Source organism: Leptonychotes weddellii, chromosome 4 (assembly GCF_054177405.1).
Source record: "Leptonychotes weddellii isolate Sample4059 chromosome 4, ASM5417740v2, whole genome shotgun sequence".
NCBI classification, from domain to species: domain Eukaryota; kingdom Metazoa; phylum Chordata; class Mammalia; order Carnivora; family Phocidae; genus Leptonychotes; species Leptonychotes weddellii.
The window spans coordinates 102,248,078-102,320,166 of NC_138372.1; the positions used below are offsets into that span (position 1 = coordinate 102,248,078).

Genomic DNA, 72,089 nt, shown 5'->3' on the forward strand with positions numbered 1-72,089 from the left:
CATTCTTTTTAAGTGTACTGCGTATGACAGTTTAAGTAGGCTCTTCCTAGCTGCTATTATTATCTTTTTCTATGGTGGTCAGTTGTGCTCTCTATCATGAAATGTCTCATTAGGTAGGTAGTTTATCCTGTTAGTAACTCATTTTGCTTCCTGAATCTGAGGTTTCTTACCCTTCCTGAAGTCTGGAAAAATTTCAGCCATTTTATCCTCAAACGTTGCTTCTCTCTCATTCTGTTCTCTCCTTCTGCAACTTCCATTAGCTTTATTTTGGACCTCTTAATTTTATTTTTCTAGTTTCTTACCCTTCCTTTTCCTTGCTGGGATTTTTCCTGAGTAAATTCCTCAGAGCTTTCACACACCATTTCAAACCAATTCTGTTGTGTCCAATACAGCTAACTCACCCATTTAAATATTCTGTGGAGGTCATAACACAATTAAAAATCTGAACAATAAGGAGTATGGGGTTTCACTCTGAGAAACTGATGAAGTCTGGAGATGGAGGATGGTGATGGTTGCACAGCAATGTGAATACACTTAATGCCCCTGAACTATATACTTAAAATGGTTAAAATGGTAAAATTTTGTTATATTTTACCACAATAAAAAATCTGAAGAACAAAAAAAGGATACCCAGGGCAGGCTTATTCCTCTCCAGTCTTTACCCACTTCATTCCTTCCCCATTCATGCTCTATAACCACTTTCATTGGATTTTTAACGTCCTTGTAGCATTTTGGTTTTTAAAATGTAAATTCTAACCAAGTCAAATATAGGTCTTATTTCCTGTACCCCTTTTAGTTTTTTACACTATTTTTCCATCAATAATGTATTCTGAATCCTTTCCAAATTAGTACAGTGCATCCTCATTCCTTCTTTATAGCTGTATAACATTCTAATTGTATAGATGTAGGATAGTTTATTTTGATGGTCTTTGTAATTCCACATTGCGTTATTTCAAATACTTTATTGTCATAAGTAGTGCTTCTCATTTGAAATATTTTTTACTTGAGTGGCTGTTCTTCATTTCTAGAAAAATTTTTTCCAACTTGCGATTTCTGGTACTGTGTTTACACTTGTTTATTCTTTTGTCTCCACTTAATACTCATACTTCCTGTTTCTTAAGTTCCCGAGAGTCTAATGATCTTTCTAGCTTTTGTGTCACCTGGAATCATTTGTGGCAGGTAGACTGTTCCCTCCTCTGGTTTGTACTTTGAGGGAGTTGAGCTCACTTTCAGCAATTTATGCTGCCTATGTTGAGATGTCATCTCCATAAAGAACTTACTTCTTCCAGGTGCTCAAGAGGCAGAGCCAGTCCAAGGAGATTCTTGATGTTAACTTAGGAGCTTATGTTTTCCAGGCCTCAGAAATAGTATAAATTCAAAATCCAAATATAGATGAATAGAAGCTCCTAGTTAAACATTTTCAAGAGAAGAGCTCCCTCTTCCAATCCAGGGCCCTGGCCAGATTAGGTAAGTTTTCCCTTCCTTCCTGAGGAGGCAGAATGTTTTTCTAGTTCACTTTGTGGCACAGAGTGCAGCCCTTATAAGGGTCTTGGCTATTCGCCAGTGAGTTATTTTCTGAGCCCCAAAGTTAGGTGTACCATATGGGTTTTTAGTTTCCTTTTCAGTTCTCTCTGGGCACTGGAGATTGTAATTCTTTATGGTAAGCTGGTTTTTACCCTAGTTTATTTGGCACTTCTAAGTGTTCTGAATTATATGGAATAAGCTTTTTTGTTTACAGCATTTAAATTACCTCACAGGGGCAGACCATGGAGTCAGGCACATCACTCTGAATCCTGGCTGTTACACTAATAGCTCTGTAACTATAGGCAAACAGTTCATCTCTCTAGCTATCAGTTTCTCCTATAAAACAAAAGATAAAGTTGATGTAAGGATTATATTAATAAAGAATATAAAATGCTTAGTATAGTGCCTAGAATATCTCAACTACTTACTTTTCACTTTTTAGTAATTTTTACAAAATAAAATGGTATGTTGTTAGGAGGGTGGAAATATGTCATGTATCTACCTTTTTTTTTTTTAAGATTTTATTTATTTGACAGAGAGAGACACAGCGAGGGAGGGAACACAAGCAGGGGGAGTGGGAGAGGGAGAAGCAGGCTTTCCACTGAGCAGGGAGCCCGATGCGGGGCTGGATCCCAGGACCCTGGGACCATGACCTGAGCTGAAGGCAGACGCTTAACGACTGAGCCACCCAGGCGCCCCTACTTTTACCTTTTTTTTTTTTAATTAAACTCTATGCCCAACATGGGGCTTGAACTCATGACCTCGAGATCAAGAGTTGCATGCTCTACTGACTGAACTAGCCAAGAGCTCATCGTGAATTTTTTTTTTTTTAAAGATTTTATTTATTTATTTGAGACAGAGAGAATGAGATACAGAGAGCATGAGAGGGAGGAGGGTCAGAGGGAGAAGCAGACTCCCCGCCGAGCAGGGAGCCCGATGTGGGACTCGATCCCGGGACTCCAGGATCATGACCTGAGCCGAAGGCAGTCGCTCAACCAACTGAGCCACCCAGGCACCCCGTGAATCTACTTTTAAAATAGCCATAACACTGATTTCAAGAGACAAATTTCCCAATTATTTATATATACATAAGACACTGCCGCTGTCAATTGAGATTAACAATACCATACCCTGACCACATCTAACCATGAACACAATAATTGAAAAAGGATGATGAAATAAAAGATTATCATATGAAATAAGGTGCTGTTGTGAAGTCTAGAAGTTGCAGACAATATTTTGGTATACAGAACTCCCTTACCATTAGGGTGATCCAAAAATGGAACAAGCTCCCTCACAAAAAGATGAGCTGGTCAATTTTAAGTACTCAGAAGCAGAAAGTGAAGGACTGTTTAAGAGATGGGATAGAAAGGATTCCTTTACTGGGAAATGCTAGAAGTCAACAGTGAGCTTTTTTTCAATGCCAATAGCGCTCTCGCAAACATGGTGAACGTTCCTAAAACCCGCCGGACTTTCTGCAAGAAGTGTGGCAAGCACCAGCCCCACAAAGTGACACAGTACAAGAAGGGCAAAGATTCTCTTTATGCCCAGGGAAAGCGGTGTTATGACAGGAAGCAGAGTGGCTATGGTGGGCAGACTAAGCCGATTTTCTGGAAAAAGGCTAAAACTACAAAGAAGATTGTGCTGAGGCTTGAATGTGTTGAGCCCAATTGCAGATCTAAGAGAATGCTGGCTATTAAGAGATGCAAGCATTTTGAACTGGGAGGAGATAAGAAGAGAAAGGGCCAAGTGATCCAGTTCTAAGCTTCATATTTTGTTAATATTATGAAGACAATAAAATCTTGAGGTTATGTTCACTTCAAAAAAAAAAAAGTCAACAGTGAAATAAAAGGAGAAAAACTATTTGGATACTGCCTCATGACACTAATTTAAAAATCCCATGAATACTGCATGAAAGGAGGAGGCTTGGAAACACCAAACTAAACTTCTTAAACACATTAGAAACACTGAAAACCAAATTTAAGAATTTTTTTTAGCTTATTCAAATTGAGTAACAGGAGAAGCTTTTCTCATGCCTCGTTTTATTCCAAGTCAACCATACCATCATCAAAATTCTCTCCTGAATGTATGTTATGATTGCATTGCCATTTTCCCCCTTTTCAGTATAGACAGCCATTCGAAAGCAAACCCAAATATTAAAAATAGTATTTGAGAAAGCAGTCACAGAAAAGTCAGAATGAAATTTTATTTCACATTGGTAGAAACCATGAAAAAGATTTACATTTTCCCACATTAGAGCACAACATTTCAACGGAATATTTCTTGCCATAAATTAGATCTTGCTGATTTGTATAATTGAAACAACAATTTATATTCTTCAAGGTAAAGCAAAATGACTTAGTAAATGATTGTTTAAAAATTTTAAATCCAGACATAAACATATGGCTTCATTATTAACATTCTGTACAGTCATTACTAAATTATTTCCATTATCAATTAGCACCCATTTATAAAGATGCATTCCTAACATTGTTTTAGTCAGTTGGAATACAGCAGAAAAATTAACAACAGTTCAGAAATATCAAGTATACATTTTTGCTACATATTAAACTGTGGTAACTACACCCTATGTATTGAGTTGCAATTAATCTTTATCACCCATAAATTTGTTTCCCAATAATTTTTACCAATAATCTGAAAAATTCAACTACTTAAAGTCAAATAATTGCTACTTTTATGTTTGCACAAAAACTAAATTAAAAAAAAAAAACCATCTGACTAAAGTGAAGTTTTCAAAAAAGTTCACTGGCAGATAAAAATAAAGCAAAATTTTCTAATGGACTGTTCATTTTCTACAGTAGTTGGTTTCAAACATATGTATAACAAGTAAACTAAAACTACGCTCGAGGAGAATCATCTTAGAGCAAATCATCTTAGAAATTAGTTTTTAAGATCTGTCTTAAATATTCCAGAACATACTAGAATATGACCTACATATTCTTTCAGTTAATTACAGAAAAATACAACCACAGAATTATTCCCATTATCTAGACTGAAGATTCTAATAACTATATAGGTCTAACTTTGGACTAAGGTACAGTTTAAGAAATAAGTAGTGTAGGAAGTTTAAAGGTTTCTTTATACAAGTGTAAATACATTTTAAATACCATCAAACCTGTGATTCAGAATGTCAAACTACAGCATGTATTGGCAGCAGATGTCTATGGCAAGGAGGCAATATTTGGTCTGTTATGAAGGATAAAAAAGAAAGAACAGATTTCTAGAGATGAAAAAAAAATACTAAATAGAAATGATATCAGGGAAAATAAAGCCTGGTCCCCAAAATAAAAGGGCCATTAACTGAACAGAGGAATATTACTCTTTATTGACCTTAGAAGCATTATCCCTATTATTGGGAATAATGTAGTAACACCTCATTCTCATTATGTATTACAATCATTAAGTATATAATGAATACATATATAAAAATACAGATAATGCATGGTGACTAAGTAATTTTGGAATAAGTCCACAGACTAAGTCACAGCATGCATAAATCATTTATATCTTAACTGCTCATTTATACCTAAACAAATTTTCATTAAGCATACTAATAATTGTCAAATGATGTAATAAAAAATCTGGTTACAGTATTTTATTATTTTGCTGAATTACATTTGGGAAAAAGAAGCTTAGGTGCTTCACCTATTTTAATACTAGTATATTCTGAATCATATTATACAAATACATGTATAGAAACCTAAAAGAAGACCATCTTTCCCACAAGGAGATAGTATCATGTAGTCTGTGTCATTGGTGTGTATTTGCAAAACATCTTAACACTGCAAACATTAGAAGTTTCAAGACTGGGCACGGGAAAAGGTTTATACGCTACTACAATGATGCTGGTGTGCACTTCTACAGAAGGCCTCTTAGTGACATCAATCAACTGGAGGTAGAAGTTTATCAATGAACTGCTTGATATCCATCATTTCCTGTTTGGAATAAAGTGATTTAATAAGCAGTTACAAAATCAGAAATTAAATCCCCACTAAAATACCACCAACTAAATTTGTGGTGTGCCTAGGTAAGGTGAAACCATATTTTTACTACTTCAATTAAATGAAAAATTGTAACAGAGAAATGAGGCTTCAATAGAAATTTCAGAACATCTCCTGCGACTAGGATTATTATTGTACATTCAAATGATAGCTCCCAACTATTATGCAGTCCCATGATAATGGTCTGCACTTTGCTATACCTGAACAAAATAAAACACAGGGGTTGGGTGGAGAGAAGGGGGCTTAGAAGTAACAAAACCTATCCAGAGAAATATCAGTAAGGATACAATTACGGTCAACTAAGCATGGGTAGGAAAACCTAGCTTTTAACTTTCCCTCATTAGAATGAAATGCTAAATCCGTAGCAGAAAATATTTTGTGCCTTTCACAAGGATTTACATACAACCAACCATTTAAAAGACACCATGTACCTATGATAGGCCTGGAAAGATGAAAAAGAATATATCAAGTATTTATTACAAAAGAAACGTTTCTATAAGACTCCTGCCATGTGGTTCGGTTTTCTCACTCCCCTCAAATAATTTCCTACTATAATCTCTAGTATTTCAAGGTTTAACCCCACAGACCCACAAATTAGCCATGCAAAGAGCCTTCACCCTTATAATTTATAGTCACTCAGAAAATAAAGCCACAGCACAGAAGTGCTCTATTTTACAATGTTCTAAAGTCCTGGAAGTTTCCTGGTAACAATACCTCCTACCATTTTACCTCTTCTCACTTTCTGCTCATCATTCAGTCCAATGTTCTCCAATGTGATTGCACAAAGAATCCTCAGCTTTTATTTTACCTTTTTTTTTTTCCTCTTTATGTAAGCTCTGTGCCCAACTTGGGGCTTGATCACACAACCCTGAGATCAAAAGTTACATGCTTGGGGTGTGCAAACAGTGTGCGACCCTTGATCTCAGGTTTGTAAGTTCCAGCCCCACACTGAGTGTAGAGATTAGGTAAACAGCATCTTTTTTTTTATTTTTTAAAGATTTTATTTATTTATTTGTCAGAGAGAGAGAGCACAAGCAGGGGGAGCAGCAAGCAGAGGGAGAAGCAAGCTCCCTGCTAAAAAGCCCGATGTGGGACTCAATCCCAGGACCCTGGGATCATGACCTGAGCCAGAGGTAGCTGCTTAACCCATTGAGCCACCGAGGCGTCCCTGGAACTTTTATTTTAAAAACACATCCATATAAACACAAATACCTGAGTTTACCTGCTAACCCCCAATGTGCTGAATCAGAATTGCAGAGTTTGGAGTTCTGGTGTCTGAATGTTTATTAAGCTCCAGGGTATTTGTGATATAAAGCCTACTTTGGAAACCAATGCTCTAGACCCTCAGTCCCTCCTGGATACTCAGAGTGCCAGCCTACCTGTTTTCTGGATTCAACACTTGCTGATGGTTTCAACTATGTTCTCAGTAACAGGCTAGAATCCCAGCCCCCTTATCTTTCTGGATAAATCATATTACTAACACTTTTTTCTGTCCGTAAAACAAATGATTCAGCCAGGCTAAGTGGTTACAAAACAGTTTTGTTAGGGACTACCTCAATGCTTGGCAATTAATTTTTATTTTAGGCCTTTTCAAGTCTCCAAACCGATGCAGGCCTCCTTCATTCTTATCAAGTGACCGTATCTCCTACTTTACTGAAAAGACAAAGAGGATCTAATGGGAACTCTCAACTAGTACTACCTCAGCAATCCTTGTTCATATTCATCCACCCTCTTCTAGATTCTTAAGTGTTGTTCTCCTCTTTGAAGGCAAGCACTACCCATTTTAGGGCTTATTTACATTATTAGATCTCCCTAAGATTCCCCCATTAGATTATTATCTTCTCTTCATCGCATTTTCTTCCTCCCTCCCCCGCCAAGGGAGTCTTTTTCTCCCATCCACTAAAGAGAGTTTTTTTTACTTTTTTCCCCCTTCACAAAAACCTAATTTTTAATAAAGGTTGATACATGTTGCCTCTACTTTTCCCATTTCTCTATCCACTTTACATAATCCACTGCAGGCTCCATCTCCCCAAATATCCAAGGTCACAGATGGCTTACTATTGGGTAGTTTCTTCCTGGCCTATTTTTCCTCAATCATTCTCTGAATCATGGTACACTGTTCCCTCCCACTCTAAAACTCTTTCTCTTTTTTTTTTTTTAAGATTTTATTTATTTGACATAGAGTGAGAGAGAGCGAGGGAGAGCACAAGCGGAGGGGAGGCAGGAGAGGGAGAAGCAGGCTCCCCACAGAGCAGGGAGCCCGAGTGGGACTCAATCCCAGGACCCTGGGATCATGACCTGAGCCAAAGGCAGATGCTTAACTGACTGAGCCACCCAGGGACCCCTTTTCTTTTTTTTCTTAAATAACCTAACCAATTTTTAAAGAAGTTTGTGTATGTATATATGTAATCTCTACACCCAACATGGGGCTCAAACTCACAACCCCAAGATCAAGAGTTGCATGCTCTTCCGACTGAGCCAGTCAGGTGCTGTACTGAAATTCTCTCCTCCTGTACTCTCGTTCCACATTTAACTCTTTCTAATCCCCTCCCAAGTTCTATCCCTCGGCTTTTTTCTCATGATATTCTCCCATGGTAATTCTTCAGTGATTAATAATATTGGCAATTATTCTAAATCTCTATTACAGGCTTGAGCCTCAGACAAATATTTCCAACATCCCATTTTGTTATCATGGGGGGTACATCAATCTCAGTATGTTCACTAAACTCAGTACTATCTCCTTCCTATTACCCTAAAACTGTTCCTTGTACCTACTTTATGAATGGCATCCTGCTCTAGGACAGCCAGCTTTTCATAACACTATGGCCCAACTGGACAGCTTGCTTTCCCTTTTCCTTTCTCTGCACACTTGCTATCAAAATCCTACCCATTCTTCTAAATCTAGCTTTTTCTTCATGATCTCAGTACTTCTCAAGATAAAATTAATCTCACTCTTCTCAGTGTTTTAGGGAACTTTAAAAACTTCTAATATAACACTTATCACATTCTGTTTTCTACACAATTATTTGGATATATATCCTCCCCTATTAAATTTTAAATTTTATTAATTTAGCTTAAATTTTAATAAAAAGGACTGTTTTTTATTTATCTTTGAGTTATGTACAAAGCTTGCATGCAATAGGAAAACAGTGAATGTTTGTTGAATTAAATTGAATAAATGCTGATCTAAATCCTGCCAACCTATGATTCTATGTGAATTCATTAACTCCTTTAAATCCCCAAGCAATCAAATGTTACTTATGTTAAAAATATCACATGAAAAAAGTTGCAAATATGTGTCTGTAATCACTGCTTCCAATTACCTGTTGACATGAACTGTGCTTCATGCCTTCATAGGTTTTGAAGGTAACATTGACTGGATTTACTAATGTTTTTAGCTTTTCGGCAGTAAGAGAAGCAAACATTAGGGGAACTAAAGGATCACAATCTCCATGGCACTGAAGAATAGAAATATCTCTATTAATGCCACTGATAGGCCCCTGCAAAAAATAAAAGAAAACTAGTATTATTTATTCAAATGTATAGAGTATTATATGCCAGGCATTTACAACTATAGACAATATGCACATACAGTATGTTACTTACATCATAGGTTCTATTCGGCCACGGAACTAAAATTCCTTCTATCCCTATACTCCCCACAACTCTTTAGTTAAACTTTTATAGGACATATGATTACCCTGTCTTGCTTTTTTTTTTTTAAGATTTTATTTATTTATTTATAGAGCACGCAAGCAGGGAGAGGGGCAGAGGGAGAGGGAGAGAAAGAATCTCAAGTAAACTCCCAGCTGAGCACAGAGCCTGACATGGGGCTTGATCTCATGGCCCTGAGATCATGACCTGAGCTGGAATCAAGAGTCAGACGCTTAACCAAATGAGCCACCCAGGTGCCCCTACCCTGTCTCGTATTACTGTTTTCCCAATGAAGTGGTTCCTTGTAGAAGACTCTTTCTTAATTATTCTTTATATGTTCACAGTGTCTTGAGATGAGAGGTATGTTTTAACTGAATCATGTTCTTCTCAGTTCTTATTTAATTGATTTAAATAAGATAGTTAATAGGGGCGCGTGGGGGGGCTCAGTTGTTAAGCGTCTGCCTTCGGCTCAGGTCATGATCTCAGGGTCCTGGGATTGAGCCCCGCGTCAGGCTCCCTGCTCGGTGGGAAGCCTGCTTCTCCCTCTCCCACTCCCCCTGCTTGTTGTTCCCTCTTGCTGTGTCTCTCTCTGTCAAATAAATAAATAAAAAATCTTTAAAAAAAAAAAAAAGATGGTTAATAAACAGCACTTAGTATGTATAAGACACCAAAGAATTACTATACAGTGATGAGGAAAAAAATCCTAGATTTATTTATTTATTTTTTTAAATTTTATTTGTTTATTCATGAGAGACAGAGAGAGAGGCAGAGGGAGAAGCAGGCTCCCAAGGAGCAGGCAGCCTGATGCGGGGCTCGATCCCAGGACTCTGGGATCGTGACCTGAGCCGAAGGCAGACGCTTAACCATCTGACCCACCCAGGAGCCCAAAATCCTAGATTTAAAAGTGAATTTGAAAATAAATATCCACTTTTCCCATGTTTATTATATACTGCTTTACACTACTGAGTACTTAGAAATTCTATTCTATGGTAAAATTCTGCTATCAAGCAGTAAAAATATTGAACTTTTGAAAATATTATGTGTAAAACACTGTCCTAATTTATATATACATTTTAAAATATATCAAACACTTCAAATATAAGATTTATGACAAAAGGACTTATTTCTTACTCCAGTCTCTGCAATCCACAATAAAGACAATATAGTATTCAGATAAAGCCTACTAGTACATCACAAAAGTCCAGGAAAATTATTTTTTAAAAAGGATGACTGATGTAAACTATGGGCTTTGGGTGATGACCTGACACATTCTAACAAATGTACCACAGGGTTGCAGGGTGTCCATAGCCTGTGCACCGATAGGAACTTACTGTGCTTTCTGCTCAACTTTGCTATGAACTTAAACTTCTCTAAAAATATATAGTTGATTAATTAAAAAAAAAAAATGAACCTCTCCCCAACATTATCAGTAATGTTACAGGTATCATTCAGGCTACCTGTGGAAATGAAGCCTGGAGTGGAAGCCAGCAACTGAGTGCAGTGACACCGGCCAGTTTCTGCTGTGTGGTGAGAGCAGTGTATAAAGATAAAGCTCCTCCCTGGAAAGACAAGCAGAGAAAAGTCAGTGGAACACATCCTCTGCTAGCAGCAACTTAAGAGATTTCTTGTTATTAATGATGTCCATGAAAGAAAAAAATCAACCTGTGTGGTTGATGTCAAATCAAATCAGGCAAGCTAGCATAAATACATACATACTCCACCCCAAGATGTCCTAAAGGACATGATTCTCTACACTGAAGACCACTGTGAGAACATAGCAACCACCCAATCAGTTAAGAAACAGTTAATTGTATATTTAAATGCACTTACAACTGCCTTAGGAACATTCTAAACTTATACTTATTTGCTCCTCTGAAAAGTCTTAGGTATAAAATCAAACCTAGTCTTTAAGCTGGTAATCTTTTCTACAACAAAAAGTCAAGATAATAAGGACTCTGTAGCAGACACCTTCAGAGTATCTGTCTACCCAGCTTACAATACCCGGCGCTCTGGGAAGAGCATTCCCATTAGTTATCTGGATGCCACGTCACTCTGACCATGCCTGTGGGTCACTGGGCCCCATGAGAACATGAGATTCTTTCTCATCCAAGATAGTCATGTTCCTTTTCTCAAGATTTTGAAATTGGGATTCAGTGACTGTCAGTCTGTCTCTTTGGATGGCTGGAACGGTAACCTGTAAATTCAAGAACTGGAAAAGCTACAGGCTGCAAAGGTGGAGAGCGCCAACTGTAGATGAAGAGGCAAATGAAGCAGATGAGCAGAAAAAACAGGAGATGGAGAGAAAGCCGTGAGGGCTTTCCAAATCTTAGCTATTTCCTGAGGCTCTGATTCATTCTCATCCTTGGTTTTCCTGATGTGATCCCACAGACTCATAACCTGCTCTTTCTTGCTTAAGGTAAGAGGAATTCCTTTCTGAAAATTGTAATCAACGAATCTCAACTATACAGTCCCCTATGTTAGCTTTTGTATTCAAATCAAGTATTCATTTCTGTACCTACATTTACATCACGATGTGCATTACAATAGACATTATCTTGACTTCAACAAATACCAAATCAGTAACATCTTTTTACTATATTGTATTGACAACCTATCTTCCTACTGACTTCTAACTTCTAAAGAATTCCATAATTCTGACATTGTCCTAATTCAGGTAGTCTGAACACTAAGTTGTTGATTTAGAAGCTTTACAGATTAGAAGCTAGAGCAATTTGGGATGGGTGAAAAGGTGAACATGTGATAAACTGAAAGAAAGATATAAGGTCAATACGAGGTAACTACGTCTGCAGAAAAAGTATAGAAGGTAGGAGAAAAAGTACAGACAGAAGAAGAAAGATGCCAAAAATAAACATCACATATTTAAATCTACAATCTCTTTCATAAGACAGAAAGAGTAAAGATGATAGAGTGACATCAGCATGATGGGACACAGGTCATTCCTAACTTTGCTCCCTCTTAAAAGAACTAACATCTAATCATGGACAGGACACCACCGAGAGAATCTTAGCACATGGCGGGGAGAGGGTGAGGCTGAGGCACCCCCTGCACCACAGAGACCAAGAGAGACCACACTGAAAGGTAAGAGAAATGGCTACACGCTGACTGCATTGCCCCTCTCCCAAGCCAGTGCAGCGCCACCTGGAGAGTATCCCCAGAGTGTCTGGTTCCTGTTGTGGGAGAAGAGAACCCAGGGGGAACAACCAGCAACCTCCAGCATTGTGGGACACTTTGTGGATTTTGCCCCAAGGGGGGGTTTGTGGGGCTCAGCCACTGGGAATCTGTGACAAAAAGAGGGAAGAAATTCTCTTGTTTTCTACTTTACTGTTCCTATTAGTAGTCTCCTCCTAGGACAGGGGAATTATACTTGTGTTTATCAAATTAGAATTTTGTTTAAAGGGGTACACAGCATCAACTTAGATACCTAAACTACATGTGTCCTAATTATTTTAAGAAAATATATTCCAAGTTCTAATCAATTTACTTATTAATAAATTGACTTTCAAGACATAATCTAGAAGTTGAAGGCAATTGCTGGAGAGAAAACTAGAAAAGCAAAAGAGTATATTATCATAATTAACTACATCTAGTCCATTCAAACTTAATTCAGCATTAAAGGTAACAGTATATATATATTAAAAAAAACACAGTATATCAGATTCTGTAACATGTACTGAAAAAAAGACTCCTCCATAGAAAACGACAGAACCCACAGACTCCTAGATAAATATACCAATGACATATCACCCAAACTTCATCTTACCTGAGAAAATCCTCCCAAAACAATTCTGTTAGAAGGAATGCCATTCTTCACTTCTTGCTCTATCAAAGCTTTTACTAAAAACAACATAAAATTAAATCACTAATACTTTCAAAGTTAAGCCTAAAGACACCATTTCAAATAGGATACAATTAATTATAGAAAAGCACGAAGTTGGTGCCTGGGTGGCTCAGTTGGTTAAGCGACTGCCTTCGGCTCAGGTCATGATCCTGGAGTCCCAGGATCGAGTCCCGCATCAGGCTCCCTCCTCAGCAGGGAGTCTGCTTCTCCCTCTGACCCTCCCCCCTCTCATGTGCTCTCTCTCTCTCATTCTCTTTCTCTCTCTCAAATAAATAAATAAAATCTTTAAAAAAAAAAAGAAAAGCACAAAGTATATTAAAGGTCGAAACAAGTGAAAAACTCTACTAAATACTCTACTAAAATACAAACCTAGAATGTATTTTCATTATAAAACTCATTTTGCAGGTGTTGCTTTAACTGTTCAATTATTTCTTACATAATTTATAAACAGTTCTTTCTCTTATCAATCAACAGATATTCTTTTATCTATGGTCAATTCTGCTCATATACATTTATATTTCTCTCCAATGAATCACAGGATTTGTACCTAAAAGTTACCATTTTAAAATATAAAATATATTATACAGTTTGTGATTTATAGTGTTTAAAAACTTCATTCTATTATTTTTAAAAACTGTAGTACTAATTTTTCCTATAGCCAGTAAATGATGCAGGGAAAAAAATCAAATGAGTTCTTTTGTTTCTGCAAAATACTTTGACACAGATCATTAACTATAAAACTTGATGACTCCTAGAATTTTCTTTTTCTTTATAATCTGTCCAGTGTTTTTTTAGTAACTACACAAACTGTGTCCTTTCGTTTTTACATATGTGCAAGTTTCATTTTTTTTTTTTAAAGATTTTTTATTTATTGAGCGAGAGAGTACAACTGAGAGCACGAGCAGGGGTGATGGTCAGAGGGAGAGGGAGAAGCAGACTCCCCGCTGAGTAGGGAGTCCGACACATGGCTCCATCCCAGGACCCCAGGATCATGATCTGAGCCAAAGGCAGATGTTTAACCAACTGAGCCACCTAGATGCCCCAAGAGTTTCATTTTTCAAGATTAAAATTTCCAAGTTCATATTTCTTGCTTATCAAAAAATAAAAATCTGTTTTTTCTAAAACACTGCAAAAAACAAATGCCCAAATGAAAAATTATTTTCTTTTTATATAAAGTTTAGTACTGAGTTAGAATGAGTATGAAAAGTAATGCCCTGACTATGGCATGGAAGAATGGGCTAGAGAACAGCAAAGAGGGCTTAAGAAATAAAAGAAGTGCTGAGAAATGTGAGGGATTTATTTAGGGGAGACGGCACAGCCTCAGTCAGATGGAGACTGTGCAAGTGGCAGGACTGAGCCTGGGTGGCTCAGTAGGTTAGGCACCAACTCTTGATTTCGGCTCAGGTCATGGTTTCAGGGTTGTGAGATCAAGCCCAGCGTTAGGCTCTGTGCTCAGCACAGAGTCTGCTTGTCCCTCTCCCTCTGCTTCACTTGCCACCTGGCAAGCTATTGGGACTACTTCCCCTGAGTTTCACAAAGCTTTACCCCTCAAGGTTACACCAAACGCTGAGATAATGTTGACAAACTACAAAGACGTCAGCGGTGGAGCAGTGCGTTCCCATTTCAATCACCTTTTGCATACGGGCAAGGGCACCACTGTGCTCCCTGGACCTAACCTGAGCACTCTCTTCTTTGTTCAGGAGCTTACTCCTGTAGGCCTCAAACAGAGGCTCCATTCTTTCCTAGCTCTGAGTCTGAGCCTCACTTTCTCCAATAATACATCACCTTGGAAAGGAAAGAAATGGCTTGTATGTCACAGGCCAACTCTATCACTAGGATGGAACTTTTCACTCTGGAACTCACCAGGCTTACCAGTCTTCTCCACAAGGCCCTGCCCCTCCCTATCTCACAACTCACTCCCAAACCCAAAACCTATTTTTGTCATTTATTACTGTTTGAAAAAATCCTAGCTCTAGGATTCTCGATTTGACCTACTTATTGATGATCCTAAAAAAGCCAGTGTTCTTGGTTTGACAGTCTCAAATCTCCACTGCATTTTGAGTGTATCTTCCCTGTTTTAAAGTTTTTAAGAGTTCTTTAAAAACATTTTTAAAAAGGATCCTACTGGTTTTTAAGCTATTTTGGAAATTTTCAAACAAATCTAAAAATAGAAAGAGTGTGCAGTAACTCCCAGGTACGTATCACCTCACTTCTGCAACTATCAATTAATTCACAGCCAGGCTTGTGTCATCAATACCTGCTGCGCCACCACCCAATTATTCTCAAGTCAATCCCAGTGATCCCATCTATTTGTAAATACTTCAGTACATAAAAGGGTGCCTCTATACATTTTCTAAAACTAGATTTCTCCCAATAAACTAGTGTTCTTTATGCTTGCACCCTAAAAATAAATGGAATTATCATGTCCATAAGGAACATGGAATACCAACCAGAGAACACACTTTGGAGATTCTGTAAAGTAGAGCTAAGACTTATGTCATAGAAGTGTTAAATGAGATGATTTATAAGAATTACCTGGCTTCTTTAATAGCTAAGTGTTCGATCAGTGGCATCTATTATTACCACACTAAAATTAACCAACATAAATTGTGTTATACATGATTGTATCACTATACCTATCCTTATTTCAAGTCTCCTTAATGAAGATAACTGGCCGCAACTATTAAATTGCTATTTTCTCCATTAGTCTATGTAAATCAAGGCAAAATTATGTATCCAACAGAGATGAAGTTTGATAAAGGCCATTCTTCCCCATTCACCTCATCTTCATTTATAGTTAAGGGAGTCCATGGGGCCATCGTGGCAAACAAGTTAGAGACTGATCAGAAAGGAAGGAAATAGCATCACCTCCTAAGTTGAGATAATTGTTTATTATTACATCAACATCAATAAAACTACTGAACCTACTAAAATAAGAATGCTTTTGTCTTTGTAAAATGTTTCTGTACTTACCATTTTCTGCTGCCTGTTTAATTCCAGGTTCATCCTCCTGTGAATCTGGTGAAAGCCCAGTAATATCAAACCTGGAAAATAAGGCAAAATCTTAAAAGAGCTATTTGATTCTAAAAATATGTACTCATGGTATGTTTCACTAAATTCAGGATAAAAAGGGCTAACCATGAACATGAAACTCAAAATAAAATGTCTACAAGAGTCCAAAAAATTAACTTAAATTCTGTTATGATTCTGACATTCTACATGTTCCTTTCACCAACTAGATACAGATTCTGATGTTAAAAAATCACAATGCCACATAATTTTAGGGTAAGAACATCTAAGAAAATACCTAGTCCAATCTTACAGCCAAGCAGGAATCTCATCGCACACTCCTCTAAAAAGTTTGCAATAAATTCCAGCCATTCCTTTCCCTTCTATTGCATCATAAGTCAATCCAATGGAACAGAACTACTTTACCATGTCATTCTCGCATGCACTACCTTCATACGTATTGAGCAGAGGAATTACACTGAGCTCTATCCACATTCTGCAAAACATTTTCATCACACATAGTAGATACCTCCAACTAGAGACCCAAGGGAAGCTTTCCTCTGGCCCTTTCCATTTCTGTATCAAGTTACATCCTTTCATTACGGTCTCTAGCCACATTAGCTAAAAATTTTGGTTCTGGATGAGAATTTTGCCAGAGAGGGAAGATGAAAGAACCAATGAGCAAAGTAGGCAGGAACTTGTGAAAACTTCTAAGGAATCCAGAAGAGAGAAAAAGGAAGTGAAGGGGTGGATAAGAAACGGGTAGGAACAAGAAGAGATGACAACAGACTGGAAGTAGCTTAGAGGAACAAAGAACTGACTCTACTTCCTGACTATAAAACACACAAGGGTGAAAATGCAAGCCAGTGCAGCCACTCTGGAAAACAGTACGGAGGTTCCTCAAAAAGTTGAAAATAGAACTACCCTATGACCCAGCAATTGCACTACCAGGTATTTACCCCAAAGATACAAATGTAGTGATCTGAAGGGGCACCGGCACCCCAATGTTTATAGCAGCAATGTCCACAACAGCCAAACTATGGAAAGAGCTCAGATGTCCAGAAAAGATGTGGTGTACATACACACACACATATACATACAATGGATTATTATGCAGCCATCAAAAAAATGAAATCTTGCCATTTGCAATGACATGGATGGAACTAGATGGTATTATGCTAAGTGAAATAAGTCAATCAGAGAAAGACAATTATCGTATGATCTCACTGATATGCGGAATTTAAGAAACAAGGCAGAGGATCATAGGGGAAGAGACGAAAAAAATTAAACAAGACGAAACCAGAGAGGGAGACAAACCATAAGAGACTCTTAATCTTAGGAAACAAACTGAGGGTTCCTGGAGGGGAGGCGGGTGGGGGAATGGGGTGGCTGGGTGATGGACATTGGGGAGGATATGTGTTGTGGTGAGTGCTAGGTATTGTGTAAGACTGATGAATCACAGACCTATACCCCTGAAACAAATAATACATTATATGTTAATTAAAAAATAAAAAATTTTTAAAAATTTTAAAAATCAATAAAATGACACTAAGCATCACTGAACTAGATTTTTTTTTTTTTTAAAGATTTTATTTATTTATTTGAGAGAGAGAATGAAAGAGAGCACATGAGAGGGGGTAGGGTCAGAGGGAGAAGCAGACTCCCCGCCGAGCAGGGAGCCCGATGCGGGACTCGATCCAGGGACTCCAGGATCATGACCCCAGCCGAAGGCAGTCGCTTAACCAACTGAGCCACCCAGGCGCCCCTGAACTAGATTTTGATGGGAAAGAATGGCTTTTACCAATCTGCTGCTTTTATTGTCCTGCTTCCATGGTAGAAACTGAAACAAGACCCCTGAGAGATTTAAAAAAATAAATTAATTAAAAAAGAAATACAAGGGAATGTGAAAATATCTTGAGAGTGTGGAAGAGGAAGTGGTTTCCTTAAAAACCTGTCAACTCTCCAGGAAGGCAAGATATTGGAAGGGTGAAAGGCTGTTACTTAATTAGAGTGTATGCCACATCGGGTCATTTAAATGTTGGTCACTGAAACCAGCAAAGGTTTATCAAGCAGTAAGAAATATTTTCTACAGTATTTCTGTCTACCCATTTTCTCCTGTTTCTCTACCTGTTGGTGCAGCTCCTTAAGTTTACCCGAGTCTAAAATACAAAACTTTAAGATTAAGCTTAAAGGTTTAAGGTTAAATTTAATTCTATAACTTTGCAGCCTAAAAATAGCTAATTAAAAATTGCCACATGGGAAAACAATTCCAGTTAAAAAAGAAAGAAAAGACAAAAACTAAGTATAAATAAGTTCTTACTGATACTTACCAAGAAGGCATAGCCATGTTCATATTCAATGTTACAGGCATAATTGGTCTACACGGGAAAGAAAAAAAAAACAGCAAAATAAGAGTAATGTGACAAGGCATAAAACCTGATAAATTTCATCAATTAAGAATAATTACTTGAGGCTTACACAAAACTGTACTCCACAATTTTAACATATGAACTGTGTCACTGCATCCACACCTGTGTCATTTTTTCTACGTATCCTCCAAATGTGTTCTGAAGATGGAACAGCAGCTGGAAAGGACTAAGCTTGGCAAATAAAAAACATTTTCCTTTCTCAACTCCCTTATTTAACACTTTCAAACCAGACATGACAAGGAAAACAAGTAACCAAGAGAGTTAGAAATGTATAAAATATGAGACTCTGGCTAAGGGTTTAGGAAATGAGCAATTTACCGCACAGATATAGTACATCAATTCCCATATGGTCAGATTACATTTTTGCTTATAGTCTAAGTTTTATCTATGTACTTGGTTATTTAAGAGACCTCTAAATAAATATGGGAAATATAAGTTTTGCCTAGGTGTCCACTACACCCAATTCAGGTCTGTGATGAAAAATCTGCTGGATAACCTGAATACAGCTAGGTACAAAAGAAAAGAAAAATAAATACACTAGAACTACATATTACCACTAACCTCCTAACTCATAAAACAAGTCTACCTTAGAGGTCACAAAATCTTATCAAAATTTCTTTGAGAACATGAACTTCCCTAGACTGGGAAATAGCTTTAAATCAAATCAATCCTGGGGCCAATAACAACACAGCAGAAATTCTAATATAATCAAGAATTCTGTCTCATACGTGAATCAGAATAATAGAGGACACAGCCATTCTTGCCATAGTATTCAGCTGTAGCCTACAGAGGTCAGATTAAACTTTCTATTTCAGGATAAAAAGGGGAAAGAAGTTTTCTTACCTCATCAGATATTTTTCCTCTTTCCATTTCCTCTTTCACATTTATCAGCTCTACTGCTACTACCACTTCTGAGGATGAATTACTAACCTCCGAGCACGTATCTAATCCCATTTGTCTTTTCCACAGCTATTGTTTCTCAGCAACCTTTTGACCTAAAACCTTGCCAATCTCAGCAATTTTCTGAGTTTGCTCAAAACTTTATAGTTTCTGACATCCACAAACATTTTCAGAATTCAAAACCAAATCTATAAGACTTTAAAACCTGTGTTCTTTCCACAGCACACACATTGCCTTTAGCTGATAAAATTTAGAGTGTTTTCAACATAGTAAATAAAGATCTCTCACAAACCTGACAAGTAAATAAATCCCCTTCAGAGATACCTCATGGATATCCTTAGATCTCAGATGTTTGTATATCTAAAGGAATTTTTCTAGCTCTGAGTTCAATTGACCTCCAAGAAAGCATTATTTTAAATTTCCCAACAAAAAAGAAAAAAAATTCTATGTAGCCAAGTTACCAGTTTAGTTTTAAAGAATTTACTAATCTTTATTTTTAAACTGAATGATTTAAAAGGATAAAAACTAATTATATTCACATGCTTTTCTAGGAAAATAAAGCTATCACAATTATTCCTCTCCAGATTCTGAATCACAAATGTAAAGAGTAAAATACTTACGCATGTGGGCAGATGTATTTGATATGTGAACTTCTGATACCTGCAAAGGCTTCTGCCCATCCATGCCTGGTAGAGAAATTATTTGAATGATGCCATTAGATACCATTTTAAATCCCAGTAAGTTAGTAACAGAATGGTAACTTTAAAAAACTTGCAAGGATAAATGTTAACTCCTTATAAAATCTTAAAAGTGTGGACCATCTTAAAACACCACTACCAATGCAGAAACAACCCAAAGGCTACTACTACTCAAGCTTTACCTACAAATAAAGATGATGTCTCCGGATTTCTGAAGAGCAGTGTGTTTTCTTTCATATATCTCCACAGGGCTTTACAATTTACAAAATATAGATATATTTATCTCTTTATAATCTTACAACAACGTGCCTAACAAAGTAGGCAAGACAGATAATAGAATTCACATAATGTGAATTCTCATATAATGATAAAAGTTGCCTCAGGAGTAAATCAGTTATCTTAAACTCTATATGCTAATAAATAAATATAAATAAACTACATGCTTACTGTACTACTAAAAATAACTTTATTTAATATTCTTTACTTGTGTGTATTATGTACATATACATGTTCAAAATGGAATACTAGAAAAACTGAAAATCATGATAATCCTTCAAGGCAGAAATAAGCAGTTAATCTTCTGATGTATTTCCTCCCAATTTTTTCATGTATATCACTTAAGAAACATACAGATTTTACAAAAATGGGATACTATACATACATAGTTTCCTGCTTGTTTACACTTGACATTAAAACCGATACTTTTTACATGTTATTTTTTTTTAATTTTTTTATTTTTGGGGGGGCGGGGGGCAGAGGGAGAGGGAGAAAAAGAATCTTAAGCAGACTCCACGCCCAGCACAGAGCCAATACAGAGCTCGATCCCACGACCCTGAGATCATGACCTGGGCAGAAATCAAGAGTCAGCTGCTTAACCAACTGAGCCACCTAGGATCCCCTACATGTTACTTCTGTTAAAGGATAAAGTAAAGGTAACTTAAAGGGTGCCTGGCTGGCTCAGTTGGTAGAGGATGTGACCTCTACTGGTCGTGAGTTCAAGCCCCATGTTGGGCATGGAGTCTATTTAAGTTTTAAAAATAATTAAATATTTTTAAAAAATTTAAAATTAATTAAAATTAAATAAATAACGTGGTACCTGGGTGGCTCAGTCAGTTAGCATCAGACTCTTGGTTCTGGCTCAGGTCATGATCTCATGGGCTGTGGGATCAAGCCCTGTGACGGGCTCCATGCTCAGTGAGGAGTCTGCTTGAAGATTCTCTTCCCTCTGCCCCTTTCCCCACTCACACACGCACACACACACTCTCTCTCTAAAATAAACAAATCTGAGAGACAAACAGGGTTTTAGGGGGGAGGGGGGAGGGAGGATTGGTTAGCCTGGTGATGGGTATTAAGGAGGGCACGTACTGCATAGAGCACTGAGTGTTATACGAAAACAATGGATCGTGGATCACCACATCAAAAACTAATGATGTACTGTATGGTGACTAACATAACATAATAAAATTAAAAATAAATAAATAAATTAAATAAACAAATCTAAACAAATCTTTTTTAGTAATTAAATAAACATTAAATGATTTTCTATTATTTCTCTATTTTAATCCACCTTCCCCAAAATGTTAAAGACATATAGAAAAATTAATAACAGAGAAGTAATTTTAACACTTATGTAACACTAGCTGTGAGCCAGGCACTATTCTAGAGTTGTATATGTGCTTTGCATGTGTACATGTGTGTTTATATGTGAGTTCATGTGTGTGTCTTATGTGTGTATATAGATACATGAGATATATATATATGAGACTTCATTAGGAAAACTACAAAAATGTTGAAAGAAATTAAAGAAGACCTATATAAATGGACATCCCATGTTCACGGACCGAAAGACTTAATATTCTTCTTTTTAAACATTTATTTATTTATTTTAGAGAAAAAGAGTGTGCGCAAGTGGCGGGAAGGGCAGAGGGAGAGAATCTTCAAGCAGATTCCCTGCTGAGTGTGGAGCCCAACAAGGGGCTCATCCCACGACCCTGAGATCATGACCTGAGCAGAAATCAAAAGTTGGCTACTCAATCAACTGAGCCACCAGGCGCCCAAGACTTAATATTCTTAAGGTGGCAGTACTCCCAAACTGATATAGAGTCAATGCAATCTCTATGAGAATCACAGCTGCCTTTGCAGAAATTGACAAACCAAATCTAAAATTCAGCTGGACATATAAGAGACCCAGAAGAGCTCAAAACAATCTTAAAAGAGAGTAAGGCTAGAGGACTCACACTTCCCAATTTCGAAAGTTACTACAAAGCAATAGTAATAAAGACAGAGTGGTACTGAAATAAGGAAAGACCTACAAATCAACAGATTTGAAAATACAAAAATAAACCCTCCATTTATGATTAACTTATCTCTGAAAAGGGTGCCTCCAAAAAAATCAATGGGGAAGGAATAATATTTTCAACAGAAGTAGCTGGGATATAACAGGATGAAGTTGGACTTCTACCTCACACCATACACAAAAATGAACTCAAAATGTAGCAAAGACTTAAATGTAAGAGATAAAACTATAAAACTCAGGGGCGCCTGGGTGGCTCAGTTGGTTAAGCGACTGCCTTCGGCTCAGGTAATGATCCTGGAGTCCCAGGATCGAGTCCCGCATCGGGCTCCCTGCTCGGCAAGGAGTCTGCTTCTTCCTCTGACCCTCCCCCGTCTCATGCTCTCTCTCTCTATCTCATTCTCTCTCTCAAATAAATAAATAAATAAAATCTATTAAAAAAAAAACAAAACTATAAAACTCCTAGAAGAAAATGTATGAAAATCTTGTGATATTGGATTTGGCCATGGTTTCTTAGATACCAAAAGCACAAACAACAAAGAAATTTAATCATCAAAATTAAAAATTATTATGCTTCAGAGGGCACTATGAAGAAAGTGAAAAGACAAACTACAGAATGGAAAATTATTTGCAAACCATATTCAATAAGGGTCTAGTATACATAACATATAAAGAACTCTTAAAACCCACAAACAAAAAGACAACCTAAAAATAAATAGGTAAAGGACCTGAACAGACATTTCTCCAAAGATACACAAATGGCCAACGTGGTCAGGAAAAGATGCTCAACATTATTAGTCATTACATAAATGCAAATAAAACCACAATGAGATACCACTTTACACCCACTAGGATGGCTATAATCAGAAAGACAATAAGTGCTCATGAGGATGGGGAGAAACCAGAATTTTCTTTTTTTTTTTTTAAAGATTTTATTTATTTATTCATGAGAGACAGAGAGAGAGAGAGAGGCAGAGGGAGAAGCAGGCTCCCAAGGAGCAGGGAGCCCGATGTGGGACTCGATCCCAGCACCCTGGAATCATGACCTGAGCCGAAGGCAGACGCTTAACCATCTGAGCCACCCAGGCGCCCAGAAACCAGAATTTTCATATACTGCTAGTAACATGGAGTTACCATATGCCCCAGCAATTCTACTCAAAGGAATATGATGAACAATAAAAAGAAATGAAGTACTAATATATATTACAACATGGATGAACTTTAACAACATTATGTTAAGTAAAGAAAGCCAATTACAAAAGGCCATATGTTATATGATTCCATTTATATGAAATGTCCAGGATAGGTCAATCTATAGAGATAGAAAGTAGATTAGTGATTATCTAGGGTTGTGAGTAAGGGGGATCTGGGGGTAAAAAAGAGTACAGGGTTTCCTTTTGGAGGGATAAAAATGGTTGCACAGCTTTGTGAATACATTAAAGACTTAACTGCAGAATTCAAATGGGTGAATGGTGTGGTAATCAAATTATATCCCAATGAAACTATTACCAAAAGAATTAAAAAGGAATAAATGACCTGAGTCCAGTCATGAGGAGACATTAAACCTAAGCTGACAGTCATTCTACAGAATGTACAGAGGTAAGGCTCCACATTTTAAAAATATAAAGGATATGAGAGGCTAATAAACTATTTCATAATGAAACACAAATCACTGGAAAGGATCTTGGATCAGGAAGGAAACACATAATTGGGAAAGCTGGCAAAATTTGAATGGATTCTTTGGACTGGATGGTAGTGTTGGATCAATGCTGATTTCCTACTTTGGAGTGTTGTATGCTGGTCATGTACAGTATCCTCATGTATGGGAAACACCAGAGTATTTAGAGATGATGGAAAATCATGCTTTGGGCTGATGTCAAAGAATTAAAAAAAAAAAGACTTTGATCACTAGGTAATGAGTATATGTATATACATACACTTATGGAGACAAAGACCTTGAGTGCATGCACAAATACACAATGTAGTAAAAGATTAACAACTGGGAAGCTTGATACCAATGATATGGAATGATTTCTTAGATAATAACACCAAAAGCACAAGCAACTAAAGAAAAAAAGATAAAATGGAACTCATCAGGATTAAAAACTGTTGTGCTTTGGGGTGCCTGGGTGGCTCAGATGGTTAAGCTTCTGCCTTTGGCTCAGGTCATGATCCCAGAGTCCTGGGATAGAGCCCCGTGTCGAGCTCCTTGCTCAGCGGGGAGCCTGCTTCTCCCTCTCCCACTCCCCCTGCTTGTGCTCCCTTCTCTCGCTCTCTCTGTCAAATAAATAAATAAAATCTTTAAAAAAATAAAATAAAATAAAAATGGGCAAAGGTATTGAACAGATATTTCTCTAATGAAGATATATAAATCACTAATAAGCACATGAAAAGATGATCAACATGATTAGTCATTAGGTAGTCAATCATTTTCTTCAAAAAGAAAGATAATAACAAATATTGGTGAGAATCTGGAGAAATCAGAACCCTCATACACTGTTGGTAGAAATGTAAAATGGTACGGCCACGGGGACAACAGTCTGGGAGTTCCTCAAAGGGTTAAACAGTTACCACTGACTCAGCAATTATTCAAGTGAACTGAAAGCCTATGTTTATGTAAAATCTTGCAAAAGGATGTTCAGAGTAGCACTACTCCTAAAAGTCAAAAAGTGGAAACAATTCAAATGTTCATCAACTGATGAATTAAAGAAACATGGTATATCCATAAGATCAATACATGGATATCCCTCCACAGAATATTATTTGGCAATAAAAGTAAAAAGTACTGGTACACATTACAACATGAATGAACCTGAGAAACATGCTATGTGAAAGAATTTAGACAGAAAAGAGCATATATCATCTGATTCCATTTATATGAAATACCCAGAACAGGCAAATCCATAGAAACTGAAAGGAGATTAGTGGTTGCCTGTGAAGGGAACGAGGAGTATCTGCTAACGGGTATGCCATTTCTTTTTGGGATGTTGAAATATTCTGGAATTAACAAGTAGTGATGGTTCCACAACTTTGTAAATATACTAAAAACTATGAATTGTTCACTTTAAAAGGGTTGACTTTTATGGATGTGAATTATATATCAATAAATAACATTAAATAAGTTTCTAAAAAGTGGCAGGCCAGAATTGAACTGCTGCCTACTGTTTGCCAACTACTCTTCTACAAAAAAATACTAAGAACTCTTATATAAGAAAAAGGAATAGGAATCTTGAGTTCTAGTCCCAACTGTGCCTTTATCTAGAAGTATGGTCTCAAGACAGTTCAGTCTAGTGGCTTTTAAAAGTGTGGCCCCCGGACCAGTAGTATCATCTGGGAACTTGTTAGAAATGCAAATTCCTGGGCCCCATCCCAGACCCACTGAATCAGAAACTCTGGTGGTGGGGACCAATAATCAAGCCTTCCAGGTGACTTTTTTGCATGCTACAGTATGAGAATCAATGTCTTTCCAGTCTGCAGTTTTCCCATCCATAATTTGTGCTGGTCGTACTGGATGATTTCAAAGCTCCCCACAGAGTATAAAAATCTTTGACTATAACTGAATTATACAAAATATGGCCAACTTGTCCTTTTGATAATTGTCAAAGTCAGTGGACACCTCAAGATTTAAAAAGTCTACACAAAGCTTCAGTAAAAGGAATCTAATGTTCAGAAACCTACATCAATGAGAATATATTTCACTTAATTATTAGAAACAGAAAAAGAAAACGAAACAGACACACACACACAAAGGTTTTATGGGTTCAAAAAGTGAATTTCAAGGCATATCCCCAAAAATACTACAAATCCACTCTATTTTACTTCTCAGTTGTGCTTTTAGAAAAAACTACAAAGTAACTAAAGTCTATTTTTATTATGTTCACTACTCCAAAGTAATATGCTGTGGAACTAAAAACTCAAAGATTCCACAAGAAACACAACTCATCACCATCTGTGTCCCAGTAGCATATCACTGTCATGGAATCTCCCCTACCTGTCCTAATGAGTCTTACCAAACTACCTGGCTAAGAGCAAAATGACCCAAGATGGGTAAGATTCTTTTTTTTTTTTTTTTTAAGATTTATTTATTTGAGAGAGAGAGAGATTGAGAGAACGAGGGGGAGGAGGGGCAGAAGGAGAAGCAGACTCCCTGCAGAGCAGGGAGCCCAATACAGGACTCAATCCCAGGACCCTGGGATCATGACCTGAGCAGAAGAAGGACGCTTAACAACTGAGCCACACAGGCATCCAAGATGGGTCAGATTTTTTTTTTTTTTTTTAAAGATTTTATTTATTTATTTGAGAGAGAATGAGATAGAGAGAGAGCATGAGAAGGGGGAGGGTCAGAGGGAGAAGCAGACTCCCTGCTGAGCAGGGAGCCAGACGCGGGACTTGATCCTGGGACTCCAGGATCATGACCTGAGCCGAAGGCAGTCGCTTAACCAACTGAACCACCCAGGTGCCCTGAAGATGGGTCAGATTCTTAAATGAACACCAGAACTAGGGGTGATATAAAGTCAGAGCTGGGGTGGTCCATTTTGGGGTGATAAGGAAAGTGTGTCAGCAGAGAAAACTGCAAATATATAGAAAGAAGGAAAAGTGAGAGACCACAAAGGCACAAAAGGCAGAGAGAATAGCTTTGGTGTAGTTGATTAGATAGTCCCCACAAGATTCATGTCCACCTGGAACCTCAGAATGTGATCTTATTTGGAAAGAGGCTCTTTGCAGATGTAATCTGTTAAGGATTAAGATGAGATTTGCTAGGATTAGGATGGGTCCTAAATCTAGTAACTGGTGTCCTTATTAGAAATGAGAGAAAAAAAAAAGAAATGAGAGAACCCAGATAAATGGCAAAATTTCTTCATGTGAAGAGGGAGGCAGAGATTGGAAGTATACTGCCACAAGACGAGGAATGCCAGGAGCCATTAAACCTGGAAGAGGCAAAGGATTCTCCCCTAGAGCCTTTGGAGGGAGTGCATATAGTCTTTCTGACACCTTGATTTTGGACTGCTAGCCTATTTAACTGTGAGAATAAATTTCTGTTGCTTGAAGCCATCTAGTTTATGTTTTTTTTACTATGGCAGCCCTAGGAAACTAATATACTTGGTGACTAATTCCCATTATGTTTTCCCCATGAATTCCTCATTCATTCATTTATTTACTCAACAGATACTTAGTTGTTCTATATATCCAGTACTGTCCAAGCCCTGGGGATGCAGTATTAAGTTAAATAGAAAATATCTGTGTTCTCAGGTCAGTTTTACAGCATGTGAATTATATATGAAGGAAATTAAAAAAAAAATCTTTTCCTTCATGGAGTTTATATACAAGAGAGCTATCCTTGTATCCTTCCACAAATATCGCTTTTTGCCTAAACTAGTTGAACAGTTCCCTAGTCCTTATACCTAAATGATCCCCAAATGACATCCTATAATTCTTAGTTCTTGATTATAGAAGGACTTGCAAATGAACAGTCATAAAATATACCCATGTTGCCAATTCAATATTATTTTCAATCCTCTCTTTATTTGATCTCTCAGTAAGGTTTTTTAATTTTTTTTTAAAAGATTTTATTTATTTATTTGACAGAGAAAGACACAGCGAAAGAGGGAACACAAGTAGGGGTAGTGGGAGAGGGAGAAGCAGGCTTCCTGCGGAGCAGGGAGCCCGATGCAGGGCTCGATCCCAGGACCCTGGATCATAACCTGAGCTGAAGGCAGACGCTTAACGACTGAGCCACCCAGGCACCCCTCTCAGTAAGGTTTAATCTACTTAACCAGTTTCTGTCTTTGAAACTTTTGGTGTTTTTTAGTCTTTTTTTTTTTTTTCTTATGAAACTTTCTCTTCTAAGCTTTACAATCTCCACAGCCTAGAAAAATCTCACATAGATTGGTAACACAGACCAGTAACTCCTGGAATATATGAAGGGAAGGGTAAGTTTACATGAAGAGGGCCAACCTTTCCACCTCGCCTTTTCTCCTTCCCGCTCCCCTTAACTGGAACTGAGCTTTCAGGTGTCACATTCAGCTGGGAGGGGGGTAAGTTGGGGGGCAATGCCAAAGTGCACTACTGGCCAGAACTGCCAGAACGGAAGCCAGGTTTCTGATAGAATTACAAATACAGAAAGGGGGAAGGCTAGAATAAACCCACTGGTGCTGAGTGGAACTGGAGGAATCAGTATACACCTCCTAATTTTAATATATGTAAATATCAAAATTGATATAGATGTGTATCTACACATGTATGTTAATGTAGCTACACTCCCGGCTCTGTCCACTGAAAGGATCTAGAAGTAATGATTCTAGCAATAAGCACATAAAGCACTCAGATCTTGGTTCCTAAATATTCTCTACTAAAAGGAACCGGGGCTCTTGAAAAAAAAAAGGCTGAGTCCCAGGACTGAAGCAGAAAAAACATAAGATGATCCGGAAAAGATCTCCCTGCACCAGAAAGCAAGAAAGTGCTCAAGGAATGATGGGGCATGTCTCAAAGACATAAGAGCAGCTTGGAGGGGCTTCTGATAGCCAAGTGTAGGATGATGGGACCATCAAAAATATGACAGATTTAACAATTTGTAACCCTCAGAGTAAAAGAGCAATCCAAGAGTCTGTCCTGATTTGACACTTTAAAATGAATAAATGAATACATACATACATAATAAATAAGGGAGAAGGGAGAGTGGCCAATGAAAAAATCTAGAATGAAGGATTTTTTAAAAAGATTATCTGGAACTATCACAATAATAGATACAGATAAAAATAATTAATGGACGCTAAATCTATGGGTGAAAATTTGGTGAGAAACATGTTTTCATAGTATCAAAGCATCTCCCCACAAAATATTTTTAAGTAAATACCCTTATTTATTTTACTGTGGAGAAACAGGGCAAACACCATCTTAACCAGGTGAAAAAATGTAACATCACCAGTAAAAGGAACAAAAATCAACATAGTGTGCACCTGATACAATCCTCTGAGAGGAACACGGCAACATCTCTGTGATATTCCTGCCAAAAAGGCTTAAGTCAGAAGGAGACATCACACAAACCCAAACTGAGGGAAAGTCTACAAAGTAATTGGCCTGTATTCTCAAAAAGTCTCAAGGTCATTAAAGACAAGGAAAGACTGCTCTAGACTGAAGGAGACTAAGGCCACGAAAGATAACTAAATGCAACGTGTGATCCTGGTTTGGATCCTGGGCCCATAAAGGACATGATTGGGTCAAACCAAGAAAATGTGACAGAACCAAGAAATCTGATGATAGTGGTCATGGGGAATGTCCTTGTGCTTACAAAACACACACTAAAATTTTATGGAGTGGGTGCCTGGGTGGCTCAGATGGTTAAGCGTCTGCCTTCGGCTCAGGTCATGATCCCAGGGTTCTGGGATCGAGTCCCGCATCGGGCTCCCTGCTCCTTGGGAGCCTGCTTCTCCCTCTGTCTCTCTCTCTGTCTCTCATGAATAAATAAATAAAATCTTAAAAAAATAATAAGTAAAATAAAATAAAATTTTATGGAGTAATGAGGCAATATTTCTACAATATGCCCAAATGTTTCACATCTGGGTAATAGGAAAGGGTATGAGGAGATCTAAATACTATTTCTGCAATATTTATGCAAATTTGAAGTTATTTTAAAAGAAAAAGTTAAAAATTTTAAAACACAGTAACAATGATGGAATATAACCCATTCCATAAATCTATAGTCTGTATTAAGTGGGGAGGGGCAAACTAATAGACAGACTTAGAAAATCACATCATATTAACAATTGAGTCAAGCAAGAATCATCAATGGATGCTGAAAATACTGGGTAAAAGTTTAACATACAATTTGCAAAGTCTCAAAGTATCTCCCTACAACTTACTTTTTAACTACAAAGGGAGAATAACTGCAGTAGAGAAACCTGGAAAATACCACCTTAATCAAGTGATTCAAGTTAGCATCAATAATGGGACAAAGGCTATCATCTGTCTCATGACATGATGCCCTGAACAGGACAAATAGCCTATACGGTATTTGTACCAAAAATGCATAAACTAATCTAATGAATCTAATCATGAGGAAATGGCAAACAAACCTAAACTTAGGGACTAGCTTAACCTCTGCAAAAATGTCAATGCATGCTAAAGTGTAGTAATGAAAAATCAAGGTAACTGCAATTTACTCTCAAGAATTTCAGCAAACATAGTAACACATTCAATAAACAAAGAGATTAGTGGATCTGGGTAAAAGGTATTGAGGAATCTCTATTCTTGCAACTCTTCCATAAATTTGAAAATATTTCAAAATAAAATTTTTTAAAATGCTATCAAAAACAAGTGTCTCTGGGTTCTAGGATTTCAACTAATTATTCTCATATTCACAGTTGGAATTTTTTTACAATACAAATACAACATTTTCATAATCCTAAACAGAAGCCAGTTTTACTTTAGAAGGAAAACTGTGATCTCATGCCATACAGTATAGTCTAAAATATGTTTATTTGAATATTAGTTTCATAGCTTATTATACATGTTATTAGGAACACTCTGGTTGTCATGTTTCTTTACAATAGAACTTTTCAGAACTTTAAACATGCTAGTGCATATGCTGTAAGTTTTTTCAAGAGGAGAATATGCCATATCATATTTCCTAGACACTAAGACAGAATATGAGGGGAACCACTGAAAAAATAGGTTAAGGAAAAAAAAATCACCACCACAATAAACATACATGTAGTAAAATGAGTACCAATCTCAGAAACATAAAAATATGAGGAAAATTACATATTAGAATTGATAATATAGAATTATACAGGTCTCTCAATCTTATTTGGCCACCACTTTTTTCATGAGGAATCTAAGACACAGACCTCAAGACCTAAGTTACCAGACAGTACACCCTGGCTAGTTCTACAAAAAAGAACCTTAACCAAAAAAATGGCAAAAGCTGTCCATTTTAATAGCAACAAACTGAATCACTTAATCCCCATCATCCTCCAAGTTAACCTGACAAATATAAACATAAAATTGCCACTTGTCAGATTGGTTCTGAATTTCAACATGTATTGACAGAACAAATTTAGAGTCAGCTTTTCTTTTTTTCTTGCCTTTTTTTTTTTTTTTTAAGAGAGGGGGAGAGAAAGAAAGAGAGAAAGATGGGTGGGGAGCAGAGGGAGAGGGAGAGAATCTTAAGCAGGCTCCATGCCCAGTGTGGAGCCCAATGCAGGGCTCCATCTCACCATCCTGAGATCATGACCTGAGGTGGAAATCAAGATTCAGATGCTCAACCAACTGAGCGACCCAGGAACCCCGAGTCAGCTTTTCTTTAGTACTATCTCACAAAGTATTTTTAGAATTGGACACCTTTAATTTTTTATATAAACTTAATTCTTAGTCAAGAAGCCATGGATGCTCTTGGTATTTTTAATCTCACGTTGTTCATTTCCTTCATCACGTTCACTCTTTAATTTCAGTCCACGGAATCTGGCTAATTTGGCGTCCAGAAAGAACCTTCCTACACTGAGGCTTGCTTCTCCTAGACTGATTATTCAGGCCTGGATCTCCTTGATGGGAAAGTTACAGGGTAGCAAGTTCCGCCCTAACTCAGCATTAAGAAGGGTTTGGTTGCAAAAGAGAGCTTTGCTAAGTCTCTTTTTAGTTAAATAAATAGTGAAATAGGTCTGTCATTTTTTTTTTTCAAGATTTTATTTATTTATTTGACAGAGAGAGAGAAGAGCAGCGGGAACAGCAGGGGGAGAGGGAGAAGCAGGCTCTCTGCAGAGCAGAGAGCCCGATGCAGGACTCGATCCCAGGATCCCGAGATCATGACCTGAGCCAAAGGCAGATGCTTAACCAACTGAGCCACCCAGACGCCCCTAGGTCTGTCATTTTCACAGGACCACCTGATTGCCAAAAGAGTCCTGCAACCTTTCCCCTAACTCCATACAAGGTATATCATATACTTCCACTTAGACATTAAAGAATATTAGGAATCACTTTTAACAATCTAGCCCAATGCCTCCTTGTAAAGAAGATTTAATAGTTTTTTGGCTACTTTATCAAAATTTATTTATCCGCAGTTTTCCTCCAGTTCTGTAATTTTGTAACAACACTTTTGCCCAAGTTTCAAATAGAAAATCACTGCTTGTTATTGCTCCATACCCAATGTGGGGGTTGAACTCACAACCCTGAGATCAAGAGCTGTACACTCTATGGACTGAGCTCACCAGCTAGGCGCTCTGATAATCACGGCTTTAAATTAAAAACAAAACATCTCAACAGAGAAAAAGCCTAAGGGAAAGATAAGTCATATTATCTAAAGTTAGCACAACAAAATTTGTTTGATCAGACTCCAAATAAATCTTCGAGTGGCCTCCCCTGCACTTCAACTGATTTTTTCTTCTAAGGGAATATCGAAGTACTCAATCAGAATGCTGTATACCTCACATTACTATTACTTCCTTATCAAAATCAACTACTTCTCAACCTGCCCTGAAATTTAAACTGCTGTAGAGAGCTCTCAATTGCAAACTGTCTCTGTGTGCAACATTCCACCCATCTCTGGCATCTAATCCCCACAGCAACTCAAGGAGTTTGCAATTTTGACATGTTCCAGAAACATGAGTTGAAAATGAGAAATTTAAGATGATGAGAGAAAAATTCTGGGAGTTTTCAAAAATGAAAAGGTTGTATCTTATTCCTGGACTGTAAGTAGGACTACCAATCTTCTTTTACACATTCCTAGAGTTCTTAAACATTTCATGGTATAGAGTTGCATAACCCCATTTCATTACTGTTACTAATAAGGGTACCTACCCTGTATCTCCCAATCCATGAAGGAAAATCACCTATAAGAGAAGAGGAAAAATTAATAAGCAATGCCAAAATAAACCCACACAGAATTGTTATACACTGAAGCTTTGGTTAAGGTGGATGCCAGAATTACAGAATACTGCCCTCAGCAAGTTAATTAATCTCTCCAGACCTCTTAAATGACAAAAATCCTTAACTTCTCTCCTTGAGTTCCTAAGATAATTAATGTGCCGTTTTAGCACTTAAGGAGGTCCCAGTTAGACATTTTTTTTTTTTTTAAGATTTTATTTATTTATTTGAGAGAGAGAATGAGAGACAGCATGAGAGGGAGGAGGGTCAGAGGGAGAAGCAGACTCCCTGCTGAGCAGGGAGCCCGATGCGGGACTCGATCCAGGGACTCCAGGATCATGACCTGAGCTGAAGGCAGTCGCCTAACCAACTGAGCCACCCAGGCGCCCACCAGTTAGGCATTCTTAAGTGCAAATGATCACCAACCACATTCTAAGAAAAAGTTTGTCTCTTTCGAGTCAAACCATGAAAATCTCTCACAAATGCTGTAAATTTTTCCATCGCAAAAAGGAGGGGGGGGGATAAAAATAAGTTTGAGATCCTCATACACAAGTTTCCTTAAAAAAAAAAAAAAACCTCTGATTCTGTGAGACACGCGATCTTCCAACTTCTTTAATTTAGAACAAGAATGCAAGGTAAGAAAATGATTCTCTCATCTACAAACGCGACAGAAACATACTATAAAGTCACCTCGTGTTAGGGCGCCTCTCCACTAACGCCAACGCCTCCACGCTGGGACGGGGGGCGGGGGTCCGGGGGTCCCGCGGGCCGCACTCGCTCCGCAATGCAGAGGACTCGGGTTCGGGGGCTGCTTGGGGGGCGGGGAGTGGGACGCGGATCCTCCACCCCGGCCGCAATACGGGCCCGGGCCGAGCCGACCATCCCCACCGCACCCCACTCCCTCCACAACGGGCAGGGCAGAGGGCCCCCACCCACCGGTCGCCTACCGGCCTGCGATGCCACCCCGCGCCAGAGGCGGTAGCCTGCAGCGGGCCGAGCGGGCCCCTCCGAACCCTGGCCGCCGCCACTCACCGCAGCGGTGGCTTTCCGGACGGCGGGCACGGTGGCGGGAAGCGGGGCAGACATGTTATTGCCGCACATACACCAGCTCCACTGACTGCGCGCGTCGTAAGCAAAACGGACAACGGGCGCCCGGCCGCTGCCCAAGGGCGTGCGAGCGGCAAGTCCCGGCCCGCCCCTCCGGGCGCGCGCTGAGGCGCGTGCGCGCCAAAGAGGCGCCGCGCCGCTCTGCGCCGGCTCCGCGCCCGGGCGTTCAGAGGGCCCTGTCAGCCTGTCCCTCCCCTGCCGCTCTTTCCCTCGGCGTGTCACAATGCCCAGCTACGCCCAATTGGCTGCGACCGAGAAGCGAACAGAGCTGACCTTCTCGTGCCTCGTAACCCGTGGCCCGCGCGTGCTCTGTGCGGATGGCCACCCCAGGGAAGGCTCCAGGCACCGCGCTGCCGGCCTCGGGGCCCCGTAGTGAAAAGAATTATCCCCAAAGCCAGTAGTATCCAGCCCCAGATACTCCCTTATTTCCTAAGGCCGGAGTGTACTCGTTCGTAAGGTTTTGCCTTATTTCCATTCGGGGCTATGCCAGTGTATAGTTTGGGGGTTGATTCCCCTCCCCCTTTAAACCTCAGCGGGAAAGGAAAACAGTTGCATCGAGGATCCACAATTATGACTGACGGATATTGACACTGTACTGATTTAAGCACGAGACTGGACGGGCCTCTTTCGTGTCATGGGTTTGAGGGGAGCTCAAAGCATATCAAACGCTTGGTAGGATCTGGGAGGGGATAAGGGAATGAAACACTTAAAGGCAAAATGCCCTGACCTTCAGAAGGTCACAATTCAGTGGAGAAACTTAAAGGATGTATACGATATTTAGGGAGTAGTCTAAGATAGGGAAGGAAGTTGGTGAACAAAAGGCTTTAAAAAACCCACTCCACTTTAATTCACATGATCACCAGAATGCTGAAGGATTGGGGAATCTTACTCGTGCTGTTTTTTATGACATCGTGGTTTTGAGAATGCTGAGAATTCAGAAATGTTAAGTTGATGCTGATTTATTGAAAATGGTAATGTGACTCATTTCACGTTGGAGTACACGTGCTTATGTCAGGCTTTTAAGTATTTGGTTGTGATATAAATAGAGAAAAACTATCTGTGATTCTTACTGTGAACGTGACATATTCCCTAGTATGTATCATTTGTTAGGAAAATGTCATTTATTACTGTATAGTAAAACCCTAGTCGTGAGACCCTTCAGATGTGTATCAGTGGGTCATATGCTTGGGAGATGATTGCTAACATGTATCAAGGGGCGTAGAGATGAAGGAAGTTTCCAAAGGAATTTTTATATGTTAAAGTAGACTTACAGGATCCTGGGGGGTTGGATAATGTTAAGCTAAAATTTTAACATGGAGGCAGCTGAACTCCCAGAGGAAAGTCACTATACCTGTTTCCAGGACTTGTCAATGGGCTGTAGGCAGTAAGGAAATTTAATTGTTTTCTTTGCCTTTGTTTCCCACATCAGTTACACAAAGGGAAAATTTAACAAAAGCTATTTAAAAATTACAAGAAAATTAGGCTATAATATAGCTAATTACTAAATCAATATACAAAAATGAATAGTTTTTCTAGCTACAAATAGCTGGTTAGAATAAGTAATGGAAAAAAATATTTACAGTTAAAGTTTTAAAAAATATATTCAGGCAAAACTTAGCAAGAATATATCAGAACTATATCAGCAAAGCATGAAGCCACCAACATACACAAAAGTCAAGTAAGTGGATAGGAAGATGCACTATTATAAGTTTATTAATTTGCTCAGAATTACTACCAATACAATGTACTCCCAATTAAAATCCCAATAACTTACACTGTAATAATTATATTTTAATAACTCAAATTTCCTAATTTTATAAAATTAGTCTAAAATTCATAAACATGGGAGAATAGACATGCAGGAAAATCCAGGAATATTAAAAAAGAAATACAGTAATTGAAGGTACCAGCCCTACCAAATGTATGACATTGAAGGGGATCAGAATATACCACCTCAAATTATGCCATTTGGTTATATGATTATTTTGTGTTAAGGCCACTGAGAATCAATAGAGAAAGAAAGAAGCCCTCTAGGAGTTTCCTTTATCTAAGAACAGGAACTTCTAAGAAATGAGGACAGCTGAGGCACCTGGGTGGCTCAATTGATTCAGTTTGACTCTTGGTTTCAGCACAGGTCAGGATATCAAGGTCATGAGATTGAGCCCTGTCTTGGGCTCCATGCTCAGCACACAGTCTGCTGCTTGAGTCCCTCTCTTCCTCAGCCCCTCCCCCAGCTCACACTGGCATGTCTATGCTCTCTTGCTCTAAATAAATAAAATTTTCTGGGCGCCTGGGTGGCTCAGATGGTTAAGCGTCTGCCTTTGGCTTAGGTCATGATCCCAGCGTCCTGGGATCGAGTCCTGCGTTGGGCTCTCTGCTCCTTGGGAGCCTGCTTCTCCCTCTGCCTCTCTCTCTCTCTGTCTCTCATGAATAAATAAATAAAATCTTTAATAAATAAATAAATAAACAAAATTTTCCAAAAAAAAAAAGGAAGGAAGGGAGGAAGGAAGGAAGGAAGGAAGAAAGAAAGAGAAAGAAAAGAAAGAAAGAAAGAAAGACTGCCATAAATCTCTTCTGGGGGAGTTTTATGGCCACGAAGAAGAAAGTTGGAACCAAAGTGGAATTTCACAAACTTTGCAAAATAAGTTTTACCTTCCATTAGTTCCCCCACAAGTTTACATTTCCCAATTTACTACACCTAGAAGCTCAAAACCATTTTCCTTTGTCTTGTTATTTCTCCACAAATTTATTTCCCTTTCTTTAGATTGTACATAAGCCTCCCTGTCTGACTGCCTCTTCAGAGTTTTATTTTGTTTTTTCCTTAAGTGATTTCTGAGACCAATGTGGGGCTCACTCTCAATGACCCCAAGATCAAGAGTTGCATGTTCCATTGACTGAGCCAGCCAGGTGTTCCAACTCTTTAGAGTTTTCTCATAGTTTCTGTGAGGCCCCCCCACATACACATATGAAATAAGCCTTCTTCTCCTGTTAATCTGTCTTTTGTCAATTCAACTTAAAAGGCTTCAGTTACTGAACCTAAGAGTGTAGAGAAAAAGTTTTCCCCCCCCATCAACATCATCTAGAAGTTATAGTAGTAAATTACCAATATAAGAAGGAACGAATAGATTGGATCATTTACATTCCCTTACTTGCTCGGATTTCTTCCTTTCTTTTTTTTTAAGATTTTATTTATTTATTTGACAGAAAGAGCACAAGCAGGGGAAGCGGGAGAGGGAAAAGCAAACTCCCCACTGAGCAGGGGGCCCAACGTGGGGTTCAATCCAAGGACCCTGAGATCATGACTGGAGCCAAAGGCAGATGCTTACCTGCTTAACTGACTGAGCTACCCAGGTGCCCTGCTCAGATTTATTTCTACAACAGAATTAAAATCCAAGAAAAGAAACGAAACACACAGGAGAAATAAGTATATGTTAAGGGTGACATTTCAAATCAGTAGAAAAATGACAGTTTTTCAGCAAATGATATCAGAATAACTGACTACATTTGAGAGAAAATTCAGATGGCTCCCCCATTACTCCTCTTATTCCTCCCACCAAATTGTAGGCAATATCCAGAAGAGGAAATCCAAATGACTAACACAGGGAAGTGCCCAACTTTTCTAATCATTAAAGAAATGCAAATTAAAACAATTTACTACTTTAGACCAGTGATGTTAGAAAGAACAGAACATGGTTCAACTTTGTACACTGCTAATGAAAGTACAAACTTGAATGAAACTGCAGAACAATTTGGAAAGATCTAGTGAAGCTGCAGATGTGTGTAGTGTGAAAATTGGTAACACAAAACCTCACTAAAATGGAATGGGTAGGTTTTGGCAGGGGAAGCTCTGCCCTACCACTCCTAGTCAGTTGCAGACCCAATAGGAAGAGACAGATGTGAACTTACCAGAACTTCATCTTGCAGGTGGATACTCCTATCCCAGCCTATGGAAGAGCCACTTTCTTTACCTTCCCTGCCCCGCCCACACAACAGCTCAGACAACAAGAAGTCCCCGGAAATCAAATTCCCAATTTACTCCAATGGACTTTCAGTTTATAGCAACCTTCCCAACTTACCCCTTTTCTCCTTAAAAAAGGGTACCTCTCCTTTGTTCCCCAGACTTGCCTATGGTTTTGCCATTGCTTATTTGTCCCAGATTATAATTCTCTTTTATTCCTGAATAAATCCATCTTTTGCTGGTAAAATAACCAGTTTTTATTTTTAAGGTTAACAGTAGGTATGACCAAAAACTACTTCAGGGCATACCTTGGAAAACCTCACATATATGTGCACAGAGAGACATATAGGAATATTAAAAGCATCACTTCATAAAGTGAAAAATCAATAGTTACCTAAACACTCATTGATAGGAAAATAGATGAATATACTATTATATTCATATGATGAAATGTTATACAAAGGTGAAAATGTATGAATGATAGGTAAATACAGCAACATGAGCAGATTTCAAAAACAATGTTGAATTTTTAAAGAACAAACTACAAACAAAAAATAAAACTTTACACAAAGTTTAAAAAACACATTAAGATACCATGTATTGTTTCTTTCAGCAGTTTTATTGAGATCTAAAGTGACTTACAATGAACTGCACATATATAAAGTGTACAATTTAATGAGTTTTGTTTTATTATATACTCCTGAAACTATCACTACAATCAAAATAATGAACATACCCATTGCACACAGAAGTTCTCTTGGGCTCAGGGCACCTGCGTGGCTCAGTTGGTTAAGTGTCTGCCTTCAGCTCAGTTCACGATCTCAGGGTCCTGGGCTCTGCATCAGACTTCCCTGCTCATGGGTGAGTCTACTTCTCCCTCTCCCTCTGCACCTCCTTCCTTCTCGTGCTCGCTCTCTCTCAAATAAATAAAATCTTTAAAAAAATTATTAAAAAAAAGTTCTCTTGGGCCAGTTTATAATCTATTCTTGTCTCTTCCCTCTGTGGCACATCCCCAGGAAACCTCTGATTATTTTGTCATAAAGATTCATTTGCATTTTCTAGCACTTCTTTCACTCAGCATCACTATTTAGAGATCTATCCATATTGTTGCATCAATTGTTCATTTTTAAATTGCCAACTAACATTCCATTACACACCATGATTTGTTTATCTGTTCACCCGTTGATGGACATTTGAGCTGTTTCCAGTTTGGTGCTATTACAAAGAAAGCTACTATCTTACCAATCCTGTGCAAGTTTTCATGTGAACATAAGCTCACATTTCTCTAGGAGTGGGACTGAATCATGTGGAAGGTGAAGCCTTAAAGTCTTTAAAAACTTGGCAAAATATTTTCCAAAATAGTTATTTTACATATCTGATCAAATCTTTTGTTCATGTTTTAACTGGGTTGTCTCAACATTATTGTGTTGTAAGAATTATATATTTATTCTAGATACAAATACTTTGTCAGATACATGTTTTAAAAATACTTTCTCCCAATCTGTGACTGAACTTTTCATTCTTAAGTGTCTTTTAAAGAGTAGGAGTTTTAAATTTTCATGAAGGCAAATTTATCAATTTTTCTTTTATAGTTTATGCATTTTATTTTAGTTTATGCTTTAAGAAATTTTTGCTTAACCCCAAATCACTAAGATTTTCTCCTATGTTTTCTTCTAGAAGATTTATAATTTTAGCTCTTATATTTAGGATATTTATTATGATCAATCTTGAACTAATATTGTCATGTGGTATGAAATGATGACTGAGACTTTTTTTGCATATGGCTGATTGTCCATCATCATTCACTGAAAATATTATAATTTCCTCTTTGAAGTCCCTTGGTATCTTTGTCAAAAATTAGTTGTCCACTGGATATCCACACACAAAAGAATGAAGTTGGACAGCTATCTCACATCATGTACAAACATTTACTCAAATGAATTAAGGCTTTGATATGTCTGAAATAGTCGTTATTTCACTTTCATTCCTGAAATGTATATTTACCGTATATAGAATTTTAGGTGGCTATGGTGTTTCTTTCAGCATTTTAAAGGTGTTACCTCATTGTCTTCTGGTTCTCATTCCTTCCAATGAGAAATCTGTTGTCATTCCTACCTTCATTTTTCTGTACATGTCTTGTTTTTCTGGCTCCTTTTAAGTTTTTTCCTTATCACTGGTATATATGTAATTATATATATCAATATAATATATTTATATATTTTTATCAGCAATATAATTATCAGGTACCTTGGTGGTTGTTTTCTAGTTTATTCTGCTTGGGGCTTATTGTGGTTCTTGGACATATGAGTTAATCATTTTAATTAAATTTGGAAAAATTTCATCCATTAGTTCTTCAAAATTTCTTTTCCCATCATCTCTCCTTTCTGGGAATGCAATTATATCTAATGTTAGGATACTTGTTGTTGTTCTACAGCTCACTGATATATTTTTTCCCTGTCTTTCCTCTGTTTCATTTTAGATGATTTCTATTAAGGCTTTAAGTTTGTTAATCTTTTTCTACAGTGTATAACTTGTTGGTAATGTTATCCATACCATTTTCTTTTCAAACATTATATTTTTCACCTCTAGACATTTATTTGCGGTTTTGTTTGTTGTCTTTTAGATTAGCAAAGTTTTTAACTGTGGTGAAACACATAACATAAAATTTACCATCTTAACCATTTGTATGTGTACAGTTCAGTAGGGTTAAGTATATTTACATTGTTGGGCAATAGATTTTTTTAACATCTTTCGTATCTCCTTAAAATGCTCATCCTTCCTCCTTCTTGGACATATGAAAGATATTTATTCTAACTGTTTAAACATTCTTGCCAACTATTTCTTTTTTTAAAATATTTTATTTATTTTTTGACAGAGAGAGAGAGAGATAACGAGAGAGGGAACACAAGCAGGGGGAGTGGAAGAGGGAGAAGCAGGCCCTCCCCCCGCCGCAGAGCAGGGAGCCCGATGCGGGGCTCAATCCCAGGACCCTGGTTTCATGACCTGAGCCGAAGGCAGACACTTAACGACTGAGCCACTCAGGTGCCCCTTGCCAACTATTTCTATCATCTCTGTCATTTCTGGATCTATTTATATTGAGTGGTTTTTAAATTTCATTTCTTTCTTGCCTCTTTGCATATCTGGTAATTTTTTTTTTTTTTTACAAAATGCCAAATATTATGGATTTTACTTTTGTTATTTTGTTAGTTGTTGGAGTTTCTGCATTTTTTTACCTAAAATATTTTTAGTCTTTGTTTTGGAATGCAATTAAGTCACTTGTTCTGTTGGTATGTTTGAGGCTTGCTTTTTTGCTTTGCTAGTTGGGTCCACTACAGTGTAGGACTAATTCAGTCCCAACACTTAGGCAATACCATTTTGAGAAAGTCCTTATGGGAGGAGATTTGTGTGTGTGTGTGTGTGTGTGTGTGCTAGTGATAACATAAAGTTTTCCTAGCCCTGTCTGAGTTCAGGAAAGGCTCTGCTTGAATCTTTCTCCTGTTTTCTTACTGGTCTTAAGTAGTTTCTTCAAACATACATGTGACCAATACTCATTTGGAGCTCTCCCTGTTCAGCTTTCTCTTCTCTCATACTTCATTCTATAAATGCTAGTGGGCTTTCCCTGTACGAACTCTGTCTCTTCACTTCTGGGAGACCCGGGGGCTCTATTTGGGTACTTCCTCCCTGCAAATTCTTTCCAGGCTATACGTTGGAGCAATAACATAGTTCAAATCTTTTGTTTCATTTTCCTCAGAGAAGTGCCTGTGGTCTAATATCTGAAAACCATTACGCTGTGTATTTTGTCTGGTTGCTTAGTTGTATGTGCTGGGAGGATAAATCTTGTTCTTTTTTAAAATTATTATTCAGTTGTTTTTACCCCATCATTTCCAGTAGCAAAAATCTCAAAATATTATATATTGATAATGGATATATAGAGATATAGTAAAAGTACAAAGAAATGCATAGGAAGGATAACTAAATTCAGAATAGTGACTACTTCTGGGGAAGCTTGCAGAAAGAGGAATGTGACTATAAAAAGAGACAACTATATATATATACTATTTTATTTCATAAGATGGGTGGTGTATACATAGGTATTCAGCTTACTGTTATATTTAACATCAGTCTTGAAATATTTCACAATAGAAAGAGTTCAAACAGGACAAAGGGTTAAGGTCTTTTTTTTTTTTTTTAAGACAAAGAAACCATGAAAAAATTAGAAGAAACAACATGTATGTCTTAGTGGCATCTATAACCTTGAATGAACCTTTTGTTCTCTTTCCAAATGTATGTGTAATATGCAAGAAATACTCTTGAAATTAAATAGTCATAAAAAATCAATGAACCAGTCTTGTGCCCATTTATTTGATTTTTGCTCTGAAATGTTGGTATGGAGAGTATACATATTTCCAGACTGTTCTTGACTTTTAGAATAGTTTAAGGCAGCTTGACTGAAGCTGAGCAAACTGGAATCATTAGTAGGGAGAATTAGGTAACATTCTATGGGCTCATTCTTCCAGCTCTATAAAATAGTAGGAAACCATTTCCTCAGTCTTAGGATTGGATACCAGCAAGATTTGGAAAGTCTCACCAAACCATCTTCTGTTTCTATTCTACACCTACAGAGGGACCAGACCTAACAATACCATGGCATTTATAGTTGTAGGAGAATTCTTGCTACTACCAAGCATGCATCTGTGCCTTTCCCTCTTTTTTATTTTCTTTTGTGAACATGAAAGCCTATGGTAGTTGTTAACGTTTTTTTCAAATATTTCTGGGGGTGCCTGGATGGTTCACTTTGTTGGGCATCCAACTCTTGATTTCGACTCAGGTCGTGATCTCGGGGTCTGGGATTGAGTCTCGAGTTGGGCTCCACACTCAGTTCAGAGTCTGCTGGAGACTTTTTTCTCTCCTTTCCTTCTGTCCCTCCCTCCGCTCATGCTATAAATAAATAAATAACAAATGTTTATGATTCTCTATGTTCTAGGACATGGTCAGATTGCATTTCCCAGATTTTTGTTTTGGGTGAGGTCATGTGAGTAGTTCCAGTCATACATCAATAGGTGGAAGAGACAAGTATCACTTCCAGACTAGAGTTTTCCATTCCTGGTGTGAGACCCTCCAGAATCCTCTTTCCATTTGTCACAGCAACCTGCAAGTTTCAGGATGTGACTGCTGTCTCACCCTGAGTCCTAGAATTACATAGATAAGGAGCAGAGACCCCAGCTGATCTTCAGTAAGATTATAATATAACCAAGAAATAAACCTTTGCTTAGAAAATGTTAAAAATTCTTTTGTGTCATTCAGTTCAAGTGTCCCTTCAGAGAGGCAACTTTTGAGCATTCAGTCTAAAAGACACCACAAATACCAGTTAATCTGTAACACAATCCCCTGTTTAATTGTCTCCATGGTACTCCTTATTCTCAGAAATAGTTTTATTTATTTGTACTTATATATTGTATTCCCCCTCAAAAACCCCAGAATACTCCATAAGTCGCCTATTTCATTCACTGAAGTATACCCAGCACTTTGAGGATAGAGTGACAAGAAGGAATCAGATCAGCCTGATTCTCATAGGCCATGGTAAGACGTTTGTATTTTACTCAGGTGCAATGTAAAGCCACTGAAAAGTAATGACATTCTGACTACTTTTGGAGAATGGACTGAAGGGGGTGGCAGTGGAAGTAAAAAGAGATCATCAGTAGACTGTAGCATTATTCTAGGCAAGATGGTGGTAGGTTGAATCATCATGGTGTTTGTGGGTCAAAGAGATTGGTCTTGTTAATGTGGGAGATACAGAAATAGGCATAAAGAATGACTCTGAGGTTCTTGGCTTTAATAACAAGGGAAATGGAGGTGCCATTTTTGAGGTGGGGAATATAAGGGAAAAGAAGTTTGGGGGAGATTGTGGCAGAGAGTTGGAAATCTAGAATCCCCTTTTGACATCTTAGTCAAGGTATCAATTAAGCAGCTGGATACATAGAAGTTGAACTCATATTTGAGATGCAGATATAAATCTGAGAATTTATAAACCATTTAAGATCACCTTGAGAGAATATCTGCATAGAAAATATAAATTTAAACATTTAGAGGGCAGATAGTTTAGGAGGATCCAGTAAAAGTGAAAAAGATCAAACAGGATGGAAGAAGAAAACCAAAAATGTGGGCTATCCAGAAAACCAAACAAAGAAAGTATTTCAAGGACAAAGTGGTCAACTGCCTTGAATGCTTCTAAGCACTCATTTTTAAAAAAAAAAAATATTTATTTATTTGAGAGAGAGAGAAGAAACACAAGCAGGAGGAGAAGAGGGAGTGGAAGAGAGAATCTCATGCAGACTCCGCCTGACTCGGGGCTAGATCCTGGGACCCTGAGATCATGACCTGAGCTGAAACCAATAGTTGGGTGCTTAAAACAACTGCGCCACCCAGGCGCCACAGCACTCATTTAAGAGAACAGAGAATTTCAATTTTTTTCAGCGTTATTGAGGTATAATTAATATATAGAGGATGTATGCAATGATAGGAAGGATTTTAAATTCAGCAGCGGGATGTGGAAAAATGCCTTACCTCATGACTTCTTTTTTTGAAGTGGAAGGGAAAATCATTGGCCGAGAAAGAAGGTACAAAATAGTCATTGTGGAGAGTGAAAAAGTAAGTTTTCTAGAACACTGGAATAAGATGACCAATTTGGGGTCTGTGATCTTGAATTTAAAGAAAGCCTGTCAACCTGAAAGCCAGTTCTTTGTGGCCCTGAAAGAGAGAAATACTGAAAATTGCTCTAGAGAGAGAGCAAGTACAGTAATTGTGGCTTCTTGTTTATATCTATGACAATGTTAAAGAAAATATATGGCTAAAAGAAGGTATAAGTAGAGGGGGCAAAAAGGTGTGAGAGGTTAGATGTGTCAGTATCTTCATCTTACATAGAGTGAGAAGCTCCTGTATACTTTTGATAGTTGAAAATTCAAGAAATAGATATTTAAGTACACACATTATTTAAATTACACATTTACTGGGGCACCTGGGTGGCACAGTCGGTTAAGTGTCCGACTCTTGGTTTCCGCTCAGGTCATGATTTCAGGGTCCTGGGATCAAGCCCCAAATCAGGCTCCACGCTCAGCGTGGAGTCTGCTTGAGAGTCTCTCTCTCTCTGCCCCTCCTGCTCGTGCTCGCTCTCTTTCTCTCTAATAAATAAAATCTTTTTTTTTTAAGATTTTATTCATTTATCTGACAGAGAGGACACAGCGAGAGAGGGAACACAAGCAGGGGGAATGGGAGAGGGAGAAGCAGTCTTCCCACTGAGCCAGGACCCCGCGATCATGACCTGAGCCAAAGGCAGACGCCCAACAACCGAGCCACCTAGGCACCACTCTAATAAATAAAATCTTAAAAAAGAATTACACATTTACCATGAGAGCACTGAAATACTAGAAAGTAGTTTAAATGATCTAAATCTTCATCTATCTTAAAGACAGGTGAATATACAATGTCAAAAATTGATCAATTAGTGATAGAGATATTTTAAATTATAAATATGGAGGCAATCACCAGATGAAATAAAAACAGAAAGTTAAAAGTGATTGCCTATGGTTTCTCATTAGAGACTCTACTATTTGATTTTTCTCATAACAAATGTATGCCTTACTATACTTTAATAAAATTAAAACAAAAACTAAGTGTGAATGAAGACCTATGTCTGGACCAACCTTTGATAAAAGTAGGTAGGTTTATCAAAGTGACATTTTTTTCTATCCCCTTCCCATGCCCTCTTCTTATCCCTCTGGGTACTGTTTCCTCCCAATATCAAAGGGATATACTGCTCTCCTGCCCTGACTTCCTCCCCTCTTCACAAGGAAAATCTCGTCTCCAGTTGTTTTCTGGTTCTCAACTTTGGTAAACACAAAATAAGCCTATTCTTGGGCTCATTCTAAAAATGACTTGTTCATGGCTCATGGTACAAATCAGTAATAATCTAATAACTGAAATTCTTCTCCTCCTGTTTCCATCCCCGCCAAAATATTCTTTAATGTGTGATCTCATTTAGGAAGAGAGTTTTATGTGCATGTTTTTATTTTGTTGCTTTTTAATCTCAGAAACAAAGGTAAGTTAAGTGGATCAGACTCTTCACTTCATAGTATATTACATTATGGTTCATATAAAGTACGTTGCATGATGAATTTATCCCATTTTATTTTCACCCCCTACTCTTATTCTCTACTCACTTGGAGAATTTTCATTTTAAATGAGTTCAAAGGCATTAATCTGTATTGGACTGTTAAAGGCACTTGAATAAGTGGGGGGAAGATTATTTAGAAGTGTGGGAAAAAGGCCTTCCCAAGGGATTTCAAATTATACCATCTTTACAGGGTTCATTTCATTCTTTTTATATAATGATTCAGTAGTCATTATTAACCCAGGCTGGAATCAGGATAGTTATTGAGATGTTTTCTTATTACAAGGTCTACTTAAAGATATAAACAGGGTATAGTGTAATATCCCAATCATGCAGGTGCTTAACAAACTATAGAAATGATTCCTGAAAGTATAGTCTTGCAGGTGCTTAACAAATGTTCTCATACAATAATGATGCTGCAAAACTTATATAGGCTTGAGGTAAGGATGAATGACTTACTTACTACACAACCTTAATTTATGTTTTTTACAACACAGATGATACTCATCAAATTGACAGTTTTATATACTTCATCAACATGTTGGATATGGGATAAACAGGTAGCCTACAATTAATGACAATTATTTCCACTACCAACTGATGCCTAATAATAACATTATGTAACCTACACAATGAAGAACATCTACTTCCAAGAAATGCAGCACATTGTTTTATGTTTCCTGTATCTCATTTATTCAACAAAAGTTTTTGTCTGATTAAAAAATGTTATTAGTATTAACACTCATCCAGAAATTCATTACTTAATGCAAGCAATGATTTTCTAGGTAGAGAAAAAAATTATGATTAGGGCATGTTGTGCAACATATTTTTCAATTTTCTTCCCAGAAGTATATGAAATTTCTAACAAAAAATGATGAAATATATTGAATTGAAACCCTTAAAGTCAGGAACTAGCTTTATTTTTTTTTCTGTATTTTCTTTTGTACTTCCATATAGAGTCTGTACTGTGTATTGTTTTATAGTCATATTTGTATTTTTCTTTAAATTTATTTTCATTTAAAAAAAGATTTTATTTTTTTGAGAGAGAGAGAGAGAATGAGCAGGGGAGGGGAAGGTGGAGGGAGCTGAGCAGGGAGCCTACCTGAGGCTCAATCCCAGGACTCTGGGATTATGACCTGAGCAGAAGGAAGACGTTTAACCAACTGAGCTACCCCGGTGCTCCTTTACCTTTTAAAAAATACTCAATTTGGGGGCACTTGGCTGGCTTAGTTGGTGGAGCCAGCAACTCTTGATCTCAGGATTGTGGATCCAGCCCCATGTTCGGTGTAGAGATTACTTACAAATAAAATCTTTACAAAAATACTCAATTTTGTTAAGTTTCCTCTCCTAGATTTAAAAAAACCTGGGAGCAAGATCCTATTTGACTTCATCTATGTATATTTCTTAGTAACAAGTTAGTGACTTGCTCATAAATATTGCTTAAAGGAATAAATGCACCTTCTTTCTTTTATATTTGATTTAAAATAACTTCAAAAAGGTTTAGTCAAACATAGTAGGAACCTCAAAAAGTTTATTTCTCACCTTCACTGTTTGTATCACTAACAGGAATCAGGAAGAACAACTCCACAGCAAGACAGTGAAATGTAAAAAGAATAAAAGAAAGAAAAAAGAATATGGTCTTCTATATTATACTCCCTTTAGGCAAAAATAGGGAAGCTGATATTTTTTGAGTGAAAATAATGGTGTTTTGTGCTGTAGATATTCAATTTTATATTTAAAAAAAATACTACTTTGTAAGGCAGTATAAGTGAATCCTGGCTCTGCAGTTTGTTGTCAGACCTTGGTCCAACTACTTGACTTTGCCGAGCCTTACCTTCTCGGACTGTAAAAAATACAAACATCTACCTCTAGGACTGATGGTTTAGAGAAATCTAATCAGGCTGACTCAACGCATCTGACATATACAGAGCGCCCATAGGCGCTAACATTATTAAGTGAACTAAGTGTAGTTATCTCAGTGGTTCCGGCAAAGCAGTAGCTGTAGATACACAGGGAAGAGAACGCATAGTTTTGAGTCTTTTTCACAGGTTGGTATTAGCCAGGCATTTTCTTTTTTTAAAGATTTATTTATTCGAGAGAGAGAGAGAGGACTCGCGCTCAAGCGGGGGAAGGGGCAGAGGGAGCGAGAAAATCAAGCAGACACCCCGCTAAGCACGGAGCCCAAGGTGGGGTGGGGGGAGGTGCTCATCCCAGGACCCGGATTTCGTGACCTGAGCCAAAACCACCAGTCCCGTGCTCCACCTACAGAGCCACCCAGGCGCCCCCAGCCAGGCATTTAAAAAGCTGGACCCTGGGTATTATTTTCGTATCTCATGGCGTGTAATTAAACGAAGCTCAAAACTAATGGTTTAGCGCTCACGTTATTTTATTCCGGGCTCTACGTGGAGCTCAGAGAACACACTGCCTCATAAGGACTACAAGACCCCAGGACAAAGCATATCAGGCCAAATACTGACTCAGATTCCCTACCGCACAGCGTTTTCCCAATGCGTGCTTTTACGAAGCGGGACAAAACGTTGTACGTTCAGAGACGGGGTCAACGCACGACCTCTAACTATGCTCACATCCCCAGTGAACTAAAAACAAGAGAAAAATGTTGAGGTACACCCAGACAACAATGTAGAAAAATTTCCGACGCTATCGGGTTACTCCTGGACACAGGCGCGCCCCGCGACAAAAAGTTCAGCAGTTCCTGCGGTACGACAGGGCTGGTGCCGCGGCCGTAAAGCAGCGCCGACAGACCACGTGGGCTCTGAGGCCACCCCCGGCGCCCTTGGAGGGTCTTGGCTCTGCGGGTAATGACCGGTCCCTTGCAGGGCGGTGGGGCAAGGGCCCTGGACCTGCTCCGGGCCCTGCCCCGTGTGAGCTTGGCCAACCTAAAGCCGAATCCAGGCTCCAGGAAACTGGTAAATAGCTGGTGGCGGTGCGGGGAAACGCTGGGGGATGGGGCGATGGAAGCGGCCATTCACTCCCCGTCGTTTTCGGGGACACCTTTTGCCAGAAGTGTGTTGGGATGAACTAGGGTTGCCGAGCCCTTGTTCTCCTTAACTGCACGGAGGAGAGTCTTCCCATATGGTCCCGATTCTTAGTAAGTTTTATATCTTAAAGCATAATTATGTTAGGGCGGAGGAGTGAAGTCAAGGAAACTACAAAATGATAGTCTCAGTGAAAATTGTATTTAAAATGAAGCACTTTCTCAGTATTGTTATTTTCGTGGGAAAGATTTTAATTGATTATGATAGATGTCTTCTCTGCAAATCACTGAATACAGCTAGAAAAGCTGTTGATATAGTGTCATATTACTTATTTATCTAACTTTTGAAAGATTTTATTTTTAAGTAATCTCTACACCCATTGTGGGGGCTCTGATTTACAACCCTGAGATCAGGAGTCGCTTACTTGGCCCACTGAACCAGCCAGGCACGGGGATATACTGTCATTTTAAGAAATCAGTTCCTTGTTTTCAGGAAGTGAGAGGAAGTTAATTTAAGAAAAATACTTTGTTGGGGCGCCTGGGTGGCTCAGTTGGTTAAGCGACTGCCTTCGGCTCAGGTCATGATCCTGGAGTCCCTGGATCGAGTCCCGCATCGGGCTCCCTGCTCGGCGGGGAGTCTGCTTCTCCCTCTGACCCTCTTCCCTCTCATGCTCTCTGTCTCTCATTCTCTCTGTCTCAAATAAATAAATAAAATATTTAAAAAAAAAGAAAAAGAAAAAAAAAGAAAAATACTTTCTTTACAAATTTGTAAATGTCTTTTTTTTTTTTTTAAAGATTTTATTTATTTGAGAGAGAGAGAGAGCATGAGGGGGGGAGGGTCAGAAGGAGAAGCAGACTCCCCGCTGAGCAGGGAGCCCGACGCGGGACTCGATCCCAGGACTCCAGGATTATGACCTGAGCCGAAGGCAGTCGCCTAACCAACTGAGCCACCCAGGCGCCCTAAATATCTTTACAAATTAATGCATAACGCTAATGTATTTACAATTCCAAAATAAATGTTCCGGAATATGGTATAAACCTTGTTTGTTGGGGATGTTTGATTCTAGGATTTTTTTCAATTCCAGTCCATCACAGAATCCACTTTGCCTTTGAAACACAGCTTGGACTTCACAGTTAGAAGAATTCACTACATCTTCAGAGGCAAAGATGCTAATTTAAGAGTGTTTGGGGGTTAGAGCAACTAGAACAGAGCTTGACATATAGTAGTGTTAGCCAGTACTGGTTGGTTGGATAAATGAATGGCATCACAAAAAATATACAGCGAAAAGATGAAATATAATTTTAAAAAAATGCACCTGCAGATCATAAAACTCTCTTCTGTCCTAGGAAAGACGGCGAAGAGGTCGGAGAAGAGGTAGAAAATGTGGCCGAGGCCATAAAGGAGAGCGTCAGAGAGGAACCCGGCCCAGACTGGGCTTTGAGGGAGGCCAGACTCCATTTTACATTCGAATCCCAAAATATGGGTTTAATGAAGGTCATAGGTAAGGTTGCTTTGCTTTCTAAAGTAAAAATCTCTAATTTTCACTGACAATCACCTAAAAAAGTAGCGTGGTAGAAATTTGAATTCACTCTGAAGCAAACTTTCGTTGCTGCTTCTCTGAAACATTTTTGGTAATGAAATTTAGGCTGGATTAGTAGGCAAAAAAGCCCAGACTTTGTACTCATACCTGCAAATGGAGATAATAATGCCTGCTCTTATGGTTGGTTAGAGGCTGAGCAATAATATATATGAAAATCTGGACAATTATAGTCACTTAGTAAAGGAAAACTATCTTGTTACTTTGAGCTCCATTAATGCATCATTTAAATAAAGGGTTACATTTTTGACATATTTGTTTAAGTGGGTGAAGTAAATGCTTAGAGAGGCAAATTATTTTAATGAAATGAAGTACTAGTTTTGTTTCATTAGCACAAGTCAAGCAATATTATGTTTCTGTTGTACTCAGGAGAGTTTTATTTTGTTAAGTCACCTAAATTGATGGAGGAAAATACAGGACAGAGCTTTGAGTTGATTTGAAGAATTTACAGGAAGATAAGCTTGACTGAGTTTTCCAATTATTACTTTGTTTTGTAGCTTCAGACGCCAGTATCAGCCTTTGAGTCTTAATAGATTGCAGTATCTTATTGATTTGGGTCGAGTGGATCCTACTCAACCTATTGACTTAACTCAGCTGGTCAATGGAAGAGGTGTGACCATCCAGCCACTTAAAAGGGATTATGGTGTCCAGCTGGTAGAGGAGGTAAGTCTGGACTACATTTTTTAGTGTTACATAGAAGGCTATATCTGAATTCCATATAATCAACACTCTGCCTTTGTAATTTTTATTTCTTTTGAGTTGTCATATAACCATTACATAGTGGCGATTAATTGTGTTACAGTCAGTTGTAGTTTGAGGAAGTTGGCATGCTGTATTGAGGGGCCTTTGTATCCTGGTTCTGGGGTGCTCTTCAGTGTATCCATTCATCTTGCTCCCTCACTCCCTTTGATACTCTGCTTGAATGTCTTATCAGGAAGATCTTTTTTGACATCCTTTTATAAAAGAATACTCACTGCCACCCCGCCCCACCAACAGTCATACTCTTGTCTGCTTTAACCTGCCCAAAGTATTTTTCTTTGAATATATGAACACCTGACCTTTATTACCAAGTAGTACATTTATTTTTTCACTCTCTCCTTCACTATAATATAAGTTCTTTGAGGACAAATACTTTGGTTCATTGCTATATTTTCAGTATTGGAAGTATTGGCTCATGATAATTAGTTATGGAGAAAAGGAATGAATCAAATCCAATTCCAGTTGCAGCAGAATTTTCTATTTATAGAAATTGGCCAAGAGTTTCATCAACAATTAAACTTGTTCATTAATACTTCTGTTTCTTGTCAGTAATACAGCTATGTAAGTAACTTAGTGTCCACTAGAGGGAAGCATGTGTTTATGGAAAAACCTTTTAGATTCCTTTAAAAAAGTGAACCTCATGGATAAAAGTTTTCCAAATAAAATGATTTGAAAAGAGAATACAAAATACACTTTCAAGTCTCCCGTATTCTATTCTGGGTATATAAGGGAATACACATGTAAATTAATATGGAAAAATCTTTGACTTTATCAGCCAATAGATGGCACATTCCAACAGTTTTCAGGCATATGTCTATATTAAATGAGGAAAATAATCCTGAAAACTACACCAGGGCAACAGTTGAGTAAGTACAGTTAATTACACATCATTTGTAGCTCTGTAAATTGGTTGACCTTTTCTGGATTTCAGATTTGTAATAAGTAATGGGTAGTAAGACTGTTTTATTAATCTTTCAGCACAAAATTACCAATTTTGGAATATATGTTTTCAAGGAATAATAAAATAAAAGAAACCTATCTGATACAAAGAGATTCCTAAAAATGCTATTTTATAATACTGAAAATGCTGGAACTAACTCTACTGCCCAAGAATAGGGAAATAGTTGGGCAATCTGGAATAGTAATTAAAATTCACAAATAATATGGCAAGACCTTATTGAGTCAAAGTTGCCGTTGATTATAAAAATGTAGACCAGTTTCATAGATGGAAAAAATGTGAGAAAATGTGTCTTAGAATTGATGGAATATTTTTGAAATACATGAAAACTTAATAAAAGGAACTTGATTAGGAGCCAGCTTGTTTCAACCACACCAAAATAGCAGAAAAATTCTATCACTACAAAAAGAATGGTAATACCAGCATCTTTTAATTCAGAATCTGTTTTGAAATAAGAATAAAATGTAGTACATCCTAATAAAAGTGACCAAAAACAGAACTTTAGAAAGTTCAGTTCTACATTTTTTAGTATTGACTATACTAGGGAAAAGTAGACTTATATTTTTGTCCTTTTAGAGGCTGTAATAAAATCAATAGTAAATGTAAAGTGAACCTCTGTTGTGCTCTTCTGCCTTTTTTCCTAGAGTGGGCTGATCCCTCCAAGGTCAGATTTTTTTTAATACATTTTATTTTTAAGTAATCCCTATACCCAAAACAGGGCTCGAACTTAAAACCCCAAGATCAAGAATCACATGCTCTACCGACTGAGCCAGCCAGGTGCCCCTGTTGTCAGATATGTTGTTCTCCCGAAGGTTCCAGCACATTTGTCCCCTTGTTAACAATCTCTTGGTCTTTTGCTAACTTAAGGATAAGGAAGATAAGTTTTTTTCCATCTCAATATGGCACAATGTTGTGTTTAAGAACACAGGTGTTGTGACTAGACTCTCTGGGTTAGAATCCTAGCTGTGTGAGGGGCACCTGGGTAGTGCAGTCTGTTAAGCCTCCTGACTCTTGGTTTTGGCTTGGGTCCTCCTGGTCTTGGGGTCGTGGGATTGAGCCCTGTGTGGGGCTTGGCGCTCAGTACAGAGTCTGCTCAAGACTCTCTTTAAAATAAATAAATCTTAAAAAAAAAATCCTAGCTGTGTGATCTTGACAAGTTACTTAACTTCTCTGTGCTTTGGTGTCCCCATCTATGAAGTTGGCATAGCAATAATTTTGTCATAGGGTTGTTAGGAGGATTAAACAGTCTACTATTAATGAAGTACTGGGGATGGATGCTTATATTGCTGTTTAATAAATATATAAAATGAAAATGTAGTCATCCCTGCTTACAGAGAATGAAAATTGGTAAAACAAAGTGGCCTAAAAGCATAAAAAAAATTGCATGTTGTTTGATAGGACCTCAATGCAGAGATATTTAGAGTTGGAATTACTGTTGCATTATAAGCATTTTGGAGGAGAAAATACAATGTAAAAAGGAAGCTTGCCATGACTACTTTGAGCCAAGCTATCTACAAATAGGCTTTGCTTTGACCTATTACAGGGTGCTGACATCTTTAAGGCAAAAGTTAATATTGAAGTACAGTTGGCTTCAGAACTAGCCATTGCTGCAATTGAAAAAAACGGTGGTGTTGTTACTACGGCCTTCTATGACCCAAGAAGTCTAGGTAAGATGTCCTGCAGTCCCTTTCTTTTCCCTCTTTGTCTCCTACTGGCTGCCATATGAGGATTTTAAAAGTCCTCCTAGCTCTCTGACTTGGCAGTTTGGACACGTCAGTTTTCTGTTTTAGGGCTTCCTGTTAGTGGTGTGACCTCTTGTAATATACCTCAGTCAGTATGTAGAAGAAGGTTTTTTGTTTTTAAACATGGGGCTTACATATGATGTTACCTATGTTTAGAAATTCACTAATTATTGGTAACCCAGGGATAACTTGGATTTTCAAGATGCAAATTTTTGAAAATGAAGTGTATCCATTTGCTTACTTAAGATAAATATATTTAATAAAAAAAAGTTCTTGGATTGAAGTGCTCAGCTTGGGAGTATTTAAAAATTATTAATTAAAAGAAAATCATGTATATAGCTATTATTTGTATCTCTCTTTTTTATTTAAAATTTTTTCAGAAATTCTGTGTAAACCCGTTCCATTCTTTCTGCGTGGACAACCAATTCCAAAACGAATGCTTCCGCCTGAAGCACTGGTACCGTATTATACTGATGCAAAGAATCGTGGTTACCTGGCCGATCCTGCCAAATTTCCTGAAGCAAGACTTGAGCTTGCCAAGAAGTATGGCTATATTTTACCTGATATCACTAAAGATGAACTCTTCAAAATGCTTAGTACTCGAAAGGATCCAAGGCAGATTTTCTTTGGTCTTGCCCCTGGATGGGTGGTGAATATGGCAGATAAGAAAATCCTCAAACCTACAGATGAAAATCTCATCAAGTATTATAGCTCATGAATTCCCTTCCAGGAAAGCAGAGTTGTAAAAGAGTTCTGGAAGAAAACGGACTGAAACATGCTTATTTCTCATCATCTTGTCTTGATTTGTGATTCTCTAGATGTTGATGTTAATTTTCCATGTAGCCCTATATCCATTTTTATCTAAAATTGAAATAAAAAATGGAATAAGCAAGGGCTGCATAGGGGAACTGAATCTGTGCGGGTTTTTTCTCAAAGAAACAGACTCCCTGGTTTTCTGCCAGAGGAAGATGGTAACTTTTAGGGTATTTCTTGTTCGTTTTCTCATGATCTTTTCATCCAGGTCTTGTGTTATCATTGTTGCAAATCAGAATGAATGTGCAGGTGGAATGGAATTGACTTTTTTTAAAAGATATTTATTTATTAGAATGAGGGCAAAAGAGATCACAGAGGGAGAGGGAGAAGCAGACTGGCCGCTGAGCAGGGAGCCCGATGTGGGGCTCAGTCCCAGGACCCTGAGATCATGACCTGAGCTGAAGGCAGATGCTTAACTGACTGAGCCACCCAAGCGTCCCTGGAATGGGATTGATTGCTAAGCCTGCTCAGTCAAGGTTAAAGCAGTTACTAATGGTGGCCCATCTTAATAGCCTCAAGGAAGCTCTGCTATCCACTGTCAAGGTAGAAAGCTTTCAACTCTGGATTATTAAGATATGGGGTTTGAGCTTAAGGTTTAAATACAGTAAATAAGTAGTATAGTATTTACTAGAAAAACTGAAGCAAAAATTGCAAGTGAATTCATTTTCTCAACTCATCTGATAAGAGTAGACAATGATAATTAAGCCATTAACCATCTTCTTGAAGAAGTGTTCGGATTCTGATATTTTACTTATTTCATAGATATTGGAGACCTTTGTTTTTCAGTCATTTTAAATGATTTTTGAAAAATTGTTCAGTGATTATATAAGCCATAAAAACAACTGGTAATGTGAAACTTTAACTCAGTTAATGTAAAAGTTTCAGCGGTCAGCTTATTTAGCTTTGCAGAGATGTGTTGTACCTGAACCATACAAAAGCTCACTTTATCCTGCTGCAATTAAATCTTGAATAATTCATGATAATTTTTCCACGGGAAAAATAAATTATTCCTGGCTGTTTATTTTCTTAAAATAAAAAATTTAAAAGCCTAAATGATGCAATATTTTATTTTGTTAACTTATCTGCCTTCTATATTGCTGATCTGAGATTGAATTTATAAAGTAATTTATGCACCAAGAGTATGTATATTTAAATTTCTATCCAGGATTATATAATTTGGCTTATTGAACCATTTCTTAATAAACCAGAACTTTTAAGAATCACTGTTAGGACCATCTTCTATGATAATCACGTGTGAATTTCAAGGGACAGGCAAAAATTTTAAGAACTTTTTTATTTTTCAGATACTCCAAGTGAGTTGGGTTTTAGGATTACTTTTGGCTCCATTGATAGGAACCACAAAGCACAGTGGCTTGAATGAGATAAAGGTTTTATTTTTTTCACTGAAGTGCTGAGACCTGTTCAGAGCTGATTGCTGGCTCTGCTCCACAATCTCAGAGCCTATGGCTTCTCCCTATGTAGCTTTCCCATCCCTAGAGTGAGTTGTACATCTTCATGATCCAAATAGGGATCAATAAGAGCCAGCTTTTCCTAAGAAAGATTCCTGGTAGCTGCCACACAAAACTTCTGTATACATCCCATTGGCCAGAACTTGGATACAGTTCTCTTCTGCAAGGGAGCCTGAACTTTTTACTTTGGTAGCTTATGTCCTTAGCTGAAAAATTCCTTTAGGATGGGTGAGAAAGAGTGGTTGCGTTGGACAACCAGCAGGGGGTTGACACCTGTTTTGGAACCAAACTTCAACCCCAAGGTTAACAGACTTAGACAACATAAAACGCAGAATTCTTAAATTTTTTTAATAGTATATTCACCATTCTGGAATGCTGAGTTCGGTAAGAAGTATTTAAAGTCAATAAGTTGATTAATTCATCAACCTTGGTAAGGACAATGTTTTCAAAGGAATGATGACAAAGCACCAGAAAGCGTCCAAGGAATCATTTACTTTTTCTCTGTGCCTGCTTTTTCTAAACATTTTAACAATAAAGCTATCTTAACACTTGCCATGTTAGGTATCTAAACAGTTATATTTGAATATAATGTATGGAGGAAGAGATGATAGGTTGCAAGGAAAGAGCAAGGTACAAAAATTTCAAAAACATTTTTCTGAGTATTTTCCATTAGGGTATTTAAACTTGTACCTTTATTCTTAAGCCATTTGAAATAGGGTCCATTAGAGGATTCACTTTGCCTTTCTTAACTGTAAAATGCAATGACAATCTGTATAATCCAAGAGATGTGTAGAGTGACCTCTAAGGTCTCTTTCAGCTCTAATGCCCTGATGATAAAGATGTTGCTTTGATGGGATGCCTGGGTGGCTCAGCTGGTTAAGCTGTTAAGTGTCTGCCTTTGGCTCAGGTTTACCAGGGTCCTGTTGGGCTCCCTGTTCAGTGGGGAGTCTGCTTCTCCCTTTCCCTCTGCTCCCCTCCCCTGCTTGTGCTCTCGCTCTCTCTCAAATAAATAAAATGTTTAAAAAAAAAAAATGAACTTCCCTAGGGGCGCCTGGGTGGCTCATTCGGTCGGGTGTCTGACTTGATTTTGGCTCAGGGTCCTGAGATCGGCTCTATCTGGCTCCAGGCTCAGCGGGGAGTCTGCTTCTCTCCTCCCCGAACTCTCTCAAATAAATAAATACATAAATCTTAAAAAAAAGAAATGAACTTCCTTAAATTTAAACACATCCTGTTCTGTATCTGGGCATGAGGTATGGAAACAAAGCCAAGAGATACCATTTTTTGTGTACCAGAGTGTGGGGACATTGCTCTAGGTAAGTTGGTGCCTCAACTTATTTGTGCTGCTGGATGTTTTCCTTTTGTGATTCAGTTCACAACTGCCCTTTTGGAGGGGCTGGTATTGCTTCAACAGGAAAAGTTTGTAATTAGAAATAATTAAGAAGTTAGTCATGTAAAGATGGATTCCCTGGGCAAAAGCCCTCCAGTCTCAGAATGCACTTTTGAGGGCCCTTAGGTTCTCTTCTCCTTCCCCTCCCCGTCCATGCACAATGACTAAGTCACCCTGAGTTAAAGATGGAAAAGGAGACAGGCAAACACAAGACTTGCTTAATTGTGGCTATGGCCTACAGGTGAAGGGAAATCGGGATAGAACGATAGAGGGAAGAATGAAAACAGGAAACAGATGTCTGGTGATGTAATGCTTGGATAGTACTTATTCACTGAGCCTGCACTTAGTCACAAACAGCTGTATCCTGATCTTAATATTATAACTGTGCAGATAATTCTCAGGCCAAACAGCCACGTTCCACAAAATCTGTTCAAGGCAATCTCTAAATTGCTGTATAGCAGGGAGACACAAGTTTATTTTAATTATGTAACAACGCTGGATTCCCAGGTCCTGTCTACTGCTGGTCATTTACAAGGATTATGAGGGCAAGAACACAGTGGCAGATGCTAGTAGCTTTATCTATCTAGATTGAAGTCCTTACCTGGTGTGTGGCTTCAGCCTGTTTTCAGTATATAGGATGGCCTATTTGCATGCAAGACTATAGAAAAATTGGAGCTAATATGCATTAAAAAAGATTTTTTTTTGATACCTCAGAAATAATTACTATGGATTTCCTGTTTATTGAGTTCCCGAGTTTTCTTTTTTAAATGTTACTCTTCATTTATTGGAAAATGGAGTGGCTCTGGAATAGTAGAAAAAAATGTCAGCTAACAGCGGAGTAACCCAACTTTGTGTCAGAGAATAAAGTATGCTAATGTTAATACAAATCCCAGACTGGCTGTGTCTCTAGATGCTTTGCTGGAGAGCCATATAGTATGGTGGAAGTTAGCACAACTTTCTCTGTCGTACGGGCATGGAATCCAGGCTCCTACAACAGGCTGACATGGGTGTTCAGTTGTCTGAGGTGTGAAGCTGGGATCATAATATCCACCTCTTTTTTTTTTTTTAAAGATTTTATTTATTTTTTCATGAGAGACAGAAAGAGAGGCAGAGGGAGAAGCAGGCTCCCTGTGGAGCAGGGAGCCCAACGTGGGACTCGATCCCAGGATACTGGGATCACAACCCGAGCCGAAGGCAGACGCTCACCTGACTGAGCCAGCCAGGTGCCCCATAATACCCATCTCTTTCTGTGCTTGGGGACTCAACCAGCTTACCTGTGGAGAGGCACCAAGCATACAGAGCTGGTTTGCAGAGCCACCAGGAATGGTTTACTTGGGCTCAGATCCCAGTAACAACCTTGTGGCCACGATTTAACCTCTCATGCCTCAGATTCCCCTGAAAAATGGGGGTAATGATAGATCCGAACACATGGTTACGATGAGGGTTGAAAGAAATCACTACTTGTAAAGCACTTAACACAACGCCTGGCACATAAGCGGATGGGTTAGTGAATTCAGTTTCTTACAGTCCCTCTGATGTGGGAGCCACTCTATACATGTTACTTCCTTTTCTCCTTAAGATTTTCATGTAGGGTCAGTATCTTCTTAATGAAAGGCTTGCTGAACTTTATTTGTGTCAGGATCTGCTGAAATAAGTACATTTTGAAGAGTCAGCATGGTAGGAATTAGACCCAGAACCAGGAGGATTAAGTTGAATTTCAGTGATGTAGCCACTGATTTGCTCTGCCATTAATTTATAAAAGACATCTACCTATCTGGAAAAGGTACTGAAATTGAGAGGAAAAATAAAAAATCTGGAAACTACAAAAGGGGGAGAAAAAAAAGTTTTTTTTAAGATTTTATTGTTTTATTTGAGAGAGAAGAGAATGAGAGAGCACGAGCTGGGGCAGTGGCAGAATCCCTACTGAGCAGGAAGCCTGACATGGGACTCAATCCCAGGACCCCAGGATCATGACCTGATCTGAAGGCAGACGCTTAACCGGCTGAGCCACCGAGGCGTTCCAAGAAAGGAATTCTTATTTCCTAAGTGAAGAGGTCAGTAGGAGCTGTTTATGTGTCATTATTGTCAGATCTCTCATTTTATAGCTTCACAGCTTTGTACTTTTGGTCTGCCTTTCTCCTCTTCCCTGCAGCCTCCATGTTTGTTGATCCGCCGGCAAACCATTTCCGCTGCTGCCCCATTCCATGGTAAAGATGATTCCATCCTCTTCAAAGAGGCTCTGTGTCCTTGGCCTGGCTAAGGCCTGGCCTCTCCAGTAAGCACTGATACCCCTTTTTTTAAAAGGTCAGGTTCATCGAGGTGTGTTTGCATCTAGTAAAGGCCTTTGGGTGTACAGCTGAATTGTAACAACTCTACAGTCCTACAACCAACACCATCACCACCACAGTGAAGACAGACTATTTCTGTCGCCTTTACAGACGCCTCTTGTTCTTTTGTAGTCAGTCTCTTCGTCCAAATCCTAGCAACGAGCAGCCAGTGATTTGATTCCTGTCTCTATCGTTTTGCCTTTTCTAGAATTGCCTATAGATGGAATCATACAGCTTAGAGCTTTTTGAGTCTAGCTTTCTTCACTTAGCACAATGCATTTGAAAGATTTATTCATGTTGTTGCTCCTATAGGTAGTTCTTTCCTTTTTCTTGCTGAGTAGTGTTCCATTTTATGGATGTACCACAGTTTGTTCATCTTTTTGCATTCAGGTTGTTTCCAGTTTTTAGTGGTTGTTAGTAAAGCCACTATAATTATAGATAATTTCAGATTTGTCCATGTCAATGTGTATATACGTAATTCATTTTTATTATGGAGTATGTGTTCCATTAAGAAATTTGTTTATTCATCCACCTGTTGATAGGCATTTGAATTGTTTATAGTTTTTGTCTATCAGAAGGAAAGCTGCTATGAACATTTGTGTATGAGTCTTTTATTTTCTTTTTTAAAGATTTTATTTATTTGAGAGAGAGAAAGTGAGAGAGAGAGCACAAGGGGAGGGGCAGAGGGAGAAGCAGACTCTCTGCTGAGTAGGGAGCCCAAATAGGGGTTTGATCTTGGGACTCCAGGATCATGACCTGAGTCAAAGGCAGAGGTTTAACCAGCTGAGCCACCCAGGCGCCCCTGTGTGAGTCTTTGTATAGATACATGCTTTTTCCTCTTGTGGATAAATGCGTAGATCATGTAGCAAACTGTTTTCTAAAGTGGGTGTGCCATTTTACATTCCCACCAACAATGTAAGAGAATTCCAGAAGCTTCTCATTCTTACCAGCACTTGGTGGACCATCTTTTTCCATTTCAGCTATTGTAATAGGCATGCGTGGTTTTGAATTGTATTTCCCTAATGACTAATGATTCTAACATCTTTCATGTGCTTAGTACCATTCAAATATCTTGGATGAAGTATCTTCCTATTTTTGTCCATTTTTACATTGGATTGTTTTCCTATTATTGACTTTTGAGTGTTTTTAATATATATTGCATACTAGTCCCTTATCAGGTTTGTATTTGCAAATATTTTCTGTCTGAGACTTGTCTTCAGTTTCTTAACAATGCTTTTTGAAGAGGGGCTTTTAATTTTGATACAGTCCAGTTTATCAATTTTTTCTTTAATGGATCATGCTTTTGGTATGTATCTAAGGTATCTTTGCTCAACCCAAGGTCACAAAGATTTTTTTCCTATTTTTCTTCCAGAAGTTTCCTTAATTCTAGGTTTTACTTTTTAGTTCTATGATGCTTGTCAAGTTAATTTTGGTTTAGGGTGTGAGAATGCATCAAAGTTATTAAAAAAATTTTTTTTTTGACACATGGATTTCCTATTGTTCCAGCATCATTTGTTGAAATGACAACCCCTTTGCACCTTTGGCAAAAATCAATTGATCAAATGGGTTTGAGTCTATTTCTGGACTCTTCTGTTTCATTGATCTATGTGTCTATCCTTTTATCAATATACATGGTGTTGATGACTAGAACTATCTTACAGTAGGTCTTTAAATCAGGCAGTATGAGTTCTAACTTTTGTCTTTCCATAATTGTTTTGGGTATTCTAATTCCTTTTGTTTTGTTTATAAATTTTAGGATCAGCTTGTCAGTTTCTATTAAAAAACAATCTTCTGGGATTTTGATTTGGTTTGTGTTGGATTCTATAGACAAGTTTGAGGAGATGTGACATCTTCACACTATTGAGGCTTCCAACTACATATATGGTATACCTCTCCTTTTATATTTAGATCTTGATTTCTTCCATCAGTGTTTTGTATTTTTCAGTGTAGAGGTCTTGGACCTGTTTTGTTAGATTGATATCAAAGTATATGATTTTTTTAGTGTTAATATAAAGGATGGCACTTTCAAATTTCAATTGCTGTTTATTTTTAAAATATATTAATAAAATTGATTCTATAAAATGTTGACCTCTTATCCTGCAACCAGGCTAAAATCAATTATTAGTTCTAGCAGCTTTTTGGTAGTGTGTGTGTGTGTGTGTGTGTGTGTGTGTTTTCTTTATAGACAGTCATGTCATCTGCAGATAGTGACAACTTTGTTTCTTCTTTTCCGGTTTGTATGTCCCCCCCCACCCTTTTGTATTATTGCACTAGTTAGGGCCACCAGTATGATGATGAATGGAAGTGATGAGAACATACATCCTTGCCTTGTTCCAGATCTTAGGGAGAAAGCATTTAGTCTTTCACTATTAAAGATGATGCAAGCTATAAATTATTTGTGCATAACCTTTGTGAATTTGAGGAACTTATTTAAAATTCTTTTTTAATCCTTAGTTTGCTGAGAGTTTTTGTCATGAATGTTAGTTGAATTTTGTCAATTGCTTTCTCTATATTTATTGAGATCATTTTTTTTCTTTAGTTTCTTTTTTTTTTTTTAAGATTTTATTTATTTGCGAGACAGAGAATGAGAGACAGAGAGCATGAGAGGGAGGAGGGTCAGAGGGAGAAGCAGACTCCCCGCTGAGCAGGGAGCCCGACGCGGGACTCGATCCCGGGACTCCGGGATCATGACCTGAGCCGAAGGCAGTCGCTTAACCAACTGAGCCACCCAGGCGCCCCCCTTTCTTTAGTTTCTTGATATGATGAAGTACATTGATTTTCTAATGTTGAACTAATCTTTCAATCCCAAGATCCCTAATATTTTATTAGGATTTTTTTCACCTCTGTCCATGAAAGATATCAATTTGTAATTTTTTTTCCTGTACTGTTTTTTTTTTTTTTCTTTTGATGTCGGGATAATGTTGTCTCATAAAATGAATTGGAAGGAGGGGCGCCTGGGTGGCTCAGTTGTTGGGCGTCTGCCTTTGGCTCAGGTCATGATCCCAGGGTCCTGGGATGGAGACCTGCATCGGGCTCCCTGCTTGGTGGGAGGCCTGCTTCTCCCTCTTCCACTCCCCCTGCTTGTGTTCCTGGTCTTGCTGTGTCTCTCTCTGTCAAATAAATAAATAAAATCTTAAAAAAATGAATTGGGAGGAATTCTCTCATCTTTTATTGTCTGGAAGACTGTATAAAATTGATATTATTAAATATCTTATACAGTTTGCTGGTGAAACTATCTGAGTCTGTAGTTCTCTTTGTGATAAGGTTTTTAACTACAAATTCAATTTCTTTAATAGATACAGGACTATTCAGGTTATTTATTTTTTCTTAAATGAGGTTTGTTAATTTGTACCTTTTAAGGTTTTGGTCATTCATCCACCTTGTCAAATTTATGGGTATAGAGTTATTAATATACCTTTAATATTCTTTTTGTTCTGTAGGAGCTATAGAGATGTCTCTCCCTAGTTCCTGATTGTAATTTTCATCTTCCCCCACTTTTTTTGATCAAACTAATAGAAGTTTATCAGTTTTACTGATCATCTCAAAGGATGAGTTTTTGTTTCATTGATTTTTCTCTATTTTTTTGTTTTTAATTTTCTTGATTTTTGCTTATCATTATTGTTTCCTTTCTTCTGCCTATAATGGATTTAATTTGTTCTTTTACTAGTATATGGTATTCTTATTTTTTTTTTAAAGATATACATATATACCACAATTTATTTATCCATTCATCCGCTGATGAACATTTGGGCTGTTTCCACCTTTTGGCTATTGTGGCTAGTGCTACTATGAACATTCATGTGCAAGGATTTGTTTGAGTATCTGTTCTGCAGTTCTCTTGGGTATATACCTAGGAATCAAATTGCTGGGTCATCTGTTAACTCTATGTTTAAATTTTTGAGGAACTGCCAAACTGTTGTCCACATTAACTGTACCATTTTACATTCCCACCAGCCATGTACCAGGGTTCCAATTTTCCACATCCTTGCCAAGACTTTTATTGTCTGTGTTTTTTTTTTTAATTGTAGCCTTTCTAGTGAGTGTGACATAATCTCTCATTGTGGTTTTGATGTGCATGTCCCTAATACCTAGTGATGTTAATCATCACCTTCATTGGTTTATTTGCCACTTATATATCTTCTTTGGAGAAATATCTATTCATGTCCTTTGCCAATTTTTAAAATTGGATTATTTGTGTTTTTATCGTTGACTTGTAACTGTTCTTTATATACTGAAGATACAAATCCTTATTGGATATATGATTTGCAAATGTTTTCTCTCATTCTGTGGGTTATTGTTTCACATTTTTTAGAGTATCCTTCCATGCACAAAAAGTTTTTAATTTTGCTGAAGTCCAAATTATCTATTTTTGTTGTTGTGTTTTGGTGTCATATTTAATGATCTCCTAATCTGAGATCATGATTTCATCCTAGGTTTTCTTCTATGAGTTTTATAGTTTTGGTTTTCACATTTAGGTATTTGACTTATTTTAAGCTAACATTTGTATATTGACTCAAAATATGTGTGAGGTAAGAGTCCACCTTTATTGTTTTGCATGTGGATATCAGTTGTCTCAGCACCATTCATTGACAAGAGTATTTGTTGAAAATCAACTGACTGTAAATGTGAGGGTTTATTTCTGGCTTCTGAATTCTATTCCATTAAGCTACATGTGTAATTTTGTGCTAATACCACACAGTCTTTTTTTTTTTTTTTAAAGATTTTATTTATTTATTTGAGAGAGAGAGAATGAGAGACAGAGAGCATGAGAAGGAGGAAGGTCAGAGGGAGAAGCAGACTCCTTGCCGAGCAGGGAGCCCGATGCAGGACTCGATCCCGGGACTCCAGGATCATGACCTGAGCCGAAGGCAGTCGTTTAACCAACTGAGCCACCCAGGCGCCCACACACAGTCTTAATTACTATAATTTTATAGTAGTTTTGAAGTCCAGAAATTTCAACTTTGTTCCTTTTCAAGGTTCCTTTGGCTCTTCTGAGTCCCTTCTATTTCCATATGCATTTGAAAATTGACTTGTCACTTTCTGCAAAAAGACAGCTTGGACTTTGATAGCAATTGCATTAAATTTGTAGATCAATTTGGTAATATTTCCACCTTGAGCAATATTAAAACTTCTAATCCATGAATATGGAATATGGAATGTCTTTTATTTAAATTTTCTTTAATTCCTTTTAATATTTTGTACAAGTTTTATACTTTTTGGATAAATTTATTCCTAAATATCTTGCTATTTTTAAGCCATAGTAAATTAAATTGTTTTCTTAATTTCATTGTTGAATTGTTTATTGGTAGTGTATAGAAATACACTTGACCTTTGTATATTGCTCTTGTTATCTTGCAAGCTTGCTGAATTCATTCATTAGCTCTGATTTGTTGTGGATTCTTTTGGATTTTCTTTTTTTTGTTTTTTAAAGATTTATTTATTTGAGAGAGAGAGAAAAAACATGAGTTGGGGGAAGGACAGAGGGAGAGGGAGGAATCTCAAGCAGACTCCCCACTGAGCTAGGAGCTCAGTGTGGGGCTCGATCTCATGACCCTGAGATCATGACCCGAGCCGAATGCTTAACTGACTGGCCACCTAGGCACCCCTGGATTTTCCATATACAGGATGATATCCTTTATCAATACTTTGACTTCTCTTTACAAATTGGATGCCTCGTATTTCTTCCTTTTCCCTTTCTTTCCTTCTTCCTCCCTTCCTTCCTTCCTTTCCTCCCCCTTCTCCCTCTTTGCCTCCCTCCCTTCCTTCCTTCCTTCCCTCCTCTCTCTCTCTCCCTTTTTTCTTTCTTTCTTTCTTTCCTTCCTTCCTTCCTTCCTTCCTTCCTTCCTTCCTTCCTTCCTTCTCTTTCCTTCCTCCCTCTCTCCCTCCCTCCTCCTTCTTCCTCTCCTCTCCTCTCTTTTCCTTCCTCTAATTGTCCTTACTACAACTTCCAGGACAATGTTGAACAGCAGTGGTGGGTTCAGTCAGCCTTGGTCCTGATCTTGAGTAAAGCTTTTAATCTTTCACCATTGACAATGAATGTGGGTTTTTTATACATTCCCTCTATTCCTATTTTGTTGGAGTGTTTTTATCATGAATGGGTGTTGGATTTATCATCTTTTATCATGAATGGGTGTTGGATTTTGCCAAATGCTTTTTTTGTTCTTTGAAATGATCATGTGGTTTTTGTCATTTATTCTATTAATGTGGTATATTACTTTGATTGATTTTCAGATATATTAAACAAACCTTGTGTATCTGGGATAAATTCCACTTGGTCATGGTATATAATCCTTTTTATATGTTGTTGGATTTAGTTTGCTAGTATTTTGTTGATTATTTTTGCATATATAATTATATTTGTCTGATGTTTTTCTTTGATGTCTTGATCTGGTTTAGTATTAGTGTAATACTGGGCAAATGGAATGATTTGAAAGTGTTCCCTCCTCTGTTTTTTTTTTTTTTTTTGAAGAGTTTGTGAAGAATTGGTGGTAATTCTTTAAATCTTTGATAGAATTCACTAGTGAAGTCATCTGATCCTGGGCTTTTCTTTGTGGGAAGTTTTTAAATTAAATTTAAATTTAATTAATTAATTAATTTGGAAGTTTTAAAAATTATTAATTCAATTTCTTTACTTGTTAGACATCTTTTCAAAATTTCTATTCGTTTTGAATCCATTTTGGTAGTTTGTCTTTCTAGCTGTTTATCCATTTCACCTAGATTACCTAATTTGTTGGCATACTATTGTTTACAGTGTTCTCTTATAATCCTTCTTATTTCTGTAAGGTTGGCATTAATGTCTTTTATTCATTTCTGATTTAGTAATTTACTCAGCATGTGGCAAAAATTACCTTTCCTATTATTTTAAGTAATATTATTTAAGTAATCTCTATGCCCAACATGGGGCTCAAACTCATGACCCAAAGATCAAGAGTCGCATGCTGTACTGACTATGCCAGAATATTTTAAAATCAAGACATTTTTCAGTGTAAAATACATTTAAAATGAGAATAGTAGACGTACTACATGCAATGCCATAAAATTGCATCCAGTTTGCTAAAGTGTAAGAATTCTTTTTCTTGTGTACTTCCTACAAGTCTTAAAACTTTTTCTTAGCAACGCCTTCTCATATCAACCAGAAGCTTATTGGTCTTTCTCTTCTCTGCCTCCAGTATTACGTCAACATCAAGTCATCACTCAGAGACGATTTTATAACACAAGACCATAGGTCTCAAGGGCCAGAGACTCGTAATGTAGTAGGTGTTATAATGTAGTCAGTTGTTTATCTTGAACATAAAGCATGACTGTGGTTCAGGGAAGTTCTTAGGGAGGTGGGTCTCTTTTTATTCCCTCTCCAGTACAGGTAGGGACAACACCTCAGGTAGGAGCTGCCCCGGAAATAGGTCATGATTATCATTCTCGTCCCATGGACAGAGAAGTTGCTTAAGGGAGAGGGCGGAATTCGCTCTGCCTTGCGTCAGGAATTACAGCTGATGAGAATTTGGGCACAGTCCACCTGCCATGCAGTGACCCTGGTACCGAGGGTAGTGTCCCTGTAGTCACATCGACTTGAACAAAACTAACTCCTGAGAGGGATGTGGGTGGGGGGTGGGGGTGGGGAGTCATGCTAATGTACACTTACTGTTTCTCATTTGTGAATGTCCTTTGTAGCATCCCTGTAATTTCATTGTGTTGACTGAAGAATGAGAAGGAAGAATTTCAGAGAAAGGATGAGATGTTGCTGGAGAGATTGTTTGAAGTTGGAGAAGCTGGTGTCAGTTCTCAAATGTTGAGCTGAACGGGTTGTCCATGCCTTTTTCCTCATTTATCTAACAATCTCTTGGCCACGTGTATGCCGTAGCTATTGAGAGTGAGATGTTAGCCTTCTACTTTGACAAACGGAGTGAAGGACCCACAGAAGTAATGAACAATGACCTCTGAGGCTCTTTGCAGCTCTAAGTGGCTCCAAATGGTTCTCCTTTCCTCAAGTGGAGACTCAACATCATTAAAAAAAAAAAAAAAAAAAAAAAATCAATTTAGCCATCCAAGATTAGGCACGGCTGCCACCTAGTGACCAAATATGAGCATTTCTCGGGGAATTTCCCCGTTTGACCTTGGCCTGACTTAATTACTCATTAATTATTCAACAAGCATGAAGTGCTCACACACCAGACACAATGCTAAGCACTGGAATACTAAAATCAGACAGGCAGAGTTACTGTCCTACAGGCACACACAGACCTGTAGAAGGGAACCGATAACTAAATGAATGAATAATTAAATTGCAGTGCGGTAAATGCTGTAAGTGGCTTACTTGCAACACTCTGGTTCGCCTTTAATTTTAAAGGAATTGGAACCTCAGTCTTAGGCAAACCTAAATTCTTCCTTGCTTGTAGTTAGTGACCATAAAAAGGAGGAGGAGGGGGAGAGGGACAGGGAGGGGATGCAGGGGGAAGCAAACCAAAAGTAGCAACAATGGCTTTTACACTGATTTTCACTTAAGTCTCCCAGAGATACTATAAAGCTGTTTAGATGTTGACTTTCCCAAGTTTCCAAGACTCACATTTACAGTACCTCCTAGCACTTTAAGGATACAGAATAGATAAACTCTTAGTTTTTGAGATTATATATTATGCATACATATTTGAAATCCAGCTGCAAACTCTCTAAGGAAGAGAAGCCCAGAAGTTGTGCATTCACAAGCTAGCGTTAAATGTGGTAACAAAGTGGCTTAAAGCAAGAGTTTTCGAATGAGGTGGTCCTGGGTGTGTGTCCTGAGTCAGCAGCTTAGCCGGGAGGGCTGTTCAAGCTCTTAGACTCAGCAGCTTCCTTGACAAAGTGGTAGGAGCAGTAGTGAATTCCTCGTATGGCTGTGGTGCTCAGTATGATGGAGAAGGGACAGAGATCATTTAGTAAGTGCTGAGCAGAGCAAAGGTCCCATAAGCATGAACACTCATCACTCTGGTGAAGCCATCATACGGATGGCTTCAGGGAAGACAGTCCCTAACAACACAGACTTCTTCCCTTACGTGACTCTCATAATAAGCTCTGCTTGGGCTAGATGTCCCTGTGATCGAATGGCCAGCAGTGAGGCATTTTGTGCCCACCTGCTTTTTGTTCTCTCACCTGGAAAATTCATCTCTCTAGACCAATAGGCCGGGCATCCGCTATAATTTAGCCATTGCCAGCTGCTAGGGGGACAAAATGGAACATGGGAACATTGCTTTTAGAACTGTTAACAGGAAAGCATGGGCAAATCAGTAAGCGGGCATGTTCTTAGATGTTGTAGTTATGAAAGTAATGGTCGATCATTAAAGGAATTTCATTTAGGGCAATTAGCTGCTCTGAAATTCGTAATTCAACATCACCAATTCAACTAATTTCACCAATTTCAACTAATATATGGCCTCTGGTAGAAAAGGGGAAAATGAGTTTGACTTCTGAATTTTTAACATCTAAAAAGATCTTTACGTGTAATTACAACTTTCTGATTCTGTTGACACAACTCGACACCGTCAAACTCATGGACATTCCGCGAGCCAGCAGCGTTGGCATCCTCTGCGAGCTTGTTAGCAATACAGAATCCCACTCCTCACCCCTCACCTTCTGCGTAAGAATCTGCATCTTAACAAGATCCCCAGATAGTGTCTGTGCACTTTAAAGTTGGAGAAGCTCTGCTACGAGTTAGGGTGCCGGCATATTGCAGTAGCACACGCAGAACGCTAGGGAGACCCATTTCTTCATATTTCCTAGGGTTTCTAAAGGGTGACCTAAGAACCGTCACTGTCGGTGGTTCCTGCATTTTTTTCCCCATTGGAATAACATTTTGCTCTTTAAACGAAGACAAAACAAACTGATACAAAAGATGTTATGTATGACATGCAAGTTGTATCTGATGAATGACTGTAGAGAGGACATATTTTAAACCTTCTCTATTCAAGTCTAAAACACTTTAGAGAGACTAAAATCAATTATTGTTCTAAAAGTTCTGGCAAATATTTGCAAATAATATGACACTATTTGTACTATAGGTTGGGGCGGAGCTACAATAAAAATGAGTAAATGGAAAAACTTAAAAAAAAAAAAGACCTAAAAAACTAAAAACTAAAAAAAAAAGTAAATGGAAAAACTTGCTTTAAATGTGTGTGTGTGTGTGTGTGGTATAACTTATTACAAGAAGTACGTTCATTAAATGTGAAAAAATATATAAACAAGGATGGCGTCATTTTATAATGACATAAATAAACTACAATGAACCTTTAACCCATTAAACTTCATCATCAAAGACATCTAGTTCAAGGTCACTGGTAAAAATGAACTTCCTGCTTCTTTCCTTTAGAATAAACAAAGAAATCTATAAATTGAGACTTCAGGCTTACCAGTCACAGGGAACTGTAAGGCGAGGCTAAGGGACCAAATAGAGAGCTTGTAATAACTGCTCGCCCTGCACCCCGGGGCAACACAGCATATTGCCAAGGGCCACGCTCCCCTGGCTTCAGTCTTCACCCAGTGAGGGCTGCCCTACCTTTTTAGGGAGGCTGAAACACTGTAGTAGCTCCTTGAGGCACTTTTGTCTTCTCTGCCTCCAGACTTCAGGAGCAGGCTTCTTGGGAACCAGCTTGTGTTGGGCCTCAGCGCACTTGGAACATTCAGAGAATCTTGTCTATCACATCAGTTTATTAGCTTGTGTGCCCCCCCACCCCGGTCGGTTAGCATGGATACTCATCTCCTAAGTTACTATGCTAAGGTGTGCATGACTGTCGATTCATGAAGCCATCGGATAGAGACGTGAGAAATTCAGAGAAGAAGTTCTTTTTTTTTTTTTTTTAAGATTTTATTTATTTATTTGACAGAGAGATAGCGAGAGAGGGAACACAAGCAGGGGGAGTGGGAGAGGGAGAAGCAGGCTTCCTGAGGAGAAGGGAGCCTGATGTGGGGCTTGATTCCAGGACCCCGGGATCATGACCTGAGCTGAAGGCAGACGCTTAACGACTGAGCCACCCAGGCACCCTGGAGAAGAAGTTCTTAAGTCTGAAACCTCCATAACCTTATCAATGAGGAAATATAATCCGCACAGAATCCAGTGTTGGTGATAATGTGTAGAGCCGGGTTCTCTTGGTCTCTCTCTCTGTTGGGGCTGTATTTTGGCACAGTGTTTTAGAGTATTTGCCAAGATAAAAAATAGTCATACTTTTTCGCTCAAAGCCAAATATTCTAAGCTAGAAATGGTGTTCTACCACTAGGAGCCTGACATGCTGGCCTACAAATGCAGGGAGAAGGCAAGGGCCCCCAATTACTTTTGTTTGCCTGTGCGCCTGCCACCCAGATCTAAGCTATTTGTTCTCATTATATAGATAAAACCAAGGAGAGCAGAATTTTGGTCCCTGGAGCCAATGAACTGTCACATCAAGATTCAAAATATTCTTCAGATATTTCCCTTAGAAATACCAAATTGCAAAAGCAAATGCAAAGGAATGGGACTGATGGTTTTTAAAATCTCTCTCTCTCTCTCTCTCTCTCGACATTTTGACTGTGAAATAAAGGCTTTTCCAGCTGGGTGGAGTAAC

The 72,089-nt window shown here is 38.1% G+C and overlaps 3 protein-coding genes across 5 annotated transcripts; 2 read left to right on the top strand and 1 right to left on the bottom strand.

Annotated features, from left to right (window-relative positions):
- Positions 1-2,940: 2,940 nt before the first annotated feature.
- LOC102736288 (large ribosomal subunit protein eL42-like) lies at positions 2,941-3,350 on the top strand. Its single transcript, XM_006742157.3, has one exon. It carries the CDS (start codon positions 2,968-2,970, stop codon positions 3,286-3,288), a length of 321 nt encoding a protein of 106 aa, XP_006742220.2. The 5' UTR covers positions 2,941-2,967; the 3' UTR covers positions 3,289-3,350.
- Positions 3,351-3,712: 362 nt separating this feature from the next.
- On the bottom strand, positions 3,713-34,472 carry LYPLA1 (lysophospholipase 1). 3 transcript variants are annotated; one of them, XM_081815992.1, is made up of 9 exons: positions 34,182-34,472; positions 33,180-33,211; positions 20,018-20,083; positions 18,399-18,446; positions 16,033-16,103; positions 12,982-13,055; positions 10,658-10,759; positions 8,870-9,046; positions 3,713-5,480 (listed from the first exon to the last, which is right to left on the bottom strand). In XM_081815992.1, exons 1-9 carry the CDS (start codon positions 34,344-34,346, stop codon positions 5,427-5,429), a joined length of 789 nt encoding a protein of 262 aa, XP_081672118.1. In that variant the 5' UTR covers positions 34,347-34,472; the 3' UTR covers positions 3,713-5,426. The 3 variants fall into 3 exon arrangements, with proteins under 3 accessions (XP_081672118.1, XP_081672119.1, XP_081672120.1); XM_081815993.1 differs by having other exon boundaries at positions 34,278-34,464; XM_081815994.1 differs by having other exon boundaries at positions 34,193-34,211.
- Positions 34,473-49,214: 14,742 nt separating this feature from the next.
- Positions 49,215-56,395, top strand: MRPL15 (mitochondrial ribosomal protein L15). Its single transcript, XM_006742156.3, has 5 exons — positions 49,215-49,404; positions 50,820-50,974; positions 51,568-51,733; positions 54,331-54,454; positions 54,910-56,395. The coding sequence occupies exons 1-5, from the start codon at positions 49,297-49,299 to the stop codon at positions 55,245-55,247; spliced, it is 891 nt and encodes a 296-aa protein (XP_006742219.1). The 5' UTR covers positions 49,215-49,296; the 3' UTR covers positions 55,248-56,395.
- Positions 56,396-72,089: the final 15,694 nt, after the last annotated feature.

Excerpts from the sequence above, each read along its gene's own strand:
- LOC102736288 (XM_006742157.3), top strand. The coding sequence starts at position 2,968 with ATGGTGAACGTTCCTAAAACCCGCCGGACTTTCTGCAAGAAGTGTGGC.
- LYPLA1 (XM_081815992.1), bottom strand. The coding sequence starts at position 34,346 with ATGTGCGGCAATAACATGTCTGCCCCGCTTCCCGCCACCGTGCCCGCC. Across the intron at positions 33,212-34,181 it reads CGCAGGCCGGTAGGCGACCG|GTGATTTTCCTTCATGGATT; the intron begins GTGGGTGGGGGC and ends CTTCTCTTATAG. Across the intron at positions 18,447-20,017 it reads AAATACATCTGCCCACATGC|ACCAATTATGCCTGTAACAT; the intron begins GTAAGTATTTTA and ends TTTCCCGTGTAG.
- MRPL15 (XM_006742156.3), top strand. The coding sequence starts at position 49,297 with ATGACCGGTCCCTTGCAGGGCGGTGGGGCAAGGGCCCTGGACCTGCTC. Across the intron at positions 49,405-50,819 it reads ATCCAGGCTCCAGGAAACTG|GAAAGACGGCGAAGAGGTCG; the intron begins GTAAATAGCTGG and ends CTTCTGTCCTAG. Across the intron at positions 54,455-54,909 it reads CTATGACCCAAGAAGTCTAG|AAATTCTGTGTAAACCCGTT; the intron begins GTAAGATGTCCT and ends AAATTTTTTCAG.